Below are 68,292 nucleotides of genomic sequence, written 5' to 3' on the forward strand. Positions count from 1 at the left end.
TCACAAGAGTTTGGTGAGTTAATGAAATCTGAATTTGAGATGAGTATGATGGGTGAATTAACCTATTTTCTAGGATTTCAGGTGAAGCAATCCCAAGAAAGGGTATTCATTTCTCAAACCAAGTATGCAAGTAACTTGGTGAAGAAATTCAATGTAGCCTTGAGCAAACCGGCTCGAACTCCTATGAGCCCGAGCACTAAGCTAAGCAAGGATACAATGGGAAAGTCTGTGGATCAGGCTTTGTATAGAAGTATCATAGGAAGCTTACTTTACTTGACTGCAAGTAGGCCTAACATTGCATTTAGTGTTTGTGTGTGTGCTAGGTACCAAGCCGATCATAAGGAATCTCACTTTTCTCGACAGTGAAAAGGATCTTGAAGTACATCAGTGGTACACTAGACATTGGAAGTTTCTATTCAAAGGGCACTAATGCGTCATTGGCAGGTTACTCGGATGCTGACTGGGCAGGTTTCAGAGATGATAGAAAGAGCACTTCAAGTGGATATTTCTACTTAGGTACAAACTTGGTAGCTTGGCATAGTAAAAAGCACAATGCTATTTCCTTCTTCACAATTGAAGCAGAATACATAGCTGCTGGAAGTTGATGTACTCAATTGCTTTGGATGAAACAAATGCTCGTTGACTACAGATTGGAACAGGAAAGTACCATATTTTGTGATAATATGAGTGCTATTAACATTTCTAAAAATCATGTTCAACATTCTAGGACTAAGCATATTGACATTTGTCATCATTTCATTTGGGACCTTGTTGAAAGCAGTTGTGTGAAACTTGAGTATATTGCTACTGAAAATCAATTGGCCAACATTTTCACAAAACCTCTAGACACGCAAAGCTTTTTGTTCCTAAGAAAAGCACTAGGGGTGATTAGAATAGAATAGATATTTCAAGTAAGCTTGAGGTAACAAGTATGTGGGATGTGTGATTTAATTCTTAATTGATGATTATAGCATTGATTGTTTGATGTTACCTCTGCATATGTTTATTGTTAAATGGCTAATCCGTCCATGGAATTGAAAAGATCATGTTATTAGTCATATATTGTATTTCACAAATCTCTTCTGGTGAAGTCTGATTAACATAATGTGTGAGAATTGACTTGATAGGTCTATTGAACATTTCTTTGGGAAACTTGATGCAAGCAACACAAATGGAAAGGGCTACGTCAAAGGTACAACAAAAAAAAAGGTACGTATCTTTTGAAATAAAAAGAGCTACCTAAGTGTGACTGTGAAAGCCGCCATATAATCTAAGGTTTCACCTCGTGAAATAAAGGGGGTAATCTTGTAAGTTGCTTGTATGTACATAAAAGTACCAACGGATCTAGCTTTGACAACCTATGAAAAGTTTATCTCTAATATTATGTATATCTTGATCTAACCAGTATTATAGAGATTCACACATAGATGTACAAGATCGAATAACATGCATCAGATTTCAAGGAAATGCTGAGGGAATAGTAAGTCCATTTCATGAACATATTTTATGGTAAGTCTTTCTAATCATTGTTTATTTCATTTGATTGAGTACCATAATCTAGAAGTTCCATCCTTGAAACCAATTTCTCTTGATTATCTTGGATACTTTCTATGTGTTTTTAATTCTCTGGGATAGCCTAGTCGTGGTCTAGGTGAGAAAATTTTTTCAAGTAGATTGGCTAAGAACATTTCTGGAATTTTGTCCAAATTGAAAAGTCAGTTAAAGAGGCACACTTTTCAAAAAGGCAAGTTGCGTGGGAATGGGTGAATTTCATTGAATAGATACATCTTTCACGGTTTCCTACAAGGAGGACTTGCATTGGAATGGGTTTCACTGAAGAGATACATCTTTCAGTTTCCTACTCTCTCTCAAATAGCAAGTTACCATTTGGTTTCTCTCTCCCACTCCTATTTCACATCTATCTCTCTTCCGTTCAATTGTTAAATCTCTATTTTCTGTTGAGTTCCATGGCCAAAAGAAAACGAGAGATTCCGGAGTCTTCTTCATCAGCAAAATCGAAGAGACCTCTAAAGAAGCCAAAGAAGTCAAAGAAGCCAAGAGAACCACCCATGGAAAGGTTTTCCACCACTGATGCCGAAGCCTTCTTTGATGCCCACTTCGAGTCCCGTGCTCTCAGCACTAAAAGAAAATTTCTTTTCTCTGAGTTAGATGACCCTAATCTGTTTCATGTCTTTGAATCTCGTTCATGGTCCCCCATTGCTAACTTAGCAGGTATGGCAAGTCCTTTGTTAGTTAGAGAATTTTATGCCAATCTGTGAAATAGGGAACTTGATGATGAGGAACTAGGGGTAATTTCTGGTTTTGTTCGGGGTATTACATTCAATTTTTCAAAAGCCATAATTTCTGAAATTTGAACATTCCTATTGTCCCTGATGCTGAGTTTGATGTTTTTGACCCTCCTACTGACCCACCTTTGAATGACATTCATCAATATTTGTGCGAAGGAGGTTTTGAAATAGTTCATGATAAGTTACCTCATAGGTTTCTTAGACCCAATCATAGGCTTCTGAATATGTTTGTCTGTTCTATATTGTTGCCTACTGAACATCATGGTGAGTTAACCGAGAGATATTGTCGTTTGCTTCATACCATTCTCACTGGAAAAACCATTTGTTTGACTACCCTGATTTTCAATCAATTCATGTTTGCGAAGTCAAATAGGAACCAATCCTATAAACTACCTTATGTGGTCATTTTGACCAAGTTTTTTAAGTCTGAGGGTGTGTCTTTAACACCAAATTTTATGCCACTTCGGCCTCCAATCACTGCAAAGACTATTGTGAGAAGTCAATATCAAATGTCTAGAGTGTTTGACTCTTCTACTGCTTCAGTACCTACATCAGTTGCTCAAGAATCTGTAAAGGTTTCTGCAGAGATTTGGACTCTGACAATGCACGTTACTTCCCTAACAACACAGGTTACCTCACTCACAGAGTAGGTTACCAAGCTGAACTCTATATTTGAGAATCTCCATGCTTTGGTTTCCTCCAAGGCCGAATCTGCTATGAAAGTTGCGAATACCATTCTTTCCTCCAGGCTAACTGAATTTTCAGAGTCCAAACATGTTCTTGCTTCGAATTTGGACTATGTCATGGAGCGAGTGGATTTTGGAATTGAGCGTGAAGGGATTTACCATGTTGACAAGCGCCACAAGTTGGAAACTTTACAAAGGGAAGTTGCTGAATGTGCTGATATTTTTCATGCTTTTCAAAATAGGGGGAGACGTTGACCCTTGTGTAAACAAAACAGGGGGAGAGTTTGTTATGTGTTTTTTGATTGACACATTGATATTGGTTGATACATTGATGATGTTTGATTACTTAGTTTGTTTTTTAGTCTAGCATGTGGTTTATGTCTGCAGGTTTGAGGTTTGGTGTTTAGTTACTACAGGTTGCTTAGTTGATTGTTTACTGCAGGTTGTTCCATTAAGGGGGAGTTTCATTCAAGTGTTTTTGGTCTGGTAATTTGGTTGTTTTTATGCAGGTGTTTTGATCACAAGTGTTTTGATCACACAAGTGTCAAGGGGGAGATTGTTGGGATTAAAAATCCTACACTGATATGACACTTGTATGATAAGTTAAACTGTGCAGTTCATATAGTCTTGAGGTAAGCTCCAGAGGTTACCAGATCTGAATCTGCAGTTTGTGTTTGTTTGAACTCTATCTTTGTATTGATTTGAAACACGTTTTTATTCAGATAAAATTGATCTGAATATTATCTAATACAGAAGATGTGATAGGAACAAAGTATTGAAGTTGATATGGACTCCTTGTGGATTAGTTGAAGTTGATATGGACTCCTTGTTTGTTAGTTGTTGGATAAGAACTAATGTCTATTAATTGGATATATATGTGTTGGTTTTTATCTTAATCATGTGCATCAATTATCTTCAAGATAATCATTTGATGAACATTTGAGATTATCAAAAGTGGTTCATGGTGTCTATATAAAGCACATCAACAAGGAGTGAAGGATATCGAAGCTTTGAGAGAAAAACCTAAAGAGAAATATTTTGTGCTTCGAGTCTGTTTTGGTTGTTTTGTTTTTCCACTCTCTTAGATGTTCTGATGAGTGATCCATATATGTATTCAATATGAGAGAGTGTGAGTTTCGTGTTTGAGTGTTGCTCTGTTGATTTCTCTGACTAATCCATAAGAGGAAAAAGAAGAGCAAGACTGCACTGTTTCGAAGTAACCTACGTAAGCTACCTCAGAAGTTACCTGGATCGTACTTGAGTACAAAGTCTCTTGGAGGCGCTAAGAGCAATTGTCAATCATCATTGGTGTGTTGATTTGCGGTTAAAGTATAAGCTGAGTCAAGTTGTATGATCAAGTCGTAGGTAACGATAGATTGTAAGCTTTTCTTCACATAGTGGATCGCTTTGACAGGATGGTCGCTCATAAACCTGAGGTTTTCTCCCAGTTAGGGTTTCCTCGTTAAATTTGTGGTGTTCTTATTTGTTTATTTTCTGCATTGATTTCTTATTAAGTTGACTAACAATCTTGGGAAAGGAATATACTATTCTCAAGTGTTCCATTATGGAATATTACTGCCATTAGGGCTCACCATTTGGCCCGGGGGCCTAGGCTCGGCTCGGCCCAAAAGTAGACTGGGCCTGGGCTCCAATTTTGGGGCCAGGCCCGGAGAAGCCAGACACCTCAGGCCAATATTGGGGCAAGCCCTGCCCGAGCCCGAGCCCGAGCCAAACCCAACATTATTTATTTATATATATATAATATGTATATATTTACATATTATATATATATATATATAGACACACACACATACACAAACAATGCACACTGCCTGTGTATACATACACATATATATATATAATATATGTAGTACCCGGTTTTCGTCCGGCCCCCAAAAAAAAAATAATAATAATAATAATAATTCAAAAGCCCGTTCTCGAGCCCGTAAGCTCACAAAAAATTCAAAGCCTGTTTCTTGGACCCACAAGCATGCAAAAAATCCTAAAGCCTATTTCTTGGACCATAAGCCCATAAAAATTCAAGCCCAATACAACAAAACCCTAGAAAATATCTAGAGAATAAAAATAAATAAATTAAATGGAAAACTAAAAAGTGGAAAAGACCAAAAAGAATAGCCACCTTGGTTAAAAGAAAAGAAAAGTAAGGGTAAAAAAGACAAATTGAAAGAACTAGGGTTTTAGGAGATGAGGTCTCTCTTAGTATAAAAGGAATGCAATATTCTTTGACAAGAAAAAAAAGGGAAAAAAACAGCCGCCCAAGACAAATCAAAGAAAAAGAAAAGAAAAAAAGAAAAGAGAAAAGCAGCTGGCAGAGAAAGAAAGCAGAGAGAAAAAAGGGGCAGCCGGCAGAAGAAAGAAAAAGGGAGAAAGAAACAAAAGGAGAGGAAATCGGAGGAAAGAAAAAGGGAGATGGCCGACTAAGAGAAAGCAGGAAAAAGAGAAGAAAAACTGAGAGAAAAGGGGGTGATTCGCCGCACATCAAGAGAAGAGAAGAGAGAGCAGAACTAGAAGACGATTTTGTTCCTTTAAGCTCTATTTCTCTGCAAGGGTAATGATCTACACACATCTCTGTATCTTTTGTCTCTCTATTGAGTTCATACTCTGTATTTCTTTGGTTTGGTTTCTCTTGGTTCTTTTGATCTATCTGATTCCTTAGGCTTCTTTATTTTTTGGATTTCGAACATTTGTTCTATATGTCCATATTGCCATTTCGAGTCTTGTTTACAATGTTTTTGTTCATATTTGTGTCCTGCTTATTGTTTGTATGATTGTATCGATTCTTTAGATTTGTCTATATCAGTCCCTGTTCATACCAATCTGTTCATATCGACTTGTCAGTGAATATGTATATATGGTGTGCGTGTGTATATATATATATATACAGTATATGTGTGCGTATATATTATACACGGTTTGCAAGTTTGTGTGTGCTTGTAATGTATATACAGTATATATGTGCGCAAGGTTTAGGATTTGTATGTATGTTTATATGTATTGAGGGCCCGAATATATATGTCTATAGGTATGTGTGTATATACGGTGTGTGTATATATCGTGGGTTGTGTGAATTTGTTTGTGTGTATATGTATGTACAGGGTGTATGTGTATATATACAGTGGGTTTGCGTGTGTATGTGTATATGCGTTTGTATATGTATACCAGTTTATATATATGTTTATAATGTATATGGGTATGTGTACTTAATTTCATTTGAATTTGATATTATATTTGAATACCCATTTGACCCCATTCTTTGTGTTTGATGTTGGGGCTTGGACCGGGCTTGATCCCACTTGGGCCGAAGGGCAAACTTAGAGGATTTGGACCGGATTTGAGCAACGGGCCCCATGGGCAATATTCCAATTGTTGTATAATATTTGTCTTTTATCATTTTATATTTGTCTTTTGTGCATAATTGTAAAGTGTAAGCTTTGTAATAACGTAACAAAAATAGTGGATGTAAAATAGAAAATGCATACATGATATTCTAGGATGCTAGAAGCATATAGAAATTAGGAATTGATTTTGTGAATGATGATTGCATTAGAATGCATGCTTAGGACTTTGATTTCTCATACTATGCCACGATGCTTAGAGGTATGCTAGGATTGTTTGAATGCCATGAAGATAAATGCAACGCGTTAGTCACTAGAATTAATCCAAGCCGTCTCATCTTAATAAAAACACCAAGATTAACTTATGGAACCTTTATGTTTTGTTTAAATACCAAGGAGCCTTCAAGATATTGGGGTTCTATTGGCATTCATCCAAAACATTTGGATTTCGTGGACCCGGAAAGCAAATATGTTTTTAGGGATTAGGAGAATTTATTTAAGGACCCAAAGGGGGGTTTAAAGATATTTGGCCCGTCCGATGGGCCTTAAATGGATTCTTTCTTTTCTCATGAAGAACATAATTGTGAGTAAGGCTTGAATTGAATCTTCTCCACTGAGTGTGGGCCTTTTTGGTGCATCAACCAAGTTCCCAAAAATCTCTTCTCCAAAACCATCAAAACCCATTCCAATGTTCCTATCTAAATAGCCTTTTTTCCAAATCATCAAAACCATCGAAACCCATTCCAATGTTCTTATCTAAATAGCCTTTTTTCCAAATCATCAAAAACATCAAAACCCACTCCGATATGGATTTTTCATCCAAGACCAAGTAAAACATTTTCGGCCAAGCCGGGAATGGCCATAGTGATCCCGTGCACATTTTTTCCTTCTTTTTTATCAAAACCCATAAAAATAAGATTTTTAAAATCAAATCTTGGTCTAACATTAATGGAACATTTCCATCCACTTGATAATACATGATTTTCCGGGCATATGGAAAACTCATTAAAACATTTGGGACATACAATCATTCCTCAAAACAAAGTAGAGCCAAATAGGAAAACTTCTTTGAAGGTAACCGTTTTCGGGAGTTGTGGGGTGCCTAACACCTTCCCCATGCTCAATAGACCTCCTTACCCACTTTTCTCGTAGACCAAAATGGATGTCCAATTGCATCCTAAAAATCAATTGGTGGCGACTTCATCGTTTTTCTTGCCGGTTGCTTCAGCTGGCGACTTCACTGGGGACCATGGTTGTTGTACCAAAGGGGTCGGGCCTTGTTGTCTTGGTGTTTTCCTATTTGGTTGATTTGTTTATTTTGTTGTATAATAGTCTTTCAACATTTTGAGGAATCTAATGTGTTTGTTCATGATTGTAGATAAAATAACAGGTTTTTGGTTTCATAAAATTTGAGTGTTTGAGTGTTTTTAAGGATATGGTATGTTTCCCCGCACACACATCACTATTCACATGCACACAAATGGCCCATAAAAACCGGGTCCTACTAGTGATTAGTGAGGGTTGATCTTTGCTTTTGATGGATTTTGTCCTCACGTAAGCAAGGAAAAACATCCTCCTGGATTGACGTCCCTTCAAGATATTGGGGGATGGGTTCCACTTCCAGATATGGGGTGTGAACTAACCTGATCCAGTGGCCTCTCGCGTAGCCGCGTTATAGTTAGATATGCCAACCATATGCACATTAGATAACCCTTAGATCTAGTTCGAGACCTTCAGAAGTTTGTAGGAACCTCATTTTTTTAGGAACAATGGGGGAACTCTCCTATCCTTGACTTTATTTATTTCTTGTATTTTTTATTCTTCATTTCATCAAACCACACATGTACATCTTTTATACACTTGCCATGAATATGTTAGCCTAGGTTATGATCTTGTACATTTGTTAATCATCCATACATGTTCATATACACTTGTATACTTGTTAATTACCCATACATGTCCATATATACTTTCATAAATGTTAATTACCCATACATGTTCATACGCATCTTATACTCATTCTTTTCAAACCCACATACATTCACTAGGCACATTCTTTGCAATTGGACAAGAGGATGTTTGCGGAAGCAGTGATAGGAACCAGTGACATAAGACGAGACAGCCCGTGGGAAACTAGAGATGCGTTGGAGAAATTACAGGCAGAACTCGGAGATAGTTTAAAAGATGATTTACCATTGGGAATTGTTCGGAAGACGCAGTTTCAAGAACAGGCACCACCAGGGCTAGCGCAGTTTTGGGAGGCACAAAGTAATGAAGCACGCAAGAATTTTGGGAAAATTTATGGACATATTGGGCATTTATTAACTGTCAGAACACCTGTAACTCTTCTTCAGGCTGCTATGCATTATTGGGACCCAGCATGTCGCTGCTTTACTTTCAATACAACAGATTTGTCTCCATTATTAGAAGAATATGGTCAGTTGTTGGGATATGATCCACATGTGAACAAGGTTTATAATCCGGGGGAGGTAACTGATGGAAGGAAGATTGTTCACCGACTTTTACAGATAGAGCATACCAGGACTCCTGGAAAGGATAAAGGTAATATTTGGGTGTTTCTAATTGACAGACTTATGGGTTTCGCTCAGGGGAGGTTTGCGACTCCAGAAGGGCAGATGGCTTTTGCTCTGGCGGTGTATGGAGCAGTGTTATTTCCTTGTGCAGGAGGATATGTAGAAAAGAATGTGATCAAATTGGTTCACCTTGTCAAGTACGGCGCCAATCCAATACCAGCAATCTTATGTGAGACAATCCGATCCCTTAATCATTGTCGTATTCAAGGAGAAGGCAGTTTCCGGGGATGTTCGCAATTATTAGGACTCTGGTTGGTGAGTCACTTGAAGTACCCAAAAGGAATTGGAGCACCGATCATTATATTTGAAGATCACACTCGGATGCTTAGAGATCCTATTCAGAATTTCAAGATGGCAAGGATGCAATCTAATGTACCAGCTGTTGACGTGTGGAGACAATTCCTGGAAGAGTTAGAGCCGAAGGAGACATTTGATCGAGCAACATGGTACAAACCCAAAGGTTTACTTTACAGATGCGGTAATTACAACTGGGTGCCATTGGTGGGACCCTGGGGAGGTACCGGCCAAGCACCAACAATGTTTTTGCGTCAAGAGGCTGGCAATTTATGCACGCCAGTTACACATGGCTTGTGGGAGTTTGAATTCGCACATGGGGATGAGAAAGGGAAATGTCTATCTCACCAAGTGGTAGAAGCCTGGAAAAGGACCCACATAATGGAGCGCGGAAGGCTTACTGTAGATTCGGAAGGGAAAAATCGATATGTACAATGGCTCCGAGGAAGGAAGAAAACTATTACCCAGTATGGCAGCTTTACTAGTACGAAGAGGAAGGAGACTATATCTTGTGAAAATGAAAATTCAAGTCTGGAAATACCATCCAATGAGATTAATGAAGTGGTGGACACCCTAATTGAAGAAGAGATAGAAACAAGGCAAAATTCATGGAAAGAGAAGTATAATAGATATAAGAATAAATGCAAAAAGCTGAAGAGGAAGGTCCAGGGAGAGAGGGAAGCCCGAGAAGCGGAAAAAGGACAGTTTGATATGTTGAAAAAGAAATTCTTGAAGCTGCAGAAGAAAATGAAGAAAAGAAAAGAGAATGATTTAGCAAAGCATAGCAGGACACAAGTGGAACTCCAAGAAATGCAGGAGCAGATTCGGAAGCTAAATGAAGAGCTCACATCTTGGAAAGAAGACGCTTATCAACTACAATTGCAGATGCATGCAGATAGAGAAGAGCAAAGAAGAATAGAAGCTGAGAAGGATGGATTGATAGAACAGATGAATGAAATGTTTGAAGTGAACCAGCAACAGGTGGAGGGGATCACAACTTTAAAGGAACAGAATGATTATTTTCATTCAATGCTGGAGGAGGTCCAACAAGAGCAGGCAAGTACCAAATTCAAAGTAAGGTTGATGATGAGTCGCTTGATGACCCTATCAGATTGGGCTGAGGTTTATGAACGACGTCTGCAAAATTGGAGTTCCAACCCTGTTTTGGAAATGCCAGAGCTGACAAAGATATGGGCATTTTTGAAGAATTTGAAAAGTGACTTACAGGAGCTTCAGAAGAGATTAAATGCAGTACAAGCAGGAGGTGCTTTTGTGGTTGAAATTCCGGTTATTCAATTGGACTGAATCTGATGGTTCTCATGTATGCTTTGAATGAATGAAATGAATAAAAGGAGATTCTGCTTTTAATTGTCTTGTCCTATTGCAAAGAATACTTAGGATTTGCACAAATAATAGCCACATACATGCACATTTTGTAAAATAAATGAGAACTAATGTCATTGTTTGTATAATGCAGAGAAAATCATAAATAATCATAGCGCCCAAGAAGCACCATCGACACCCCTATCAGACTCGCCTACAATCAAGAATTATTGAGAATATGGAGCGGGAAACGGGTGAGCATAGTCAGAATCAGGATATAGCTGAACTGAAAGAGCAAATGGCCCTATTAATGAAGAATATGGCGTTGCTGATGAAAGGAAAGGGAGTAGTTGAAAATTCTGAAACACCAGAGGTTCCTGAGAATCATTTGCACCAAGAAGTACCAATTTACCCACCCGGGTTCACTCCTGTCTGTAACCAATCTTTGCCTGGTTTGCACCAGCATCAATATGTTTCTCAACAGGCAACGACTCAGAACCCAGCTTACATTCATCAAGTTGATCCTCATGGGCATGAGAATCCCTTCCCAGTCGGTGCTGATACCGCGGGAACCTTTATTGGCGGGGTAGTAACTGAGGGAGTTCAGAATGAAGAAAGTAGCTCAATGGATGCTATCAAGAAGTTGGAGAAGATATTAAGAGCCATGGAGGGTTTCAATACTGCAGGGATGCTGAACCCAGCCAATTTGTGCTTGGTGAAGAATTTGAATGTTCCACATGACTTTGTACTACCAAAATTCAGTTTGTTTGATGGCACTGGAGTCCCTTTTGATCATTTAACGATGTATTGTCGGCGCATGCAGCCATATGCAAGCGATGAGAAAGTGTTGATGCATTACTTCCAAGATAGTCTGACTGGGGCAGCTCAAAGGTGGTTCAATACCCTTAATCCTTCATCAGTAGCTTCGTGGGAGGATTTGGCTGAAATATTTATGAAGCAGTATAAACATAACGAAGAAAAGATCCCTACCATTTACGATCTACAGAACACAACAATGAAAAGTGGGGAAAGCTTTAGGGAATTTGCCCATCGATGGAGGGATTTGGCAGCCCAGATAATTCCACCCCTTTCAGAAAAGGATTTGTTGAACGCTTTCATTGATGCTCTCCAGGAGCCTTATACTTCCAATTTGGCGGGAGGTGGCCATAATAACTTGGCTGATATGATACAAGCAGGTGAACGAGTCGAACGGTGCATGAAGAGAGGTACTCTGTATTATCCCACCCTTGATAAATCAGACCCGGCTAAAGCAAGTAAAGGCAAGAAGGCGGAAGTGCATTCTGTGAATTTTGATTCAAATCCAGCTGTTTATGGTGTGCCTACTTCAGATTATCGCCCTAGAAGCAATGCTCCAAGGATGTCAAGCCCAGGAGCCTACTATAATCATACCCACACCCAAAATCCTTATCCACCCCGGTTCAATACACCATCACCCAATCAATACTCGCAGAACCCAAATACTTACCAAAATTTTCAAAACCCAAACACTTACCAAAATTTTCAAAATCCAAACACTTACCAAAGCCCTCGTCCAAATTTCCAAAACCAAAGACCCAGAAGGCCTGTTGAGCATTTCGATCCTTTACCCATAACTTATGCTGAATGCTTCAAGAAACTTCAAGCGCAAGGAGCAGTGGCTCCTGTTCCGGGACGGGTCCATCAACCTCCATATCCCCATTGGTATGATCCTAATGCTATATGCTTATATCATGGGGGTACACCCGGGCACTCAATTGAAGGATGTTTACAATTCAAAAGGATAGTCCAGGGGATGATTGAAGCGAAATGGCTGGATCTTAGTGCAATCAATAAACCAAATGTCAACAACAATCCATTGCCTAATCATGAGAAAGAGGGGGTGAATGCCATTGAAGAATTTCGTGCTACAAAAAGATGGGTATCAGAGATTGCAATGCCGTTGGGCCAGTTGTTTATGGTGTTGAGGAAAGAAGGATTGGTTGAGGAAGTGGCAATGGATACGCCCATTCAACGTGGACTTTTTGATGACAGGAAGACTTGTGAGTTCCATAGAGGACAAAGGGGACATGCTATTGAGAATTGTTGTGGCTTTCAGGAGAAGGTACAAGAGTTAATGGATTTGAAGATAATAAAGTTTGAGGTGAAAGGCCAATCAAATGAAGTCAGTGTTATAGGAGGATATTATCAAGGGCCTAGGCCGAACCGTGCTCCGCAATTTGTCTTGCAGTATTATGTGGAAGATGCGCCACCAGTTGGGCCACTCAAACCAAAGATAGATCCTTTGTACAAGAATGACAAGGCTGTGCCATGGAATTATGAGGCTGAAGTTAAAGGAAAGCAAGGAGAAATGGTAGATAATATTTCTGGTGTCAGTGGAGTTACCCGAAGTGGGAGATGTTACACGAGAAATGAGCCAGAAGGGAATCCGGTGGTGGATCTTGAAGCTGAACGTAAAAGAAAAGGGAAAACAATACCTGAAGTTGAAGGATCAGGTTCTATTCCAGAAGAAGGTCTTTTTGTACGCCCAGAGGAGAAAAAGAAAGTTGTAACTGATGTGGAAGTCCAGGAGTTCCTGAAAATTATTCGACAGAGTGAGTACATGATAGTGGATCAATTGAAGAAAACCCCTGCAAAGATTTCGATCTTGGAGTTGATAATGAGTTCTGAACCGCATCGACAAGTCTTGATGAGAATGTTAAATCAGGCGTATGTATCAGACAAGATTCCTACAGACTCTTTTAATGGCATTGTGGGAAATGTGTTGGCGTCCCATTTATTGTCCTTTACTGAGGATGATGTTCCGCTTGAAGGGATGGGGCACAACAAAGCTTTGCATATTTCAGCCATGTGTCGTGGAAAGGAATTAGCAAGTATTTTGGTGGATAATGGGTCATCGCTCAATATTTTACCAAAGGAGACTTTTGAAAAGTTGCCGATTGACAGATCTTATTTAAGACCAGTGCCGATGGTAGTAAGGGCATTCGACGGAACACGTAGAGAGATTATGGGAGAAATTGAAATACCTTTACAGGTTGCAAGCGTAACTTTCAATGTACCATTTGTGGTAATGGATATCTCACCAACTTACAGTTGCCTGTTGGGACGACCTTGGATTCACACTGCAGGAGCCGTTCCCTCATCGTTACATCAGATGCTCAAGTTTGTCCATGATGGAAGGGTTTATATAGTAAAGGGCCAGTCAGAATGGATGGTTGCTAGTTTGTCTAATAGTTCTCCTATTGATGCTCCGGCAGAGGGGGTTGAGAGTTCATTCCAATCTTTTGAAATTGCTAGTGCTAGCTATGTGAAGGAAGGACTCTCTCCCTTAAAGCCACAAGTATCCAAGGTTACGAAGAATGTGGCAAAATTTATGTTGAAAAAAGGGTTTCGCCCGGGAGAAGGACTTGGTAAGAATCGACAAGGAATTAAGAAGCCAGTAGAAATGGTGAAACATCCAGAACGTTGGGGCTTGGGTTATAAGCCAACTAGGGTTGACCGGAACCGTGTGCAGGCAGAAAAACAGGCAAAGAGGTTTGCTCGTCTGGAAGGAAAGGAGCTGGAAGTTGAAAAGAAACCGATTCCTTGGCTTTATGACAGTTTTGTGTATGGAGGGATGCAGAACAAGATAAGTTTGGCTGATACTGGGGCAGGGCAGTTTTTGGAAAACTGCCAGTTGAAAAATCGGCTGATAAAACTAGGGCAATTTTGGCAAATATGTGTGATCAGTTTGAAGACTTCCAAGTTGCTGTGGTGGAAGAGGAACAGAGTTCGGCTGCTAGACCTTGCTTTGTCATCTCGCGTCCTTCAAATTTCAAATTAGGCAACTGGACCAGTCTGGAGCTCCCAGTATCTCTCAAGAACTTGCAAGAGTAATCCCGAGTGCACTACCATCGTGGGCCCAGCTCACGGCCTTCGTTTGGGTCTTTTGTAATGAGCATGCTTTACTTTGCTTTCAATAAATCTTATAGTATGGCGATTGCATGTTCAATCTTTGTACATATTCCCTTTTCCATGAAATGAAAGTCTTTTGACAGTCTTCCATATTCATGTTTCTCCATTTCCATTTAAGTTCTGTTCTCCATTCTCAAATCCATTCATTTCTTTCAACAGGATTGAAAATGATGATAACGAAGATGACGAACTTAATGAACCAGATTTTGATGCGCCCATTAGCAATGTTGAATCTGACTATGAAATAGAGGAAGAAATTGAGATTTTACCTGAAATGTTAAGACAAGTCAATCAAGAGGAGAAAATAATACAGCCACATCAAGAGGTAACAGAAGTTGTTAATTTGGGAACTGAAACGGAGAAAAAGGAGGTTAAGGTAGGAGCTGCCTTCGAAGGAGAAAACAAGAAGAAATTGATAGATTTATTGCATAATTACCAGGATGTCTTTGCATGGTCTTATCAGGATATGCCCGGTCTTGATACAAGTATAGTTGTTCACAAGTTGCCATTAATTCCAGAATGTACTCCAGTGAAACAAAAGTTGAGGAGATTAAAGGCAGATATGCTTTTGAAAATAAGAGATGAAGTGAAGAAGCAGTTTGACGCTGGTTTTTTAGCAGTGGCTAGATACCCTGAATAGGTGGCAAACATTGTACCTGTTCCCAAGAAGGATGGTAAGGTTCGGATGTGTGTCGATTACAGAGATCTCAATCGTGCAAGCCCGAAGGATAATTTTCCTCTTCCCCATATCGATGTTTTGGTGGATAATACGGCTAGACATTCAACTTTCTCTTTCATGGATGGATTTTCGGGTTACAATCAGATCAAGATGGCGCCAGAGGATCGTGAGAAAACAACTTTTATTACCCTCTGGGGAACCTTTTGCTATAAAGTCATGCCGTTTGGTCTGAAGAATGCCGGTGCTACTTATCAACGAGCCATGGTCACTTTGTTTCATGACATGATGCATAGAGAAGTTGAAGTATATGTCGATGATATGATAGCAAAATCCAAAGAAGGTGAAAATCATATTGTGAATCTTCAGAAGTTGTTTGATCGATTAAGGAAGCATCAATTGAAGTTGAATCCAGCTAAATGCACATTTGGGGCAACCTCGGGGAAGTTGTTAGGTTTTATTGTAAGCAGGAAAGGAATTGAGGTAAATCCTGATAAAGTGAAGGCGATCTTGGAGATGCCACCCCCTCGGACAGAAAAGGAAGTTAGGGGTTTCTTGGGAAGATTGAATTACGTTGCCAGATTCATTTCACAGTTGACAGCTACTTGTGAACCTATCTTTAAATTGTTGCGTAAGAGTAACTCTACTGAGTGGAACGAAGATTGTCAGATTGCATTCGAAAAGATCAAGCAATACTTGAAAAGTCCTCCAGTGTTGATGCCTCCTGTGGCTGGCAGGCCGCTTATTCTTTATTTGACTGTCTCGGATAGTTCGATGGGATGTGTGCTTGGACAGCATGATTCATCAGGAAGGATAGAGCATGCCATTTATTACTTAAGCAAGAAGTTTACTAGTTGTGAAGCAAATTATTCGATGTTGGAGAAAACGTGTTGCTCTTTGGTTTGGGCTGCACATCGGCTTAGACAATACATGCTTTATCATACGACGTGGTTGATTTCCAGGATGGATCCTATCAAATACATTTTTGAGAAACCTTCTCTTTCAGGGAGGATAGCTAAATGGCAGATGTTGTTATCAGAATATGATATTTTGTATGTTACACAGAAGGCAATCAAAGGGAGTGCAATAGCAGATTATTTGGCAGATGGAGCAATTGATGATACTCAGTCTATGGATTTGAAGTTTCCAGATATTGATGTCATGACTGTGTCGATAGAAGAGGGGAATCAGAAGGATTTGGCAAAATGGACTATGTTGTTCGATGGGGCTTCCAATATCATGGGATGTGGAATTGGTGTAGTGTTAATATCACCTGATGAGAATATTATCCCGTTTACAGCTAAGTTGTATTTCGAATGTACTAACAATGTGGCTGAGTATGAAGCATGTACGATGGGAATTCAAGCTGCTATCGATATGGGGATTAGGAGGCTACAGGTCTATGGTGACTCACAGTTGGTGATTAGGCAATTGAATGATGAGTGGGAAACTAAAGATGACAAGCTCATTCCATATTACCAACATATCAAAAAGTTAGTTAAGTTTTTTGATTGGATTGAGTTTGATCATATCCCCAGGGAAGAAAATCAAATAGCAGATGCTTTGGCGACTTTGGCGGCAATGTTTGATGTAGACCCAAAAGGGGAAGTGCAGCTAATTAAAATTGAGAAATGAGAAGTTCGAGGTTACTGTTCAAATTTCGAGGAAGAGCCTGATGGTAAACCGTGGTATCATGATATCCAACAGTACATTGAAAAGAAAGAATATCCATCAGGGGCATCAGAGAATGATAAGCGCACCATCAGGAGATTGGCGGGATCTTTCTTCTTGAATGGAAATGTTCTTTATAAAAGGAATGATGGGGTAGTTTTCTTGTGTTGTGTCGATATGGCGGAGGCTAAACTAATTATGGAGGAAATTCATGAAGGAATATGTGGGACTCATTCCAGCGGATATGCAATGGCACGGAAGATTATACGTGCAGGGTATTATTGGTTAACCATAGAGAGGGATTGCATAAGTTATGCAAACCGATGCCATAAGTGCCAGATTTATGCAGACAGGACACATGTTTCGGTTAATCCATTACATGTGTTGACGTCACCATGGCCTTTCTCGATGTGGGGATTAGATGTCATCGGTCCAATTGAGCCAAAGGCTTCTAATGGGCATCGTTTCATTTTGGTTGCTATTGATTATTTTACCAAGTGGGTGGAGGCTGCTTCATATTCTAATGTGACGAGTAGCGTGGTTGTTCGGTTTTTGAGGAAAGAGATTGTTTGTCGATATGGAGTCCCAGAAAGAATTATCACTGATAATGGCACGAATTTCAATAGCAAAATGGTGAAGGATTTTTGTGACCAGTTCAAAATTTATCACCATAATTCGACTCCTTATCGTCCGAAGATGAATGGGGCTGTCGAAGCGGCGAATAAGAATATCAAGAAGATCATTGGGAAGATGACAGAGAATTACAAAGATTGGCATGAGAAGATCCCTTTTGCTCTATATGGTTATCGGACCTCAATACGGACATCTACCGGGGAGACGCCTTTCTCCTTGGTGTATGGCATGGAAGCGGTTTTGCCTATCGAAGTGGAGATTCCATCCCTTCGAGTAGTTCTGGAGGCAGGATTGGAAGAATCAGAATGGACTCGAATGCGATATGAACAGTTGAATTTGATTGAAGAACGAAGATTACGAGCAATTTGTAAAGGGCAATTGTATCAAAGAAGATTGATGAAAGCACATAATAAGAAAGTTCGACCTCGCAGTTTCAGGGAGGGAGAGTTAGTGTTGAAGACGATTTTGCCACCTCAAAAGGATCACCGAGGGAAGTGGACACCGAACTATGAGGGACCATATGTGGTGAAAAAAGCTTTTGAAGGGGGTGCATTAATTTTGACAAGAATGGATGGAGAAGAATTGTCTAATCCGGTGAATGCAGACGCCATCAAAAAGTATTACCCATAGCAAAAAAAAAAAAACTCGCTAGATTGAAAACCCGAAAGGGCGATCTAGGCAAAAATTAGAGTTAAAAAGCTCGCTAGATTGAAAACCCGAAAGGGCGGTCTAGGCAAAAATTAGAGCCATAAAAATCCCGCTGGAGTGAAAACCCCTCGTGGGCGCTTCAGGCAAAAGTTAGGGAAAATATTAAAGTCTCTACTAAAGTGAAAACCCTTCCTGGGAGCTTCAAATAATATTGAGATCAGAAAGGGGTGGTGAAAACAACTAAGGGGAAGGTGGCAGAGGCCTTTCGAGGATTTGAGATGAATATAAGGAAATACAATGAATGACAGATAGCGAGGCTGTACAAAGGTAAATTGGTTATGTTTAGGGGTATGCATGATGAGTCTATGACGGAGAAGCTTCATATGGAGGTAGTCAGATTCAATAATTGCAAAATGGGGGCACACAAAACTGGGGCAGTTTTGTGCGGTATCAAAGTTATCTCATATCCTGTAAAAATTTCTGCTATTTCCTTTATTTCTAACCCTCTTGAATCATATATACTTGATCAGTCTTTCCTGTTATCTATCTATTCTAAATAAAACTCTCTGAGGTTATTCAGTTCATTTCCAAATTCCTTATTCATTGCTTGTGTTCTTCACGATTTTATTGCTTATATATTTTGCCTTCAGAAATCTCGTGTAGTACAAGCGTTGCCATACTATTGAATTTATTTGGAAGTTAAGTTTAGTAATAAAAGAATCAAGACAAGTGTATTAGGACATTGTTCTTAGCAGGAATTTGAGAGATTTGGTGTTCTTGACTGTAAAGGAGCTAAAAGAAATTAAATGACGCTAAAAGGGAATGGTGGAGCTGAAGAGATTTGGTGTTCTTGACTGTAAAGGAGTTAAAAGAAATTAAATGGTGCTAAAAGGCATGGTGGAGCCTGAGAGATTGTGGTGTTCTTAATTCTAAGAAAGCTAAAAGAAATTAAATGACGTTAAAAGACATAGTGGGGCCCAAGAGATTCTGGAGCTGAAAAGCTTTGGTTTGGCGTTAAAGGTATGTCGGATTTGATGGAAATAAGATGGAAGCAGCAAATCGATGGAAAGACAAGACAAAACAACAATGAAAGATACAAGAATAAGTGTAACATGGTAGATTCAAGATGGGATGGAGGCAAAAGATGCAGTCTTCTCATGATGGATAATTGCAGGATGATAGGGGTGATGGTGCTTACGACAATTAACCAAAATCAAATTTTCAAAATAAGGAAAATAAAAGAAAATACAATTTTCTTCATGCATTCATACACTCATGGATATTTTCTTGCATAAATTCAAACAAACATTTGGCCAAGCCGGGAATGGCCTTGTGATCCCGTGCCCTTTATTTTTCTGCACCAACATTTGGCCAAGCCGGGAATGGCCTTGTGATCCCGTGCCCTTTATTTTTCTGCACCAACATTTGGCCAAGCCGGGAATGGCCTTGTGATCCCGCGCCGTTTATTTTTCTGCACCAACATTTGGCCAAGCCGGGAATGGCCTTGTGATCCCGTGCCCTTTATTTTCTTGCACAAACAGTTGGCCAAGCCGGGAATGGCCACAGTGATCCCGCGCATTTCAGTTCCCGTACGAAACTCGGTTGACTACACCTTTGTTTATCTTTTATTTCATAAAAGACATACAAAGGGGGGCAGCTGTAGTACCCGGTTTTCGTCCGGCCCCCAAAAAAAAAAATAATAATAATAATTCAAAAGCCCGTTCTCGAGCCCGTAAGCTCACAAAAAATTCAAAGCCTGTTTCTTGGACCCACAAGCATGCAAAAAATCCTAAAGCCTATTTCTTGGACCATAAGCCCATAAAAATTCAAGCCCAATACAACAAAACCCTAGAAAATATCTAGAGAATAAAAATAAATAAATTAAATGGAAAACTAAAAAGTGGAAAAGACCAAAAAGAATAGCCACCTTGGTTAAAAGAAAAGAAAAGTAAGGGTAAAAAAGACAAATTGAAAGAACTAGGGTTTTAGGAGATGAGGTCTCTCTTAGTATAAAAGGAATGCAATATTCTTTGACAAGAAAAAAAAGGGAAAAAAAACAGCCGCCCAAGACAAAACAAAGAAAAAGAAAAGAAAAAAAGAAAAGAGAAAAGCAACTGGCAGAGAAAGAAAGCAGAGAGAAAAAAGGGGCAGCCGGCAGAAGAAAGAAAAAGGGAGAAAGAAACAAAAGGAGAGGAAATCGGAGGAAAGAAAAAGGGAGATGGCCGACTAAGAGAAAGCAGGAAAAAGAGAAGAAAAACTGAGAGAAAAGGGGGTGATTCGCCGCACATCAAGAGAAGAGAAGAGAGAGCAGAACTAGAAGACGATTTTGTTCCTTTAAGCTCTATTTCTCTGCAAGGGTAATGATCTACACACATCTCTGTATCTTTTGTCTCTCTATTGAGTTCATACTCTGTATTTCTTTGGTTTGGTTTCTCTTGGTTCTTTTGATCTATCTGATTCCTTAGGCTTCTTTATTTTTTGGATTTCGAACATTTGTTCTATATGTCCATATTGCCATTTCGAGTCTTGTTTACAATGTTTTTGTTCATATTTGTGTCCTGCTTATTGTTTGTATGATTGTATCGATTCTTTAGATTTGTCTATATCAGTCCCTGTTCATACCAATCTGTTCATATCGACTTGTCAGTGAATATGTATATATGGTGTGCGTGTGTATATATATATATATATACAGTATATGTGTGCGTATATATTATACACGGTTTGCAAGTTTGTGCGTGCTTGTAATGTATATACAGTATATATGTGCGCAAGGTTTAGGATTTGTATGTATGTTTATATGTATTGAGGGCCCGAATATATATGTCTATAGGCATGTGTGTATATACGGTGTGTGTATATATCGTGGGTTGTGTGAATTTGTTTGTGTGTATATGTATGTACAGGGTGTATGTGTATATATACAGTGGGTTTGCGTGTGTATGTGTATATGCGTTTGTATATGTATACCAGTTTATATATGTGTTTGTATATATGTTTATAATGTATATGGGTATGTGTACTTAATTTGATTTGAATTTGATATTATATTTGAATACCCATTTGACCCCATTCTTTGTGTTTGATGTTGGGGCTTGGACCGGGCTTGATCCCACTTGGGCCGAAGGGCAAACTTAGAGGATTTGGACCGGATTTGAGCAACGGGCCCCATGGGCAATATTCCAATTGTTGTATAATATTTGTCTTTTATCATTTTATATTTGTCTTTTGTGCACAATTGTAAAGTGTAAGCTTTGTAATAACGTAACAAAAATAGTGGATGTAAAATAGAAAATGCATACATGATATTCTAGGATGCTAGAAGCATATAGAAATTAGGAATTGATTTTGTGAATGATGATTGCATTAGAATGCATGCTTAGGACTTTGATTTCTCATACTATGCCACGATGCTTAGAGGTATGCTAGGATTGTTTGAATGCCATGAAGATAAATGCAACGCGTTAGTCACTAGAATTAATCCAAGCCGTCTCATCTTAATAAAAACACCAAGATTAACTTATGGAACCTTTATGTTTTGTTTAAATACCAAGGAGCCTTCAAGATATTGGGGTTCTATTGGCATTCATCCAAAACATTTGGATTTCGTGGACCAGGAAAGCAAATATGTTTTTAGGGATTAGGAGAATTTATTTAAGGACCCAAAGGGGGGTTTAAAGATATTTGGCCCGTCCGATGGGCCTTAAATGGATTCTTTCTTTTCTCATGAAGAACATAATTGTGAGTAAGGCTTGAATTGAATCTTCTCCACTGAGTGTGGGCCTTTTTGGTGCATCAACCAAGTTCCCAAAAATCTCTTCTCCAAAACCATCAAAACCCATTCCAATGTTCCTATCTAAATAGCCTTTTTTCCAAATCATCAAAACCATCGAAACCCATTCCAATGTTCCTATCTAAATAGCCTTTTTTCCAAATCATCAAAAACATCAAAACCCACTCCGATATGGATTTTTCATCCAAGACCAAGTAAAACATTTTCGGCCAAGCCGGGAATGGCCATAGTGATCCCGTGCACATTTTTTCCTTCTTTTTTATCAAAACCCATAAAAATAAGATTTTTAAAATCAAATCTTGGTCTAACATTAATGGAACATTTCCATCCATTTGGTAATACATGATTTTCCGGGCATATGGAAAACTCATTAAAACATTTGGGACATACAATCATTCCTCAAAACAAAGTAGAGCCAAATAGGAAAACTTCTTTGAAGGTAACCGTTTTCGGGAGTTGTGGGGTGCCTAACACCTTCCCCATGCTCAATAGACCTCCTTACCCACTTTTCTCGTAAACCAAAATGGATATCCAATTGCATCCTAAAAATCAATTGGTGGCGACTTCATCGTTTTTCTTGCCGGTTGCTTCAATATATAATATATATGTATCTATATATAATATATAATATATATATATATATATTATTGCAATGTATGTGTATATATATATAATACGTATATATTTCACTATCTATAAAATATTGTTCAATTGTATAAAATTTAAAGTACAATTATGACATTAATAAATTGTAAGTAATATGTATTTTTTTTTTTTAAAGTCAAGCCAGACCCGAGGCCCAAGCCCGAAACCCGAGCTTTATGGGCCCGGCCCGGGCCTGGGCCTCATATTCCCACCTTGCCCGAGGCCCGAAGATCTAAACAGGGCCCGAGCAGGGCCTGGGCCTAAAAAAGTCGGGCCGACCCGGCCCGATGCCGAGCCCTAATTGCCATGATTCATGTTTGAACTCAAACTATTTAGTTTATGGCCAAATTACAATTGCAATTTATCAACTATTTGTAACTTTGAGCCATGTGGGTCAAGTGGGAGAATGTTAGCCACGTCTCTTATTATAGGCTTAAAGTGGCCCACTTGTCACATCAAATTGAAGTAATTACTAGTCAAAGCTATTGTGATTAAGTGGTTAGAATTTCAATTGTGTTTGAGTAATGGATAAACCCGCTATAAGTAAACTTCCTTGATGGTAGGAAGAAAAATTGTTGTTTTTGAATGTCAAGAGTCCCTGATCTAACATATATAGATGAAGGTTTAAGACCACCATTAAATCATACGTTCTGTCAAAGGTATACATCAAAAAAGATACCTGATATATTAAAGGGAGCACAAAGGGAGTTTATTGTTCCTACGCTTTGCATTAGATAATTCTTACAAAAGACTTGAACAACAATGGCTTGAGATACATATTTATTCTACAACATATGACTTCTAGCTTTATGTTTTCTTATAACTCATAATATTCTCTTGCGAGAATGCCTATTGTTTCATTAGAAGTGGCAAAACTATGTTCGGTCCGAATTACTGAATTTGTCGAATTCAAATTAAACCATGTTTGGATATCAGTTGTGAAATTTTTAACTAGTTCCTCAACTTACAATCCTTATTATCAAATAACATAAAATAAATCTTAACATGAGTTTGCTAGGTCATTGGAATACTCGTACCTGTAAGAAAGAGGTGTTCATGATCCAAAAAGCTTATCCTGTTTTATAATTAAGACAAACGAAGTTGCATATTCCAACACTCACTACATCACAAGTTGTTAATAACCAAAAACACTACAAAAAACGTTTAGTTATTGAAGCCTAGCTCTCGCAGTCGGGAACTGACAGAAACTGATTGTGATGGGTCTTATGCATCTGAAGTAACAGAAGAACTGACAGAAAAACTAATAGTGATCCAACAATAATTTTTGAATTGCAAATGATAAGGTTAGTTTTTGCCAGTGCAAGAACAACGAATGCTTGACATAATTGCTGATTGGAGTACTTTCATCCACCACCTTATCTTCTTTGATGTTCGAGACAAACGAAGTGACGCATTAAGGCATATAGAAGAAGCCAAAACACTCTTAACTTCCATTACGCACAACTTCAAAGGTTGTTAGCTAGTAACCAAAAACACTATATAAACATAGAAAGTCTCTCCGATCCAACAATCACATCACAAGCAGAAGCTAAGGAAGCTAGATATATTCCCACAACTAGCTTAAAAGCCTTAATAGGAAAACAAAAATGAAGGGAGCTGCAGTTATTTTATTTGTGGTAGCCATGGTTCATTTCATGGCCAAACCAGGAGAAGCAGTGCCGAGTTGCGGGCAAGTAGAGTCATCTTTGGGTGCTTGCATGCAATACCTCATTTCAGGCAGCAATCTCACACCAGCTTGTTGCGAAGGTGTCAAGAATTTGAAGGCAATCACTCCAACAACTGCGGATAGGCAAACGGCCTGCAACTGCCTCAAACAAGCTGCCGCTAAATTCCCAAACATAAACCAAGATGCAGCCTCTTCTCTTCCTCAAAAATGCGGCGTTGACACAAGCGTTCCCATCTCCAAAAACATAGATTGTACCAAGTAATTCTTTTATTCTTCTTTCCTTCTTCATTATTTGGAACTTTTGGAATTTTGGTTATGAACAATGTTAATTAACTTGTGTTTTTTATTGCTTGCCACGGTGCAGGGTTAACTGAGAAGGAATTTAAGGACATGCAATGAATAAAGCTCAAGGGAGTTTTGGGTTCTTATGATAATATTTATCATCACTTTCATAAAATAAAGGCTTTGTTTGATGTTATCAGGGATATTGTTATATGGTAATTTTGTGATATATAAACCAAGTTGTACCATGATTTCAATAATATGTTATGCAAGGGTCACAATTGTTTTGTTCTCTCTCTATCCCTCGGTCTCTCTCATTTTTTCCTAAATTCAACCTACATAAGTCGCAAAACACCCAAATAAAACCTGCAGTGGCAGTTTTTCCTCATAGTTCTGAAGTCAAAACTACACATGATCATATATTCAAATACTTGCTATGATCCGTTATTTATTTTCACTAATAAAATATCACTTGACTTACCGAAATTTAGAGAAAGGATGTCAAAAGAAGAAGAATGTAATATGAATGTAATATGTAATCAGTCATGTGTTTTTTAAAATTTCTAAGTTAGCTTACCCTTTTCTCTGACATTCCAAAACCACTTCAACCTATCAGGAAATTTCATCGAGCAGTATTTAGATACTTTTCTCATTATTCATAATCAATTTCATCCTTATCACTCATCTCAACCAGCGCAGTGACCGACTGAAGCAAGGAAATATCCATTGCCATCCAAATCGTTTTAGTCGTCAGTATGATTGACATGCCCAAATTTTTTTTTTTTAATCCCAGCAACAAGACATGCAAGCTGCACCTGCTGAAAAAGATCATATAATCTTGCAAGCATTATGGTTTTTTATACTGCAGCTAAAAGATTATTTTCTCTAAAGTACTTCCCGCATAAAATTTTTAAAAAATTCGAGGAATCAACTAAAATGTGATAACAAGAATGGGGACTCATAAGGGAGTAAGTAGTTTCTTACTTCATTCAACATGTCCACATTTCTCCACGCCTTTCCCTGTATGATTTTCAGATATTTCCAATCCTTGGGGCGCTGCACACGCGCATAAACCTGGGCAGAGAGACTTCTGCATCTGCTTATGGTGTGCCAAATGAAAATAGCAATCAAAAGTTCCATATTACAATAATGCATGCTTGGTAGTTTGATTAGATGCATTCTCCTTAAATTAAAAATCCACCCTAATAGTGCTCAGAATTTTAGCAGCAAAAGGTGCTCTGTATAGAATTTTCACAAATCTGAAGAACATTAATAATAATAAAAAATAAAAAATAAAAACGGAATTTGCATGCATTCATATGAAGGTAACATGCTGATAACAAACATTAAAAAGTAAAAACTCTTCGTCTAGTGGTAGCCACTCCTTAGGATTTTGAACAGGTTAAAGATTTGAATCCTCGCACACACTAAGTTAACAAACATTGAAATCCATGTGTTCATCAAAAAAATGAAGGTAACATGCTGATGATAAACTGAAGGCCAAAGTACTCACTCAGGCAGCCTCTTCCGCATGGACTTCTTTCTTTTTGTGTCTTCTCGTATCATCAGGCAACCCATTGTTGTTGCTCAGCCTTCTTCTAAGCTCGGATCATGGCAAGTCTTGCACGGGGCCGCACTTCTCTAACTTTTTGGGCAGGCATTACATAAAGTTCAAGGGGCCTGTCATCAAAAGGGTGTTCACTCCCAGTAAAAATCCTGAGTTTACGATCTCTATCCTGCATATACAGGAAACAACGGTGTGTTATGAATTGGGCAATTCTCCAACAAGTGCAGCATTATTGCATTTTTACAATGATGACTGTTTCTCAGTTCTGAACTCTATAAACCCTCTTCTTATCGAAAAAGTATAACTCTACAAAAGAAGAGCTAAAATTTAGTTTCCCACCCCTGGTTTGCTGAAATAAAAACGTTAATGATAACAATAGCTTAATTAGCAGTGATAGTGGGATTATGCAAAAAAAAAAAGTCATTCGTGTTCATCTTGAAAATAAATCAATCCAAATCAGCTCAAATTTAGTTATCCACTCCTGATTATCTGAAATAAGAACGTTAATGATGACAATTGCTTCATTAGCACTGATGGTGGGATTATGCAACAAAAGTCATTCGTGTTCATCTTGAAAAATAAATCAATCCAAATCAGTTGCCTCAATAATGATTTAAAGTACGTATAGCTGCAATTCAGCACATTCTGGCACACAGTGATAGAATTTAGGAAGTTACACTCTTGAAGAAAATTTTCAGATATTGATTCTACAACTCTATAGGTGCCAACCATAAGAAAAAACGCAAACTAAGCCCATATTATACTGTACGAGAAGTTAAAATGCAGGAGAATCACTCACATCACACAATTTGTTTCTGGGAAGCATGCGTAGGACAGCTTTGCGAATGACTTCTGTAGGATCCCAGTTCTTTTAAAGTCCATTCCTTGAAATGCCCAACATACCTGAAGGAAATATGCATTAACATCAGGACATCAACAGCAACACAAGTTAAACTGTTAAACTATAAGGATATATTATATCATTCTTTAAGCTGAGCAAATGGATCAGATTTATTTTTCAAAAACGTCAATATTTGTGAACTTGGTTTTCCGAAATTCAGCTGATTCACTTATTATAATGATAATTTAGCCACAATCTCAAAGGCCTTGTTAGGATTAAAAATCCTACACTGTTATGACACTTGTGTCATGAGTTGAATTGTTTAGCTGAAGTAGCCTCGAGGTAAGCTTCAGAGGTTACCGTGACCAGATCTAAATCTGCAGTTTTTGTTTTTTCGTGAACTCAATCTCTGTATTAATTTGGATCACGTTTTTGTTCAGATAAAATTGATCTGAATATTATCTAATACAGGAGATGTGATAGGAACAAAGTATTGAATTTGATATGGACACAACTAATGTCTATTAATTGGATTTATGTTTATATAAAGCATATCAACATGGAGTCTGATGCATCGAAGCTTTGAGAGAGAAAAACCTAGAGAGAAATATTTTATACTTCGAGTCTGTTTTTGTTTGTTTTGTTTTTCCACTCACTTAGATGTTTTGATGAGTGATTCATATCTGTATTCATTATGAGAGAGTGTGAGTCTCGTGTTTGAGTGCTGCTATGTTGATTTCTCTGACTGATCCATAAGAGGAAGAAGAAGAGCGAGACTGCACTGTTTCAAAGTAACCTAACTTTAGCAGGCTACCTCAGAAGTTACCTGGATCCTACTTCATTACAAAGTCTCTTGAAGGCACCAAGAGCAATTGCAAATCATCATTAGTGTGTTGATTTGGGATTAAAGCATACGCTGAGTCAAGTTGTATAATCGAGTCGTAGGTAACGATAGATTGTAATTTTTCTTCACATAGTGGATTGCTTCAACAGGTTGGTCGCTCGTAGACCCGAGGTTTTCTCCCAGTCAGAGTTTCCTCGTTAAATTTGTGATGTTCTTATTTGTTTATTTTCCGCATTAATTTTTCTATTACGTTGACTAACAATCTTGGCAAAGAAATATTGTATTCTCAGGTCTAAATGTCTACCATAATTAGAACTGAATATACTGATATCAATATGCTTTTCCTTACCCAGTATGCCAGTAATAAACTTTATCTGTAAGTTTCCTCCCCGTAATGCATATATCCTTTGCATTTGGCACAACACACTTATCTCCATCATCACAATTAGAGGTATAGGTTGGCTTATCCGTGCCTTGACTGTAGCTATTTGAGATGCTAATCTCTCAAGGACCTATTCAAAGTAAGTTAGTGTTATTATTCACAAATACATGATAAGAACAAATTATAATTTTACACCAAATAACTTCTATTAGTTGCTAAGAACACATTGATATCGAGAAACCAGTTGTGTCAGAAATCTGTATCAGTCCTCAACCAGCCTAATTTGACAATCAAACCACTCAAAATGGGTATGTTTTCCAGTTGTGAACTACTAATCTTATCGTTTATAACATAAGCTAAATAAGCTTGACACCCCCTTTTTATCATTCTATTAGTTACACTAGCGGTAATGATACTTCTTGGTAAGATCCTCCTCTCTCCAGGAAATATGATCCACACTCCCCCTTCAACAGGTATGTAAACCTCCTTGGTTAAATAGTCCATCCTTACCCGATTACTAAACGACCAATCCATACCTAAGATTATTTCAAATTCAGGAATTTGGGCGGGTATAAGATCAACCTTAAACTTACAATTCTTATATACTCTAGTGAGGGTTATTGACTTTCCAAAAGCCGACATTACATTTAATCCCTTGTCTAGCCACCCTAATTCAAGATAAGTTCCTAAAGATAAGTCTTCTTTAATAAAAGAATGTGTGGCTTCAAAGTCTATTAAAACGATGACAGGGGTATCAAATAACTTAAGTGTACCTGTGATGAGGTTGTCAGAGTCTTGTGCTTCATCCCTGGTAATGACATTAATCGTAGATCCACCAGTCTGGTCATTTTGTCGTGCGTATTGATTTCCTCTACCTCTTTCATTTCCTCTTCCCCGACCTTGTTGTCCCTGATTCACACTTCTGTTCCTTCCTTTTCTGTGTTCTAGCCTTTGCAATGTATGCCTTTCTCAACAATGTTTCAAAATCGGTACACTCAAACGTTTTAGTATAATCTTGAATGTTCTACCAAAGTCCATGCTCAAACTTCTTGCATTTCATCTCCTCAGTCGCACATATACCAGGGCAAAATTGGTAAAACTCCTCAAACTTTTGGAAATATTCATACACGGTCATTCCGCCTTGCATGAGTTCAAAGAACTCACTAATTTTCTTGTCAACATAACTCGAAGGATAATATTGTCTTGTGAATTGTATTATGAAGTCTTTCTAGCTCATTGAAGCTGGATTCTTTTGTCTTTCAAGATATAAATTCAGCCATCGAAATGCATCGCCTTCTAGTAAAAATGTTGCATAGCTTCCTACCTTCATCACACTTCAGCGCTCTTTCTACAGTTCTCGGCTAGGATTCGGCCTCACTAGGTGTTTTGGTACCATGAAATTGGGTTACTACCAATTTGAAGAACCTTTCAAACGACTGTGCTTTCGTCTTGTCTTCTTTATCTATCTTCCCTACCGCCTGCACAATTGCTGTTACTAAACTCACCAACTTACTCTTTTGTTCTTTCTTGGTCTTACTGCAGCATCTTTATTTCCACTTACCTCAACACCCACATCACTCTTAACTGGAATACTCGAGTCTTCTTTTTCCAATAGCCTGTTAACTTCCTCTATATAATCTTCATCATCAGTAGAACTTTGATATGACTGCTCATCACTTGGAAGGTTTACAAACTCCTCTTCATCTTCTATTGGGGGTGATAACTCATTCACATAGTCTAATATTTCATTGAGATCATCTTGTTCTAGTTGTATTGGTCCAAGTTGATTTTGCGTATTTCCTGAAGTTTCTTCATCTGAGGAGTGGGGATGACTCCTAGTTCGCGGTCTTCTTGGTGCCATTCTTCAAAAGTGAAAATTTTACTTTAACTCAAAGTTCTATTTAATTTCCTTTTAAAGAGGGAACTACTCGATCATTTTTTTACAACATTAGTGGATATCACACTTATTTTATAAGTGGCGCCAAACAAAAGATGGATATAGTATACAACTAGCAATTGCGTAATAGTAAAGATCATTATTGTTCAAAATACATACTTAAAACACTTATCACTCATCATATAACAATATCTCAAATTTGCACATAATATCATTTCATTTCTTTGTTGTAACCAGACTTATATTTACACAAAATATTGAACCGACCATTACTAACATTTTGGTTACATGGCACATCAAAACATGGTTACAACTTAAAACATCACACCCAAAACTATCATACTATTAGTTCATAATACCAGTCGTTAAGATAAAACAAGGGTCACTAATCCCTATACCCCGAGGCTTGCTTCTCGTCCTCGCTAGGATCAGTCTCAATTTTACTGCCCTCAATAGTGTGACTATTGCACTTTTATTTCCAATTGGGCAACCCTTTCTTGCAACTCATTGACCTCATCTTTAGTGGCTAATAATTTCCGTTCAACCACACTTCGCTGTCGAATTTCCTCAATCAACTTTCTGGCTATTCTAAATCCCTTGTTTTCCAACTTTTCTACCTTATTCTCAAGATTCTTACATTTTCTTCCCCAAATCTCCTCTACTCCGCTAAGCTCCATTGCCTTGTTAAAATTATAATCCCCTTTCTGGCATTTAGCATGTTCACATATTACACCTATCATCTTTCCAGCCAACATCTCCATTGTCATATCAACACTCTCCATTGCTTTGTCATGCACCTCTAGTTGGGTTTGAGGATTCGTAGAAGTTCCTACAGGAGACTAAACTCGAAGAATCATCGTCACATAATCATCATCTATTGTAAGCCAATATCCAGGGAATCCATACCCTACGCCTCTAGTCAACTCTTCCAGCATCTTCACCTTAGACATATATAAAGTCTTTCCATCCGGGTCCATCTACAAAATAAAAATAAATACATAAATAAATAATATTTTTTTCCTACATCATAAAAATAAAAAATACTGAGGTTTTACAAAAGTTCTTCTCACATATTTATATAACAAAAATCTATTCATTTATATCTTAACTTATTTTCATACCTAGGCTCTAATTCATACTTAATCTAAGATTCGAACCTAGGCTCCGATACCATTAAATGTAACACCCCAAAACTTCACTAGGGGTAATTACATGGCACGGTAACTATTCGCACATTCCCAGTTACCTGGGTCTATGTAGATAGCGTATCGTAAGCCTTTATTATCGGAATATCATTATCTAACTTCAATACATCAAAGTGTCTTATATTACAAACATACTCCATAATTTCAACATAGTTAAATACACACTTAAGTACTTGATACACGATTACTTGCATATATTTACATAGCTCTAGATCTATGATACTACCTTGATCTTTATTTAGCCTGGTTCTTCCCCAACTTAGCTCTCGTTAATCTACATGCATGGAAAACATGTAGGAGGGTTAGCCAAGCTAAACGTAACCAATCAGAGTCAAGTTCAAACATTTATCAAAATCATTTGAGCAATCATAAAATTAAAATTCATATAGAATGTAGATGAGATCACAATAGAGAGTTCAAAGTTCTTTTGAAGGTAATAATTATAAATTCATAGAACTCATATTTCAACACGAATCATCCATGTCTGACATTCCAAAATATAAATCTATTCAATGGATTCCAGCATCCCCACTTTACAGTTTTCCCCAGATTCGTCAATCTGGTTAGTATGTGGGGTACCCACCAGTATGCTTTTTCGTCAAAATGATCGTGGAAATAATTCAATTACATAGTGTGGGAGTAAAATCGCTCTGACCACACACTCTAGTCGCAGTTTGAGACTAGTTAGCAGAACCACAACCGGGCCAAGATTGGGGCGGCTATGTGCATAGGCAAACAAAATAATCATATTCTTCCATTTCCACATACTCAAGGAATTCAGCACTGAGAGTTGGAAATCACATGAACATTTATATCAGATTGCGTCATCTCAAAATAAAATTCCTTTTCCCGAAGATTCATGGCAATCTACATTCAACCATTTATTTGGCAAACTATGCCACACAATTCATCAATTTCAATCTATATAAACTATATATAAATATCTTTCCAAAATTCATTGCAAACCACAAATTGGTATTTAAGCCCAAATAAAACGTATTTTCTGGAAATAATCAAATTCTTTATTTATATATATAATTCACCACATCAAATAGGCACAGCAATTAAATTATATATCGCGTCAAAATCATTTTTAAATTTAGTAGCAGTGGCAATCCTCACCTTTGCCGATACTTTCAATTTTCAATGAGTGACTTCCCTTTCTTTTTATTGTATACGAGACTCGGTTCGACGTCCTCGGTTCCTAGTCAAATATTTATTTTTATTTTCACTCAAATATCGTAGTATATAGATTGTTTTCTACTTATGCATGACAATTTAGTAATCACCTAGAGAATAAATCCTTAATCTTCCCAACACTTCATATATTTAAGATAATATAGATAATTGGTCTCTTTAATTTCTTTTTTGATGATACTACTTCACATCCCGTAGATCATTAATTTCCATTTCACATCAACATACATAACTATAAGTCATTTCTCACCACTAAAATTACATGCATATTTCGATTTAAGCCCAATATATAATATTATCACAAAACTTCTTTAACGATGCTCCAAGAGAAAATATCATTTATTTTATAAATCAAATTCAGATTCCAAAGCCAATTTATATAACCGACTCTTTATATGGACTCTACTCTTCTTGGTAATATATATATATATATATATATATTATTTACAAACCCATGCATGCATGTTTTAAATTTTATTCATTACTTTGGATCTACATGTTTGCATGTTACTTTCTAAACTCATCAACTTAGTATACAACTCCAAACTTTCCATAAATCATCACATAATATCATACCCTAGCTCAAAAGTTTGGGTAAAATTACCTTTCCTTTCCCTTTTAAACCACTGAAAATTTCTTCGTTACTCCTTGGAATACCCTAGCAAGAATCGTTCCCTATTCATTAGAGGGATTTCTACAAAAATTTATATTTCACTCAAAATAATTTTACACAAGTGTTACCTTGATATTAACTCTTATTTGATCTTGAACCCTCCTTCTTCCTACGACTTCCACTCTCTCTCTCTCTTGGTTTACTTTCTCTTGCCGAGTAGGTATTTTTTTTTACTTAACCCACTCTTCCCTCTTTATATTTATAAGAACTTATTAACTCTTATAACATTTCAAACGTCGACACCTCATTTCACCCTTGTTTGACAGGTGTTCCTCATGCATGAATATGATTACATTCCACCCTTCTTTCTATATACATGGCAAGGCTTCCCTATTCATTTAATTTTTTTTTAACTTCAATTTACACCATGGACCAATATGCATTTCTTAATTTAACCTATACAAATGCTTGATTATTTTTGCTAATCATAATTCCAACCTGTATTTTCTTACTCATTTGTACAGCACTAGTTAGAGTTATTTCTTCTAAAAAAAATTAAACGTGAACCACTATAATAACCCATATACGTACAAAGTTCGTTAACATACTCGGTAAAAAAAAATTTCGGGTGTTATAGTTACACTGTTATAGGAAGTGTAAATTTTTAGTAAGCAATTTTCATATCTTTTAAATAATATGTAGGATGGATATTCTTGAGCATCGTAACTAGATGTATATAGACTTCTTCTAAGCCGAAAAGGAATTACAGAGAAATTTTTACTTGGGGTGGAGGAGTTTATTTCTTTTGCATGTCAACATCCGATATTTTGAAGTGAGGGAAAATTAAGGTGTCCATGTTCAAAACACAAAAATCAAAAGTACTTAACTCCTGATGAGAAGAAGGTTGATCTTTATAGAAAAGGGTTCACACCTAATTATTGGTATTGGATTTCACATGGGGAGGAAGAGCCTCAAACAAATGTTTAGGTTGACAAATCTTTATCGGGTTCAAGGAATGTGAACTTTGGTGATGATCAAGAAATGAATAGATATCAAAAAATGATTTTCGATGTTGTAGGCCCTGATTTTACTACTCAATATGAACAGAATGTTGAGGAAGTTACAAATATGGATGCTCAAAAATTTTATGATATGTTGCATGCATGCCAAAAACAATTGTGGCCTCGATCTAACCACTCTGAGTTATCAGTCGTTGTTAGGATGTTGAGTATTAAATCTGATTATAATATGCCACAATGATGTTTTGATGAAGTTGTACAACTCATGAAAGAGACAAATCCTCCTGAGAATTTCATACCTTATACTTTTTACCAATCAAAGAAATTAGTCTCCAAACTTGGTCTCATCTCCCAAAAAATAAATTGTTATATTAATGGTTGTTTATTATATTATAAGGAGAATATAAATTTGAGGGAATGCAAGTTTTGTGGCTTTACTCGGTATAAGCAAAGAGGGAGTAGTAAGAGAAAGTTGAAAGATGTCCCTTTTAAAAGGATGCATTATTTGCTGCTCATTCCTATACTTAAGAGGCTATATGCCTCAATGAGTTCTGCAGGTCACATGAGATGGCACTATGAGAAAAGACGGGAGGAAGGTGTTTTGTGTCACCCATCAAATGGAGAACATTAGAAACATTTTGATCAAACTTCCCCTGATTTTGCAATTGAGCCAAGAAATGTTAGACTTGGTTTACGTTCCGATGGTTTTACTTTGTATAGTCAATCAGCTTCACCTTACTCGTGCTGGCCAGTAATTGTTACTTCATACAATCTTCCTCCTAAGATGTGTATGACCACTCGGTACATGTTTTTGACTTGTATTATTCCTAGTCCGCATAACCCCAAGAGTAAGATAGATATATATTTACAAACTTTGATAGATGAGCTAAAATTGCTATGGGACGAGGGTGTCTTAACGTATGATATTTCAAGAAAGTAAATCTTCCAAATGAGTGTAGCTTTAATATGGACAATCAATGATTTTCCTGCATATGGAATGTTGTCAGGGTGGAGCACAGCTTGCAAATTAGCATGCCCTTATTGTATGAATCAATCAAAGGCTTTTACGTTGAAAAACGGGGTAAAAATTCTTGGTTTGATTGTCATCGCCAATTCTCGACAATGGATCATGTATTTAGAAGGAATAAGGATTCTTTCTTCTGAAATCGAGTTGAGAATTCACAATCATCGAATAGGTTGAGTGGAGATGAAATGTTTGAAATAGTACAATATCTTCCCAAAGTAATTGAAAATGACCTTCATAGATTGGGTGGTTATGGTGTACAACATAATAGGTTGAAACAAAGTATATTTTGGGAATTACCATATTGGAAATCTCACTTGCTTCGTCACAATCTAGATGTCATGCACATAGAGAAGAATGTGTTTGATAATATGTTTAACACCGTCATGGATGTCAAAGGTAAAACTAAAGACAATATAAAAGCAAGAATGGATTTGAAAGAATATTATAGGCGACGGAATTTGGATCTTAAAGAGTTACCCAATGGTAGAGTGATTAAGCCAAAAGCAAAATTTTCATTCACCATTGAGCAAAAATGAGCCGTATGTGAATGGGTGAAAGGGTTGAGAATGCCTAATGGATATGCCTCAAACTTGGCTAGGTGTGTAGACATGAAGGAGGGCAAATTGTTTGGTATGAAAAGTCATGATTGCCATGTGTTTATGCAGTGGTTACTTCCAATTGCCTTTAATGTTTTATCAGAACCAATATGGAATCCTATAATTGAATTGAGTCAGTTCTTTCGAGATTTATGCTCAACAACTTTACGAGTGGATGAGTTACAGCAAATGTAACAAAACATTCATATTATCTTATGCAAGATATAAAGAATCTTTCAACCAGGCTTCTTTTTGCTCAATGGAACATTTACCTATTCATTTGCCATATGAAGCAATTGTGGGTGGACCAATTCAATATAGATGGATGTACCTCTTTGAGAGGTAAAAATTATTTAATTATAATCATGGAAGTGTTAGTTATTTTTTTGATATGGAATAACTTTCTTAAATTTACACTAATTGCACCATATAATTACAAACAGGTTTCTCGATAAATTAAAAAAGATGATGAAGCAAAAGGCTCGTGTGGAAGGTTCCATCTATGAGGTATACTTATGCCAAGAGACTTCTCATTTCTACTCGTATTATTTTGAGCCTCATATACATATTATGAGAACCAGAGTTGGACAAAATGATGATAGGGGTCAAGATGACTCAATCCAACCAACTCCATCTATTTTCAATCAACTTGGACGTCCATTTGGACAATGCATATCTCATTTTTTAAACAAGAAAGAATTGGTTGTAGCCACATTACATGTCCTGTTAAATTGTGAAGAGGTCAATCCATATCTTGAGTAAGTAGCACATACTATTAACAACCCTTTATATTTAATCACTCAAACACATACATAATGTAATCATTGATAATGATCAACTTGGAAACTTATGGGACATTGAAGGCAACTACGAGGAGGTTGGTGGTTATCGTGAAACGAATGATGAGGATATTGAAAGTGATGACGAATCATAATTTACTACTGATAGTGATTCTGAATAAGTGATCGCAGTTTCCCCACATGTTTTGTGCTTTTGTTATATTTGTTAGTTGAATTTGAATTGGAAACTTTACTACAGATTGATACTTGTCATTGTGCTTTTGTTAGATTCATTAGCTGAATTTTGAATTATGAAACTTTACCACAAATTGATAAATGTAATTGTGCTTTTGATGGATTGGTTAGCTGAATTTTTTTTATTTTCTTCCAAGGCCTGGATAAAATTACTGTAGATTCTGGGAATTAGGCATGATTGACTCCTATGCTTTTGTTCGACTGTGACAATGCAACATGTTGTTTAATATTTATATTGGCTTTATCAATCAATACTGCTAGTTTATTTTGAAGTCGGAGAACTTGATTTGGAGTTGGCTAGTGGCACTTTAGGAGGAGTTGTTACAACAATGAAAGTAAGTATGATTCTCCTTCTTTATTTAGTATGATTTTTCTTCCTGGTATTAATAATAGTTTAGTATTCTTCTTCCTCTAGCTTATGCTGTTGGATAGATGTGTTACTAGGTTAAGCAGTTGATATTTTTTTTGTACGTATAAGAATCTCATATAGCATAATTATACATGTGTAGATTGGTGTACAATTTGAGTAGTGTGTTTTAGTGTATTTGTTTATCACTTTTGAATTGAATACCTTCTGTTGTTAAGTTGTTACAACAGTGAAAGTAAGTATGATTTTCCTTCTTTATTTAGTATGATTAGTGTTCTTTATTTAAATGAGAAGGTATGGTTCAGGGTGTACTTTCAACATTGCTTAGCATATTTGTAATCAAATTGCAGTTATATATCCAGATGTCAGATTTGGGTCATAGGCAGGATTCTGGGAGAGGGACCTCAACTAATAAGGGGCTTAAGGAAATATAGGCCTAGAGTTTCTAATGACAGCCCTACACCTTCCTTTGCAGCTTCACCACCTCCGTCCACTATGCCACCACCTCTACCAAGTTCTAGCCCAACTACTTCACAGAATATATATCTTCCTATAGAGTCACCACCCATCAATCAAACACATGCTACCAGTTCTAGTCATGCGGAGGTCAATGAGACATCGACTCCAAAGAAGAAGTTAATAGAGCCAGATGGGGAAGGATAAGTAAGAATCAAATATGAATTTTTATTTTTTACTTTTTTTAGAATATATATTTTTGTTATTACTTTTAAACATATTTCATCCACATAAGCCTGCAATTAGTGGAATATCTAAAATTGTTCGGAGCAAATTTGATATGCCCTATCCCTCATGGAAGAAAATACCTTTAGAAGTTCGAAAGATGTGGTTTAGAGAGTTTGAGGCAAGTTATTGTTTAAAATATTCATTGCTGTTAATTTACATTACCATACATAATGTTATTGTGTAATTCTTATTACAAATGTAATGTAGAAGAGATTTACTTGGCTGCCCCATCATGATCTACTTATTCGCGCTAATTTTGAGAAACGTAGGGAAACTCGAATGAAAGATATGTTATCATATGTGCGTGTTAGAGGGATCAAGCCAAAATGGAATGTAGATTCAGTGTGGGAGGCACTCTGCAACCACTGGAGTTCTGAACACTTCAAGAAGATAAGTGTGCAAAACAAGAGCAATCGTACTTCCTCGAACAATGGTGTTTCATTGCATACATGTGGCTCCGCCCCTGCCACCAAACATGCAAGAAAGATGGTATTCTTGACAATTATATATTTCACTTTCTTTTTTTATTAACACAAATGTTATAATAGATGTTAATATTATAGTTCTTTTAAATTACAAGAAGAAGAGTTGGGCAGGAAGCCAACTATAACTGAATTATTTATGCGCATGTATATGAAAAAGAACAAGACGTGGGTTGATACTAAATTCGGGATGACATATGTAAGTCATGGGCACTTGTCACAAATACATTAAGTAAATGTCTATAATCTTAAAAAATTAATTGTATTTCTTTTGTAGAACAAGTTTACTGATAAGATGAGTCAGCTAGAGGCAAGTCAGAGCATACGAGAAGGGTCTTCAAGTGGTGATCAATATGTTGATCAGCCTCTACCAACTGAATTAGACGTATGGAATGAAACGGTTGGTGGGAAAAGAAAAGGAAGGTTGTATGGACTTGGTTTACAGTCCATAGTGGTGTCAGATGCTCCTTCCCGGCATTCAAGTTTCTCAAATCATTGGGATGAAGATGAATGCATTCAAGAAAAAGTTAGGACTCATGTCTCTTCACTTAGTTCTGAGTTTAATACTCAGTTAGAGATGGAATGAAATGGCAGAGCTGAGTTGGCTGCTCGTCTGGAGTCATTGCAGTAGGAAAATATCCAATACAAATGTTTGCACTCCACGACGATGAAGAAGCTTAATAAAACAAACAAGATGGTTAGTCTTCTTGTCAAGCATATGAAAGTCAAAGTTGTTCAGGGGGCTTCTAGTTCATCTCAATTGCCACTTGATGAAGATGATGAAGGTGAGGATGATGAATAGAATTGAATTGCTTTGTGTTAAGTTATTTAATTGAATCTTATGATGATTCATAATACTATTTGATGTACTGAATTATTTGATGAAATTCTATGTGAAGTAGTTTTAGATTTATCATTTATCTGTTTTTGAAGAGTTTTTTATAGGTGGCATAAAGAATAATTAAATTTTATTTTTTATTTTATTATAACATTACCAACCGCTATTTCGGTTGATACGTATCTCTACCTACCGATTGTGCGGTATCTCATATTTTCTATTTTCTTGTTTTGCAATCATTTTTTCAGTTGCTAAATAATTTTTTAATATGAATACTTACCAATCGAAATATCGGTTGGTAGTATTACTGTGGGGAAATAAATCCCACCGAATATAAAATATTTGAAACCGATTTTCGGTATCATAACCAACTGATTGTGAAACGGTTGAAAAAAAATATTTCCAACGAAATAATTATCATACCTACCAAAAAATTATCCCAACGAAATGCAAAATTTTTGCAATGAAAATATCCATTGGAAATTACTGACAAATTAAAAAATCTTTGGAAAAATTTTCCGACAATGATTTTGCCAACGGATATATATCGGTTGGAAAATTAGACTTTCAACCAATTTTTCCCAGATTTCCAACCGATATAGCGGGTGGAAAATCGTTAATTTCTTGTAGTGAAGTAAACTCCGATGCCAAAAAGTGAAGCTCCAGTGATGAGGAACACGATTGAGAAAGTGAAGATTTTTGGGAGCAAGTGTGAAAGGATAGAGGTGAGGTTATTTGTGTCATAGTAAAATAAAGCTGAGAGACGGGGTTTTTTTTAAAAAAACTAATGCCAACATGGCATGCTTAGTAACCATGTCACATATGATAATGAGAGGTTATGTACATATTTCTTACGGACCCTTAGCATTTTCCTAACCAAGTGCTACTGTTGGTCCATGGGATTGTGAAAAGTGACAATCTATGACTTATGCTTCAGAATCCCATATCGCGAAATCACTCAATGATATAGAGACCTACGTTATAAATTTGGCTCCTTTCCCCTGTTAAAGCTCACCTGTCTAGGTGGGCTCAACAATCATCAGTTGTCATGAGAACTCATAGAGTAGGTTAGTGTTACTAAGCCGTGTGGGCCTTACATTTGGGGATTAAACTCAAGGGTCTCATGGTTTGATGTTGGTTGTTTGCTTAAAAGGGTTGAATACATACCCTCATTTCACTCAAAAAAAGTGGTTGAATTCGATTCGACCAACAAGCAGGGCTGGGTTTAATAACACTTAAATTATGCATCTCTTTTGTTTTTTGATTTTCCCTCCGCATCTCTTTCTCCCTCTTATGTTAAAATAATTAAATATTAGATATGAAGTTGAAATAAAATAATTAAATATTATGTATGGTGTTGAAATGAGGTATATGGCTAGAATGGTATTAAAATGGAAATCAACTAAAATAGGGAAAATCATTTACCCCATTTTAAGACAAGGGTTGGACTTGCTCTAAGATATAAATCCTGTTTTTGTAACAACTCAGTAAATCTCAGCGAATAACTTACATATCATATTTACCGGGCATAAATGTTGCAAGTCGGCAAAAAAATAATAGTCAAAGTTGAAAATCAGGTAAAAAAAAAGACACAAAAACAACAGAGGCGAACAAAGCTTACACATTTTTTCCCTTGCAAAGGAATCAAACACACAAAAAGCCAAACTCACAAAATACTCAATCCAAGGACTTTTAAATTAAGATAATACTATAATAGTCCAACTCATTCACCATTAACGACCACCAGAAAACACAATCCCAAAACTAAATCAAACAGAACAAAAAAATACAGTAAATCCAAACAAAAGTATAGTAAAACAAGTAAACATCAAATTATTTCCGCATTTCATTTCAATTAAACGCCAAACTTCATCCATAACATGCGATAATAAAAACTACTTCAAAATTATCCGAAACACACCAGACAAATAAAAACCAAAAAGTATAACATCCGCTGCTGCAAGGCGCGGGCTTGATACTTAGTCTACTTTAAAACATGAATAGAATGAGTTCTTTGTCCAATACTTACTGCTCATTTTTCAAACACAATTTCCAAAGTTATCCTCCCTGTTCTAAATTTATTCTATACTAATGCCTTCCCCTTTCAGTCACTCTGCTTGAATGAGTTGTGATTCCAGCTCTGCAGATTGAATAAGTTGTAAACTTGGCCTCCTTGCCGAAAATCGCCTCTGCTGCTTGCATCTTGCTGGCTTGTCATTGTTTGCATCTGTGTAGTTCCAAGCACAGTTGGCTTAAACTGATTCCGAACCAGGCCTCCCATTTCTAGATTGCCTCCATTCATTATAGAGACCTCCTCATCAGTCAGACCACGACTGAGCGTTGGCTCCACAATTGGCAGGTCATAACCACTTGAAAGTCGGCCTCCTTGATTTAAATTGCCTCCATAGCTCTTACCTCCAATAGTCAAAGCTTGAAAATACTGCGACTTTTGCACTGGTGCCTTAAGACCATTTAAAACTTGACCTTCTTGCTCCAGATGGCTTCTAAAGCCTCCACATCCCCCAACAGTTGCAGCTTGAACTTGATGCATTTCGCTACCAAGATACTGTGAACCTTCACCTTGCATAGAGCTAAAAGCTTGTCTCCCAATCAACTCTGGTGCAGCTTTTGAAGAACACCACCATGAATAAGATGGAGCACCAATATTTCTTGTACGAAAGAACTCTTGCATGGTTGGCTTCGGAAATGCAATTTCCACTGTTTGAACTGGTTTATCCTCATTCATCGAATCTTGCATCATATTTGAGGACAAGAGTTTGTTAGGAATAACGTTTGACTTCCATCCAGTAAACATGCTACTAGTGCCATTTTGAGATGAGGAAACAGGAAAATAGCGGAGCTGAAGCCCATCATTTTTGTTGATCACATCGTTTGCGAATGCATTTTCGAAATTTGAATAACTATTCCTTGTTTGAACAATTTTCTGTTGGAAGTTGGCCGGGGTTTCTCTCTTCTCACTAGCATGAGCAATTCCTCCAAAATTTGCATAGTATCTATTCATGTTGCCAGCTGCGGATATCTTTTCTCCATTCAAAGAGTCACTTTGTACGCAACCCAAAGACCTAACAAAGTTCTCTAATGAATTTGAAGGAGGGGCAATTTCTGTACCCATTTCAGAAGAAAACGCAGCAGGGATTCGATTCATTGGAGCTTGAAACTGAAAGCTCGAAGCCACATTCTCGATTTTAAAATCTTCAGAGCTGCATCCTTTCGCCATCTGCATGGCAAATTTCTGAGCTGTTGGCCCCAAATCCTTAGCAAAACGCAATATACTCTCAACGTATCCTACGCCATTCTGATTAACCTATAAACAGTCAATAAGTAATCAGAAAACAGGCAGACACTGAAAAGTGAAAACATAACACATAAATCAAGCACGTTTGAATTTGCATATGAGATCTGTCATTTCAATCTAGTACGTTTGGATTTGTTCTAATTACTCTCATCATTACATCCTACCTGAAGAACAAAGGCCAATTACATGACTAGTCACCAACATCACAAGGTATAAGCTTCAAAGATATGCCCATATTCATTTAGGAGCCTCTGTTTTTTCCCATAAGAGGGTTTGATATATGTAGGACAATAGTTTTGTCATCGGCAATATCTTTCATTCTTTCTATAACTTGTTCTCGCCTTCTTGACATACTATTAAAGACACAAATAAAAAAAAAGCTCAGTGTGACTTACCTGATTGAGTGCTTTTGATTCACCATCAAGTATAAGCACAGAAGACTCCTCGCTAAGAGAACTCAAAGGCTTATAGGTTCTGCGTCGCTCTGGTCCAGTATATTCAAATCTTCTCTCATTTCTAGGTTCTGTTTATGGGAGAACAAAAGTTTAACACATCCATTAGGAAAGAAAAAGCATCAGAATGAGATTTTAAAAGTCTAACTATAGATAGCCTAAAATCATTAAATAATAGAGATGACTAAAATTATTTGCACTAGGATATGCTAATAGTTTATTATGCATATATAGTAAAAATTAACTTAATTAATGAGATTTTGAAAGTCTTACAGATAGCCTACAATCGTAAAATAATAGAGATGACTAAAATTATTTGCACTAGGATGTGCTAATAATTTGTTTTGAATATACAGTGAAAATGAACTTAATTGATGATCTATGATTTGATATCCAATGGTGATGGTAGTTTACATCTTACAAATGAAACAGCAAGGTAAATTTATTAGTAAGACCAACTTGAGCACCTAAAGCGTATATCTAAGTGAATACCATATGGCTAGTTAAGAAGATGGGTTACCTTTTGATTTTGTCTGAGTGTTAGTTCTCTTGTTCCAAGACTTAGAATTTGGGAATTTCATTTCAGCCTTGGAAAATACATCTTCAAAGTTCTCAGGTTCGGTTTTGAGAACACGAAAAAGCTGCTCAGACAGCTCTTTTATCCCTTCAGCCTGGAAAAAAGACTTCCGAATTAAGGGTAACCACAGAAGCTATTCATGGAGTAAAATTTCAAATCAAAATATTGCAGGCGGATAATGCTATTCAGTTTACCCACTCCAAAAATATGATGGATGTACCTCTTTGTAATAAACCGTTCTTGGACCATTGAAATGCATTGCATTCCTGGATACCAAGACTACATCATACTGCAATGTCAATTAAGCAAAAGGATCAGTTGATAACCCAAGCTTAGTGAAGCACTTCTGTATGTAGTTACAAATTATTGTGTCGTCTTAATATTTTCAAGGTTATGCAAAAGATTATGGGAATTCAGCCAAATATCACCTTAAAACAGACAATCAGAAGTGGAAGCAAACAATTTAAAGCAAAATGAAACTAAATCCGGAGCCACCACACAGGAAGTGAGTTCTTTTTGTCTTCAAATGAAATTAAATCCATTCCATTTAAATACTTTAGGTAACAGGTGCATGGTCTGAATGACAAAGAAAGTTTATTATGCCTTACTGTGAATTCACACCCAGAGATGCAAGGTCGTCAATTGCAAGTCATGCAGGATTCCATAGTGCATTTAAGAGAGCAAGAAAGAGAGAGATAGAGAGAGAGTTGAGGGAGTGAGGGAGAGAGAGAGAAGGAGCAACGAAAGAGAAGTTAAATGAATAACAAGGCAGCACCTGACACCACAGTTAAAAATAGCTAGTAGTCAGAATTAAAGATCCCATAACACAACCATCGGCCAACATGCAGACACAGATGCTTGTGCATCTTCACCAATCAGAAAAAATTAGAACTCTGGTTCATAATTCCTACAAAAATTTCTGGCAAAGAAATGGGAGAAATAAAATGAGGCAGCAAAAAGAATTTTTGATCTCAAAGTTTGCTGCATATACTTTTGCCTGCAAAGCATCCTCTCCCAAGGCCATTTCTCCACTAACAACTTAGTGTCAAATCCATATATTTTGTATTAACTCAAATATACATAGCCAGACACAACGTTAGGAATCTAGATTGTTTCGAATAATTATAAGAGGGATGCCAAGACTAAACCAGGTATCCACAAATGATCTAAAATAAATACAGAAGCAACTGTTAAGAAAAACAAACCTCAAATTCTTCAAGCACCTCATATCGTCCTTCATTAAGTTTTTTCGCAATTGTCCCAAAATCCATTGGTTCTTTAATCACCTCATCATAATATTTGACCTTTTCAGATAGAATTGAAAGAAGGGGAATTGTGATCAACCACATAGACATAGAAAATTGGAATACTGATAAAGAAATCACCAGACGCAAACCTTCTTTGGGTCTACTGGTTGAGCAAAGTATTTATTTGAGTCTTTCCTACAGTTTAAATACACAAAGGGAATCAGAAAAATCGTAATATTTAACGTGCAGACATCTACTGCAGCAGTTGGAAGAAATTAAAACACTTTGCATACACATTCTTTACTACGTTAATATATAGTGAGACACTAACCCATCTTAGACAGTCATAGTAATAATTATTTTACATGACGCAAATACCTTTTCAATACACCTAGCAGTATTTCAAGCTTGCCCTTTTCTGGTAATGCAGTTCTAGACGACATGGTAACTGCTTGGTTAAGAAGAAACAATGATCGTTTGTTTAACATAATAATTAGTGTTACAATAATGAACACAGCCATAAGATGATTAAAAATAAAATTGAATCTCATCATAAAGACAAGCTCACCAGAATTAATATGATGATCTTCATTATAACACTGAATATCAGCCTGCATTACCGCAGATTGTATAAGTGAGTATGAATGATTTGAAGAACTAGAAATAAGTAAATCGGCACGAGTTATGCATGGTCGGCGCATAGAAACCAACTAGTACCACATTCTCTATCTATTAAGTTTGATCTTGCTTCTGTGACTGACGGGGTGCAAAAACATTCTTCAATATGCTTGTATGCCTCATAGAAGCTTTCTAAATAAATGGTTTTTCATTTTATGACAACACGAAAAGTAAAGACAAATGACTGTGTGTGAGTACCATAACACTTCCTCATAGCAGAGAAAGTTTCTTGCTTTTGTTAATTGTTCAAAGAAGAAGCAAATGAGAAACAAAAAAATTATGAAAGGAAAAAAATAATAGTATGCAGGAGCTTCCATGGCTGTGAAAACTATATTGTTTTAAAGAATGACCAAATCAAGGTAGAGACAGAGTATAACATAAGCAATGATTTTCAGTTTATATATACCTTCTGCACTTGGCTGTCAACTGTGTTCAAAACCAGATCTTCAACATGCTTGTTCTTGGCCTTTTTCCTACTCTTTGATTTGGAACTGACTTGTACAGAATCTACATCCTTTCCTCTGGGTAGTTGGCATGTATCTCTGCCCTTCCTTCGGTTCTTTGTTTCTTTGGCCTTTTGTGCTTCCCGCTCAATAATTCGTGAACTTTTGCGCTCACCACTCGACATGGCTGCTACTATGGCTGTTGAATTTTACAGAGAGATGGAAATCAATTTTCTCACTCGACAATATGCACTAAAATAAGTAGTGCATGTCACTTCTTTATTCTCTTCCAGCCACATGTCAAAGGAAGATGATCTAATAATCAAAAGATAATTTATGACACTTATCACTTTCAAGATAGCAAAAGTATGATGAGAAATCCTTAGCCACAACACATTAATGCAGATTGCAATAGTAAATAAACAGTAATAAATATGTAATGAATCAACAATGTTGTTACTTTAAATTTAACTCAAATTAAACAAAAAGAACCAAAATAGTTGAAGCACAAAAAATATTATAGAATCATATTTTCGAAGGCATGTCGCTAATCAATGAATGGCATAATGAGTTCATAGGTTAAAAGTTATCTCATGTCTTTATAGAAAAAGAAATTCATTTTAAAACACTGTCAGTGGTGATTAGGCAGAAAACTCTATTTTTTTTCATCAATTACACCAAACAGCAGCAAATTCCCAAGAAGATAAAAAAGAAAAGGAACTTTCATGAAAGAGTAGCAGAAACTTGTACCTAAAGTGGATTAAATGGACACTACACAAAATTACATTTTTTGCTTCCTCTTGGCAATCCAAAAATCTACCACAAGAAACACTCCTAACACAAACTTTATATAACATTCATTATCATTACAGTTCAAACTTCATATTTACAACTGTCATGCTCTTTCTAATGGAGTGAGAATTGGGTCAGGTTTACTTAAGGATTATACAGTAATTACAAAGATATCTCCTTTTCCTTCTCGTGTTTCACATTTCCAAAGCTATTATCAATATTTTTGATATAGCTTAGATTGGAAATACCAAACAGGATTGACATGATGCTATTTTGCCAGTGATATCAATAGCAGACCAACGTTAAACCCCAATTGGTTTTTGATTGTTCAACAGGGATAGGGATTCCAACCCTGCTTTTAGGCAACGAGGTGAGAAGCTTGACCACATGAACTAGGGATGCTCCTTGGCTCCTCCATGTCAAGGAGCCTTTAGATTAAGTTAGACGATCATAATGGACTTGGCAAAAGACAAGAATTCTCGTTGAAGCACTAAAAGTAAATAAGTTATTGACCACAAGATCCGACCTTGACGAGCAAGGGAGAGGTTTCTGATTTTTCCTCAATATTATCATCAATAATTTTCCCTCTTTAACAGGATTTTTTCAAACATCCCTGGGAAACAACATACCATCAATGAATTTTAAATTGAAGAAAGCGATTTATTTACTCGTAGAACACGCCGATAATCGATATTTTATCAACGCCAAAGCCAAAATCAAAAGCAAGATGCAATTGGTAATATCATACAAATCAAAATAGCTATATAACAAATTTCCTATTTTTCAATAACACTTGCTTCTATTCACATCAGAAATCACAGTATAGCAGCGAATACTTCAACGAAGTTAGATCAAGTAGGAATTGGAGTGCAAACCTTCATGAATAGATCAACATAACCATAGCATGTATAATGCACAAGACATGTTCAACAAATAAAAGAATAGCACATTACCGAAACACCTCCTTCAAGCGGCCTAGGAATGAAAGAATTTACTGGATCTCTATGAAGATTGAAAATATTATTTATTTGCTCCACAATGCCTAGGAAGGCCATATATAAAGAAGTTTCATTAATTTTGCCCATTTGAAGTAATCTTGGGGGGATTCATTAAGATATGAATGGATGTGACCAGAAAAGGTATTACAGCGTGGAGTGGAGTGGAGAGTATTAATAGACAATTGCATGCTGGCTATGTGGCAGGCTGTGCCACAGTGCAAGGCAAGATTATAACGCTTAATTTTGTCTTCAACGGTACAACAAAAGTTTTATATAAACTCTCTTGTACCATTTAAGTAAAAAACACAATCCTAAAATGTTAAAGTATTAATGAAAATGACGTTTTCAACTGAAGGAGGCGTTATATATTTAATATCCACGAAATTTTACAAATAATTTCTAGCAGAAACTTCCAACTCAAAACGTAAAACAAAGAGAAAGAACAAACTTATCTTCTTTGAACAAAATAAAGCAATTAGAATCCAAAAAAGCATTGTCAACAACAAAAATCATATATTACACCGCATTTATCATATAAGCAAGATAAAAGATAAAAAAAGGCTTCTAGATTTATGATGAATGCATGACGCATGTGACATTCCATGTGCTGGATCATGACAGTTAATTAATCACCATAGGAAAGTACACTTAAGTTCTTGAAGCAACTTTCAAATTATTTTCCGATTTTCGAAAAATGCTATAACAAATTCAGGGAGCATTGGGAGCATTGGGAGCATGTGTGCATGCATGAAGTCCTCAACGAAGCCTTTGGCTACATCTAGACCCAAAAGCTTAAGTGAGTAGACACGAGCAAACCCGAATACATCATTCTATACTCCCATCATCTCTAGCCATAAAAAATATATGATAAAAATGTAGTTGAACAGTATCAAATTTTCATACATGTGAGAATACAGTCCCTAGCACACGAGTAATTGTTTTTGGTCATTACCGCTATCAAAAACTTAGGACTTAAAATCAGTAACTTCAGATCAATATGCATATATATAGCATGGTTCTGACATGTATATGGACGTCCACAATCGTGTGGCTACAAAAAAGAAGTGCATCAGTGGGGGCCATGCTGTCAAGTCATGAATACCACATCTGTCCGTTGAAATAGAAGTCCGTAAAGAAAATGTCTACGGACGTCCGTAGCAGAGACTCGTCCTATATGTGTGTGTGTGTCTATATGAATCATTCTACAGTTAATGCTTCAGCTTACTTCTATAAAATGCTATAAACAAATGAAATTCACAGTAAACATGAAGCTTAGAACAGGGTTTCAAGAAGAAACATGAATTTTAAGCAAAACAATTTACCTCTCTAGGATCTTACTCATCCTTCTCATCCAACACCAATTTTCTTCTTCAACGGTAGTTTCTCTTCTGGGCCTCTATGTCGCCAATTCGGGATGGACAATGTTGGAGCCTAGAAAGAAAAAAAAAATTACGCAAAGCAAATTGGAGGAACAAGCTGTTAAGTTATTGAGGCAAGAAAACTAACCAGACATTGAAACCTCCAGAAGTACATGGACTTGAAAGAAGATCTTAACATTATGGAGCAGAGTAAAATTAGAAAAACAGGCCTTGAATAAGTTCTCTCAGCAAGGAGTCCATAGTCTCAATGATTTATACCGAATCCAAAAGACTCAATTGAAAATTCAAACACTGCTTGAATGACATTTGATATGTTGATAGTATAATGTGTTTTGCAGCTTTTGCTAAGAATTTGGGGCCATATGGCTCAAAATGTTGCACAATACAGATGGAAAGAAAAGCAACCCAAAGATTATGAGATCCAGAATGTGGCTTCAAGCTGTCTGGTTCAAGCTTCGACGAATCACATCTCCGCTTCATTTTTTGATGAAAGGGGCACAAAAATTGCCCCTCGTTCAAATTCCTTTTAGAACTATGCTTGCTCTTTGGGTCACATACAAAGTGACTCTGAGAATGTAGAAAAGACATTTGCAGCCAGCACCATGAATAGATATCATACAAACGTTTACTGGATGGAAGTCAGTGGCATTCCTAATGAACTCTTGTCCTCAAATGTGATGCAAGCCGTGGACTGTGGTGTGAGAGGATAAACAACCGGTTCTGTAAAACCCTAGATTTTAGAGGGGTCCTAGATGAATTAAATTTTAAATTTTGGGGAGATTGAAAATTTAGAAATAAGGACTTGGGTCTAGTGGAATAAAATTGGAATGGGTTAAAGGATGATTGATTAAAATGTTGGGGTTAAACATATAAATATTAGAAATCTTAAAATATATATATAAAGAAAACCTAGTCACCTAGAGATCTCTCGCATACTCTCTGTTTTGTTAAACCCGAATTGCCGCAGCCACCCATTGACGTAGCTACCATGTCCGGTGTCTTCGAGAAATAAGGGTGATGAATCGTCGTTACCAAAAATTAAGGAACGACAACAACCTACACTGACTGCAGAGAAAACCACACGTTTCTTGTCCGTTGACGAATATTGAGCGCTTTTTTTTTTCTCGTAGTGATGCTAGTGGATTATGGGGGAGCAGTGTTTCCAATTAGTGATCGTTGGCCGTGGAATGGGCTTTGTTTGGCGGAATTTGTGATGTCTTTTCTATTCATTGTTGCGATTCCTAGTGCAATTGCTTTCAAGGAGGTACCAAACATGTAGCTATTTGCATGGAATTATCCTTGACATGTGGCGTTGCTATTGAAAAATATACTTTGGCTTACACATGTTTTATTTGAAATCTAGCTCTCACATGGAACACGGAGGCAAGTTGAAATTTTAGGAGTTAGTGTTGGCATTTTGAATACCTACTAAATTGGTGGGATTAGTGTACGAGTTATAAGTTCCATATTGAAAATTCAATATATACAATCATTTTTTTCCTTTCAATTGCATCAAAAGATGTAAAATTATACACGGTGGAATATTCTGTGAGGGATGACATTGGACTTGCTTGTAATTCATTTGGAATGATTGGCCGTTACATTCTTGGTGGTGCCATATATGCTCCTGTTGATTTCGGTGGTGATTGAGAAAATGTGGTAGACGTTGTTGTAGATCCGATAATCTACAATCAATTTGTTATCGTCGATCGAGACCAATGACAATCTTGCAAGAACAAACAAAGGGTCGACTATGAAGCTTGGGCACCGGTGTGGTATCGGTCGAGGAAGCTCCGATGGTCAAGTTAGTCAACGATAAGGGAATATTTAGTGAGAGAAGTAAATGGCTTTTAGAGAGAGAGTGAGAGATAGATACCAAGTAGTTGAGAGAGTAAATCAGGAAGGGTCCTCCTTTATTTATAGTGTTCCAAGTCATGTGGTCAGCACATGTTGATCATACGGACGAGCCTTGGGCTTTGATTGGGCCCAAAGTCTAGGTTGGAGCTTCCTCAGTGTGATGGGCTCTTAGGCTTCAACTTAGACTCTCATGGGCCTAGTTTCAGTCGAATGCTGGACCATGGCCTCTTAGGCTTCAATGTAGACTCTCGTGGGTCTAATTTTGGTCGAACGTTGGACTGTGACCTCTTAGGCTTTAGCTTAGACTCTCAGGGGTCTTGTTTCGATTGAATGATGGAGCATGGCCTCTTAGGCTTCAACTTGACTCTCATGGGTACCACGTGTCGACGTATCTTTGAAAGAATATCTTGCATTAAATTATTGCCAACTATTACAGTGTCATTTCGCTTTTCAAGGTACATCCTTTAGGTTTTTACAATGTACATCTTTTAGGGTTTGGTTACTCACGTCTTCTTCTGGGTTTTAATTGCACATTGGTGGATTGGCTTCACGTACTTGGAACAATTAATGCAAGGTAATAATGGGATATTGGATTTCGTGTCCCCTATATGTTAAGAAGAGTTTTTCCTCTTCACTTTCTTCACTTCTTCTTTTCGCTTAAGAGCTTTCTTTGCCTTTTCTCCATTTTCCTTTGCTTTGGGGCCTTTCTTCCTCTGTTTTAATTGCACATTTGTGCTTGTTTTCTTGGATTTTTTGCCCGTTTTCCTCTAGTGTGCTTCGATTTCTGGCTATCTTGGGTTTTTCAACTGGTTTTGGTGCACTTTTCTAGTGATTGGACAGTTATGTCTTCACCTTCTTGTTTAGAAGAGATTGTGTCCCTAAGAGAGTCCGACTTGGATGAACTTAGATAGGATAAGAGGCATGATTTTTGGTCCTGACGGTTACGTTACGTTGAGCATTTTGAATAACCTGGTCCTAATGGAGGCCAAACAATTCCCGTCGTGTGGGAGACCGAGGCGATAATTGCTAAAGGACGTCCTTTGAACTTTCTTGTTAAGACTGAAGCTTCCGTGCTAAAAGGAAATGATGTGCTGAGGTTGAAGTATCCTTACAAGTTTCTAGTTGGGGTGGAAGTGAGAGCTCCGACCGACTATCAACAAGTTGATTAAGTTAGGTTTGCGTTTAACCATTCCAAGGCTGGCACGGGATGTGTTAAGGTATTTTGGCATTGCACCTAGCCAATTGATGTCGAAGGGTGGAGGCTTCTGCTTGCGGTTGAGTGCCTTAGTGAAAGGCGAGGACGTCCGTTCGGGTATCAGGAGCTTCTAAATTGTTATTATTCAAGGAGCATCCGGGGGATCCTGGTCCATATATTTTTTACCTTTTTAGAAACAAAAAGGAGTACCATGTCCTGAATCTCAATACGACCGACCAAGGTTGGAAACCAAGATACCTTTTGGTTCGAGGAGACAAGGTTTTTAGTCCTGAAGGTTCGGACGGGATTCCATTTTCATGGAGCCCTGCTAGTAAGTGTTCTTTTTACTTATTTTCATTCGGCTTTTATTGACCGAGACTTATATTTCTTTTTTGATTGGTAATTTAAGCAGAGTGCATGTCTGTGAGGACTTCAACAAGAAGTTTGATCGGTTTATCTTCGGTTTGATGGAAGAGGAGCGCGATTGGAAGGACATTCTAAGCGAAAGGAATTTGCGCAAGAGTGCATTGCGGTCGAACGTTGGAGAGCTCCAGGAAGGTATTCACATGCCCAAGGTAAAAGATCTAAGTGTTGTTTTATGTTCTACAAGGTCATGTGAACTTTTGGGTTATCAATTTTCATTTTTATGACATTTAACTTTAGAGGAAATAGGATTGGCGGACGTAAAGAACGCTAATGATGCTTTTGGTAGAAGACGAAAAGCTACCTAGGAAGCTAAAAGGGGCAAGGCTTCCCAGAATTGTAGAAAGAATAAGACCGTCCCAAAGAAGGTCCCCGAAGTCGTTCGGTCGACCAGGGATGAGGTTATAAAGGTCGAGCATCCTCCATCTCCAAAATGCACAAAACCGAAAAGGAAGGGGAATGAGCTGGAGGAGTCGGCCGACCAAGTCACATTTACTTTCCTGCTAGGACTTCCGCCTTCTTCGAGCATAGTGAGTTTATGAATGTTGCCAGTGGCTTGATTGCTTTTGATAGACTATAAGGAGTTTTCGGACTGCACCACCGAGAGCATTGGAGATTTCAATGCCATCCATGCATTTCGAGTAAGCTTCTTTCGCTCGTGACTGGATGGTTTGTGGAAGTTTTCTTTTGTTAGAGATTTGTCAGCCGAAGCTATGGTTATGCAAAAGAAGGAGGAGGCTGCTCTGCTGGATGGCAACAATTTTAAGGAGAAGAATAGCTTGCTAGAGAAAGAGTTCTAAGAACTTCGCTCTCGTGTTCAGAGCTAGGAAGTTAGCAGGAAGTCATCCGAGGATGAGATTACTGATCTTCGAAACCAACTAGAGTTGTCACTAGACGATACGCTTATCTGTACAACCAGAAAGCTGATGAAAGAATTTAAGGAAGGGGAAAGCGATCAGTGGGAGGTCGATAAACTCATCCAACAACATGAAGAAAACTTAAAGATGTTTGCTGATGATGGTGATGAAGACGATGACGAGGTTGGTGAGGACGAAGTTGAGGGTCAAGCTAATGACGGTGATGGTGGTGTGCACCGTCAATGAGTATTATTGTGAAGTCCTAAAGCAACTGACGGTTATAATGACTGACTGTCGTCCATTAACAACCTTATCAATGTTAGCCTTGGGATGGAGTTTCGGTCGAGGATTTTTAAATGTATAGGTGGGATACTCAATCGTTGGGGGCTATTTTTTGTGATATTCAACCGTTTTGGTCGTGCCTTTTTGCTATGTTATAATATTTGGTCGTTTTGCTCTGTTTCGCTTAATTTGCATTCAATCATTGTCACTAATTTAATCGTTCAAAAGATTGTTTTGTCAAAATAGGGAGTTTTATTCAAACTAAAAGTGATATAGTTTAATATGGATGGCATTCCAGCTGGGTTTAGTTCAAATAGGTCGCTGAAAGATATCCCAATTTACAATTAGGTCACCCAAAAAAGAAAGTTTCAAATTGGGTTACTCAATGTTTCAATTTTAAGTAATTAGGTCATGATGGTCCAATTTCGATCAATTTCTTACTGGAATTTATTGACATGGCACAAATATTTTCTAAATTTAAGATAAATTTAAGATAAAAATGACATGTGGAATATAAAAGATATATGAATTTTGAAAAATGACATGTGGCATATTCAGCAAAAAAAATAAAATATTGAAAAAAAAAGTGTCTGCAACCTTCCTCTTACCCCCTCTCTCCCCTTGCGACACCTTCTTCTTACGGACAAGGATGGCAACTACGCCATCCGACGACAAAATGGACCACCATTGGTCGCAAAAGAACCGGTGTACCATCAGGAACTCGCCCCTATCATCCTCTACCCCTGTCGTCTACCACAGTCACAGAAATCACGCCTTAAATCCGCGATAGGCCGCCACTTTCGACGCTCGATCCAGTTGATTCTGAGGTCCCCTCTGGCCATTGAAGGTACCATTGGACTTAGTGTATCGAGTAGAAGCACTTCCGACCATCCTTCGACCAAAACTACCATCGGAGGTGCCAGACCCAGTTGTGACCCGTTTATCCAATTGAGAAGTTTGGTAATTTATGGGCATTTACCTTCGTGGGTCCTGTCCAAAATGGTCATGGGCAATCTGAGGATGGGGTCGGAAGAATCTTGACATGCTTGCTTCAGAGACCATAACCGATTGCTTTAGAGAAGGATTTGCAAATATGATGAGTTTGTAGTGTAGCTGGTGCAATCTTGGGAGATGGAGATGGACGATTGAAAATGATCAATAAATTTTATTTTTTATTAAAAATGACATCATCAAACAAGCCACGTCATTTGGTCTATGTAGATGGTTATCGGACATGTTAGCAATATCCGGCGACCAACTGACTAGAATTTGACCATCATGACCTAATTACTTAAAATTGAAACATTGAGTGACCCAATTTGAAACTTTTTTTTGGGTGACCTAATTATAAACTGAAGTATCTTTCAGTGACCTATTTGAACTAAACCCCATTCCAGCTATTGTTTAACTCCTGACCGTCATTTGCAGTAAGTTTGTAAGCACCCCAACTGACAACTTCCTTAATTTGATATGGTCCTTTGCATGTTTACCCTAATTTTTCTACTCCATGCTCCTTCGTGTTTTGAAATACTTTCCTAAACAAAAAATCTCTCAACTAGAAAGACCTTGACTCGAACGTTTTTGTTGTAGTGGCACGTCACTTTTTGTTAGTAGATAGTCGTGCTAACTTGAGATCCTCTCTAAGCTCGTTGATCGTATCGAGGTTGTTTCTCAGACTTTCATCATTGGTACCTGTATCGGTCCACTGATATCTTGTTTATGGTACTTAAATGGGAATGACCGCTTCCGACCCATACACTAGTGAAAATGGTGTTTCCCCGTAAGGGTTTTGGCCGTCGTCTGATAGGACCATAACATACCTAGCAATTCTTCCACCCATTTGCCTTTAGCATCTTCAAGTCTTTTCTTCAGAGTATTCATGATGGTTTTGTTGGAGGACTCAGCTTCTCCGTTCGACTGGGGGTTTCGTGGAGTGGAATAATGGAGTTTGATCCCATACTTGTTGCAAAATACTTGAAATTGTTGGCTCCGGAACTTGAAATTTGGAATGTCAAACCTACAAATGATGTTTTTCCATATAAAAGTCTTCACTTCGTGATCCTTGACTTGTTTGAAGGCCTCAGCTTCGACCCACCTTGTGAAATAATCTATTAAGACCAGGATGTATACCCTTTGATCCGTGGTGACCAGTAGCTTCCCCATGATGTCCATACCCCAACGCATGAAGGGGAAAATCTTCATCCTCAAAGACCTCAGTAACCCCTGTAGTCAAAGACATGCTAGAAACCATGTTAAAAATTTCCATGTATGTGACTATATGGATCTTCCGAACTTAGACCATGAAAAGAAGGCATCATATTAAAGTGAATGATTTTAAGCTCATAGTTCCTAGCTGTTGTTGGAAGTACGATGCAAGATGGGGATTCCGGAATGGTGGGGATGTCAAGATCACCCATTGTTTCAGCTGGAACTATTGTCGCTATCTTCTTGTCTTCAGTTGAGGATTCTTCGTTACTACCTTGATTCTTGTTCCTCAAAAATCCTTCAATGTCGTCTACATAAGGTTGTAACTCTCCTTTCAAAGAGCGTCTACCTTGCATAAACCTAAAAAATTAAAAGAAGAAGTTAAGTATGCAATTGAATTAAAACTAATCCCCGAAAACGGTGCCAAAAACTTGATGTAATAAATTCTCGCAAGTGCACAAGAGTACTAATAACACAGTGTATGCAAGTAACGATGTTGATCCCATAGAGACTAGTTAATATAATTAATGTACCTAATGTGATGAATGAATTGAATGAGAATAAGAGAATGGAAGAATGATTGATATGACTAACCTAAACTAACAAAGAACGAAATTCAGATGTTTGGTATATCAATATGAGAAGAACACTAGGGCAATGATTTCACCAGGCAATCCTATCACAAGCATTCAACTAACAAACACACAATTATGGTTCCAATTCAATGGTTGATTCTTTCTTAAATATGATGGTTCGTTCGTTCACGATGCCAACAAATATCATTAACAATGGATTAATCCTGTTCGGTTCGCAGTCTTTAACCCAAGGCTAATAACTCATTATGATCTAAAGAACTATAATAACCAATCAATCTCCTAAACCTTGTTCATGGCAATCGACAATTGATTTTTTAAATTCCAGTTCCACTAAGACACGTGAATTTGTTTCGTTCCTTAGTCGTAGCTAGATGAATCTAATTGAGCATTCAATTCGTGATCAATCAATCAAATAAACAATAGATTATAAGTATAGGAATTAAAGACAAGAATTATGAATCAAAGTGATAGTTCATGCTAGGCTACATCAAGTCCTAGCAAAGGAGTTTAGTTACAATTCAAATCTAGAAATAAAAAACAAGAAAGAGAGAGTTGAGTGGAAACCCATTGAATTGATGAAATTGTAGTTGGGTCGGAGGCCCTCAGATCTTTGAATCGTGCAAAAACCTGGAGGACTTTTGTTCTTCTACTTGAGAACCCCATAAAAAGTGTGTATGTCTTTCTCCCTAAACTCAGCCCTCCTTTTATAGCCCTAGAAGTCCCGAAAAAACCTAATTTTAGCATATTTCAAAAAACTGCTCCATTAACTCCCACTCGAGCGGTAATGGCCGCTCGATCGATAGCTTCCTTCTGCTTCGCTCAATCTCTGCTGGACACTCGAGCGGAGTCTCTTGAAGCTTTTGTGTCAAAAATCATGTAATGGGTCGCTTGAGCGGTCCATATGAACTTTGCTTGCAATTTTCCTCCCAAATGCGATTTCGTCCAACTCTTTCATTCGTAATCGCTCCCGGCTCTCCTACAATAAGAACATCAAGAATATATGTACTACCAACTCAATTTTTACTAAAATTACCAAGAACGAACATAGAACTATGCACAAAAGTGGATTAAATATGCACATATCAAATAAAATTACCAAGAACGAACAGAGAACTATGCATAAAAATGGATTAAATATAGGACTGAGACTGGGTCGGGTGATTATCGGTCGATAATGCAATCGACCCGACCAATCAAATTTTCCCAAATATAGAAGCCATTATCAGCCCGACCATTGTGGGTCAGGTGTCGATTGACAGATATAGCCAGAACAAGTAAACAAAAAACACTTAGAACAAAGCCAAAGGGAACCTAAATACGGCGTCGGAGGCAACTGGATTAGGCGGGTGTTCCAGCATGCTAAGGGGTGAAGAAATTACGCCTCTGTCCGAGGAATCGGACAACATCGTTCGTTTGTAGATACGGCTTCGGAGGTGGCTGGATTAGACTCATTTTATTGCGAAACTCACGCAGCTTTCGATTGAATTTACGGTTGTTTATGTGGCTATCTACGGTGGGTGAGGGTTGGGCTTAGATAGTGATGAACGTCTGATTTGTTTGGGACCATCTTCGGCGCCATCTTTGGTCGGAAGTCGGAGCCTTTTAGTTATAGGTTGTGGCTACGCACGACGGAAGTGGGGGGAAAAGAGAGAGAAGGAAAAAATTGGCTTTTTGTTGTTTTGCTTTTCCACGAATCCCTAGACATAAAGGGGTGTTCTATAATCTATATTAGGTTTAATTTGAGATTTTCTTTTTCTTTATTTCAATTTGTGACCCTCAAGTTTTCCTCCTTTTCAAATCTAACCCCCTTAGTTAATAGAAGTATAGAACACAACGTAACTCTGTATTAGAACTTACTGTATAAGTATTGTAATTACTAATTACTAACAATAAATAACAAAGCTAACAATTTTATTCAGTAATAATAATTAAGTACTAATTTTTTATATTAATTTTTTTTTTGAAATAGTCAGTTGCCCGACTATGTGGGTTAGTTATTGGTTGATTATAGATGCATAGTTGATTGTGCAATGCTTTCGAGGTAGGGGTTCTTCACTTATTGGCTTCTAGTGCCCGATACTTTGTGTTCTGAAAAATTCTGTGTTATATTCCTTGCGCGTTAGATACTCGCTTCGTGGGATTGTTACTTGATTCCTATTCATTAAATCGTTATATTCCAAATCTTGATTTTATTCTTTTCGACATGTAGTTAGGCATGCACAGTTTGAATTGTGTTGATGTGATTAGGCCTCTTCATAGAGCCTGCATAATATTTTTAGAAAATTTATTTTTTTAAATGAGTTTTTGCATTGTGTTCGAGTGCATGGAAATTATTGAAATGTACATGCATCATGATATTGGATTGATTATGTGGACGGAAAGTTTGTGATTGGAAGTTGTTTGCACGGATGAGTATGATATGTGATTACTGTTGGGAATTTATTCTCTCACCTATTACCCATTTGATTGTTCGGGGTATTTGCTAATTATTTGGGATTTATCCCTTTATATATTACTCATTTGATTGCTCGGGGTATATGATCATTTATTGAGATTTATCCCCTTATCAGTTGCCCATTTGATTGTTCAGGGTATTATTGTCTAGGATTTATCCTCTTACCTATTACCCATTGATTGTTCAGGGTATTTGAGTGTCACGGCCTCCGAGAAGGAATCCGGATTGCCGGGTGTTGTTGATTGGACTTGGATGTTTTGTGACGCTATACGCGTTGGAATGAGACATGTGATTAGTTATTTATTTGCATGCTCATATATACATGTACATGGATTGTGATTGTGACATGAGCATGTTCCTATTGTTCCTGCCTATTCTTGCATTACTCTTGAGTTGATTGTCGTTGTGATTAGCTCTCTCTCTCTCTCTCACGGTATTCACATCATGGATATCCGGGTCCTTATTAGGTATTATACCCCTATTGGGCTATTTAGCTCAACCTTTATTTTTTTCCCTTTCAAGTGAGTACGTAGATGACGGTCAACATGCCAAGGCGTGAGCGATAAGTCATGGATACCAATTTTTGGTTTATGGGTAGTGTAGGATTTGATCATTAAAGACTTCAGCTTTGTTTAAATTTTCAAGACTTAATAATTATGTTTTAATGGATTTCTAAATACATTTAATTCATTTTGGGTTGTATTAAATGATTTTTGAAGGGTTTTACATAGACAATTTATGTTTTAGGTAATTTGATAATTTCACAGACCTCCCTCCGGGATGGGTCGTTGCAAAAACACCCTCTCCGAGGGCAACAATAAGCATAAAAATAAGGAAATCCAGCTTTATCAAAGCATCTAACCGCAATGCAAAGCAAATCTGTTCTTTGTCAACGATATATGAAAAAGATATATGCACAAGGTTACTACCGGCGAAAATATGACAGTATGTACATATTAGTTTTCATCTATCGCTGAGAGAAATTGATTTACTGGATCTTTTTTTTTTGCTAAAAATAAGTTGTTAATCAATGAGGAGAGAAAAAAGTTAAGTGGGGATTGGAACAACCCAAGAGATTGCTCTTATTTATTCTTGAAACTATATGTTAAATGTAGTATTTTGTGAAAACACTTTCCTAAATGAGATACATGTCAGAGAGACTCATAAATGTACCATTTTGTGTTGAGCTTAGCACTATCAAGATATGATTCTTCATTATATGTTGTATCATCAGCAATTAATAAACCCACAAATAGCATTAATAAGTAGTTTGAAGTGCATATAATAAAGCAAAATTCTAATCATGGCATTCCTAAGACAATAAATCACCACTTACATGATGATGATGGAAGATTGGAAGGCGACTACTTACATTTGCTGTGCTTTGAGGGACAAGTGTCCATACGTTGGAAAATGATGGTCAACTATAGTTTGACCATTATTAATTGAAAACTCAATAATAATTATTGAATGAAATTTATGGGTAATTAATCCTTATTATAAGGACAATAAATTGGAGCAATTAGTGTGACCAAATCATTTTTTGGTTGAATGTAAAAAGACTCCAACGTGACCATGATGAGCATGGTGAACATAGTGCAATAAGTGTCTGTATAAAAATCCCACATTGGAAAAATACCATGTGGATGTGTAGTTTATAAGCTCAAGTGTTGTAGTAAGACTTTGGACCCAAGGGCACCCAAGCTTTTGTAGGAGTGAGAGGCTCCACATTATGGGCTTTAATTAAATACACGAGCGCGCGCCGCCATCCGTCCGGCTCAGTTCAGTTCGGTCGCGCGTGGTGTGCTTGTGATTAGGCCCAGTCCAATTCACATCTTAAATTTTTTGTACTTTGTTACAAGCCCAAGTACATTGAACTGGACAGAAGACTTATTCTTGTCAGTCATGGCCCTGGCCCGTTTGAACTGGTCAATACAGTTGCAACAACACCTGTTCATGGGTCAATACAGTTGCAACAACACCTGTTCATGGGTCGGTGGTTGCACCATTACCTGGTCAAGAGTCAGTTGCAACAGCCCAAGATATGGGTTGGTTGTAGGCCAGAAAAATCAGTGATGGTTGCTGATTTTATGTGGCTATTGGTTGCACATCCTCCAATATAAGGAGTGACTTGCAGCAAGCTCAAACACACAAAATTCTCCTTTCTCTGTTGTTGCGACAAAGTTCTTCTGTTTCTCCCTGTTGAAACTCTACCAAAATCCTTGTCTGAGAGTGCTATTCTTACTTGGTTCGTTTGTACTACCTGTTTTGGAGTGTCACTAACAAGGTGGTGAAAGGAGCGTTGTATCTTGAGAGGTGATTGCTCGGAGTTGCTAGAACCGCTAGGTAGGAGCAAATTCACTATAAGGAGATTCGGTGCACACCGTACCTCGCTCTCCCTTGCTGTTCTCCTATCAATTGCCTCGATGTTTTGGTTTGGTATTCTTTAATATAAGCGATTGTATTTATGTTACTGTTTTGTTAATGTTACTGTTTGTGTAACTTGAGCATTGTTCATGCAATTATTACTATATTGATTTATGCATGCTATATATATATCCAACAACCTATGCTTGGAAGATCACACAATCCAGCCGCAATACCAGAATACAGACAGAAATTTCATAAAAAGGCTATACATGCGCGCATTTCTTTGAGTAAAGAATTTATTCCCCAATTTTCAAACCCTATAAATTGATGTTCCCTAAATAGCACCTCGAACATAAAAAATTCAAAAGTGCTTCCATGAATCACAGTGTAAGCAACACTTTCATGAATATAATCGTCATGGACTATCTCTATTAACCATGACCATGAGTAGGAAAAATAATTGTGATCATAAGCAAATGCATAAGCTAATGGTGTCCACGATCAATTTCGATCGATTTTTTTTTCTATTTTTAGACATAAAAATAATTGATCAATCGGTTCGGTTGGTCGGTCGATTCAGTCCGAGCAGTTAATTTTGACAGCCCTACTTCGTGCTATTGGTAGAACAAAATTTTGACGATTTAAAATTTATTAGTCGTAATAGAATTTTGACTATTCAATTATGATTTTTTTTTCATTCTAAGTTGTTTTAAAATTTATTGCATCCTTGTATCCTAACTAGATGTATACCCGCACTATGCGTATCACGGGTATATATGTCTTGAAAGAATATGTTCATATAGATGTGTAGATGATATGTTTAAATAATAAAGAGAGAAGGTTTATTGATACCATTACTTAATATTTTTTTGAAAATTTTAATGTTTAATGAATCCTAAGTTCAAGTAAATAGAGCAAATATTTGTCGGTCCATTCATAAGGGAATACCGTTCCTTAATGTTGAATATTGTTTCATGATGTTGAGTTAAAATAAAGTGTTGTTATAATTTTACTTGTGTCCTAGTGTGTTTGGAATATCTGTGGTGTATAATATTATCGGGAAAATGTTGTTGGTTTTTAAACAAAAAATTAAAAAGACTTTTTAAATATTTATATGAGAAAGTATTTTTTTTTTTTTGAGAAGAAATGGAGATTTCATTAATGTAAATCAACTTCTACATAAGGCAGAATCAACTGAAGACATTCCTCAAACAAAAAGACATCTTGAACAGATGAAAAGGCTAATTTTGCGCAATGATGACCAACATAATTAGTTGATCTCTTAATATGTGTAAAACAACAACTATGAAAAAGCCGAGCGCGATCTTGAATATCATGAAGAACCACTCCACAATAATGAAAGGAAGTTTCCGTATCATTACGTGCAGATATTACCTCTAGAGAGTCACTTTCTACTTGAATATGCCGAATACCAAGAGATGAGGCAAACTCCACACCAAACAAAATCGCTCCAGCTTTGGCATGGAAAACACCTAACCCCACCGGTCTCCTACCATATCCTGTCTCAAACTCCCAATCACACTACCATCAGCACCGCGAAGAATCACCCCATAACCATATGATTCCATTGAGATTGCCGCATCACTATTCAGCTTGACATAGCCATTAGGAGGGGAGCACCATACCCCACGACTCTGGATCACTCACCCAAGATTGCAACTAGTTTGTGTCGTGCCTCCTAATAACTTAAACTCATCTCTTTTGGCCTGTACCAACTGCATAAGTTTACAAGGTAAATGGCAAACCTCATCCCATACCACCCTATTCCTATTCAACCACAAAGCCCAAAGTACAGATGCCATAAGTGATATTTCCTCCACACCATAGGTTGAGCAAAAAGCCTTGAAAACCTCCACAAAAGTCACCCCTGCACAGTTTGTAATTAGCCCCAAAATTCCCAACATAGACCACCACACCCGAGCCATATTACATTCCAGTAAAAGATGGACAATTGTTTCCTCTTCCAACCCGCACACAGGACACAAAGATGGAACATCAACACCCCTTCTCTCAAGACCAACCCGAGTTGGCGAACCATTTTTACATGCACGCTATACCAACATTTTCATCTTATTGGGGATCAATAAACACCAAACTATTTTCCAAAAATTTTGATCAACTGAAGGTAGCAAGACCATATCTTCCTCCATACTCATCGTAACATGATAAGCACTCCGCCCCGAGAATCACCCAGACGAAGAAAAGCCCCAAGTAGCTAAGTCAATCGGCCAATTATTAGAGAAAGGAATCTTAAGGATTACTTCCGCTTCGTTAGGATGGAATATATACCTAACCAAGTTTATATTCCGACTTCCTACTCAGCATTAGACAATTCCCTCACCTTGGCAGTTGGTGAAAGAACTCTTCATGGAGAAATCACCTTTCCCTCATTGTTCCCTGGAAGCCAATTATCACCCCAAACATGAATGCTCAAGCCATTACCCACTCTCCATTTCAACCCCTTAGCCAAATTTGTCTGACCCAATAAAATACTCCTCCATAAAAAACTACACGAGTGCCTAGGTTGGGCATTGAGAAAGTATCCAACTTTGATTAAGGAAACATGTATAGTTGTAAATTTCCCACAAACATGGGAAATTAAAAGCATATAACAAAATATCAATTTTAGAAAGATAAAGAACAATACTCTTCTTGTAAAGAGTAGAGTTGAGAAGTGCATGAACAGTTGAATCATTCTCTTGACTAATATCATCACTGGCTCTCCCACAAAATTTGCATTCACAATATGGACAGTTCGAATCACCCTGGGGAAAAGGATCTGCAATGTGAGTAAACAAACTAAACTGTGTAAACACATTCTACATATATATGGAGCTGCTAATAACCATTCAAAAGTTTAAAAAAGTCACCAATAAATCACATCATGATGTTTTTTCTATTAACTAAATGAACTATTTTTTTTAAAAAAAAAAACTGAGGCACATTCATCAATCATCATGGCATAAATAAATAGCAATAGATAGACAAACCATTTTAGTATGCAAGTCCCTAACTCAAATACAATGTGTAGCCTAATTCCACAAACATCATAGGTACAAAGGCCAATTCAGGAAAAAGTTCTTGCAAGGAGAGTTGTAACCATCAGTTGAGCTATTAAAGTTAGTGTAACTATGTAAGCATCTCTAACTTCTAAACAACATCCTTCTATGAATTAGTTGGATTTTAGCAAAATCCAATGAACAATTGTCAATGTCTATCCATCGGTGTTTGGGGTACAAAGTTAAAAAAAACACTCACATGTTAAATTGATTTGGAGGATATGTTTTCATCACAACCACCCAAGTATCTTCAGTTCAATCCACAAGTATCAGAAAATTCCAGCCCATCGCTTCATCAAAATTAAGCTTTATAAAGGACTTTGGAGCAGCTAAATTCATGTTGGTTGATGCAATTTGGGTCAAGACTTTTATCAGACACGTAATGTGCTTGTCATTCCTATCACTAGAATTACCCGAATACTCATGAACGATTTGAAACTATCTTCATCCGACTAAGAGAGTAAACTCCAAATCCATACAAATTGAAGGAATATGATTACATATAACACTCCAAGACAAGATGCTAAACTAAAAGATAAAGAGAGTTGACTTCACGGAATCTCACCACCCAACACAACTCTATCCAATGGCCATCCTTTTGAGTTGAACCTCCAGATCGATTCCTAAGCCTAACCTCGAGATCGATTCCCTCCAACAAACCCAAGACGAGAATCTAAAAAAGAATCGTAATGCAAATCATGATTAAGAGAATCTGGATTGGGTGTTAAAGTTGTTGGAGACGGGAAAGCACCAGAAGTTTTGGTAGAGATCTTTGTCGATGTCCCAAAGTGTGGTGGTGATAGTGACCGAAATCTCTTTACAAAAAGGACAACGAGAATTTAAGAGGATTTTTTTTTGTCTATGTAAGAGTATGAGTGGTTTTGGTTTTGTAATCCAAATACCAGCTGAAAATAAGTATTCTGATTACACACTTTTGCAAAGAATTTTCATTATTGGTAATCTGATTACCATTCCATTTTGATTAGAAAGGGTACCAAACAGGCTCTTAATTTATAGCCTTATGATCATGTCACTCTGACAGGGAAATGTCCTCAAATGGAACTTTTGATTTGTATGCAAAAGGGTCAACGCTGAGACACTACCATAAGTAAGTGGGCTTAAATTAATTTAGGGACATGTACCATTCTCCAATGGTACCTTACGGACTTAAACATCTAGATAATGTTTATGCGGTATATAACTTATAATTTTCATATATTTCTAGTGCTACTTTTTGTTTTGAGATATTTGAACTATTGGATATGATCCGGAACAAATGAAGGCACACCTTTTAGATTGCATCTTGTTCATAGAGTTGGGCTTGAGTAAATTGCCCTTTCTCTCACACCATCCTTGTAAAAAATGGATTCCTTACCAACTTCTTTCAAGTGTCCAAGAAATGTCCAATGCTTTGTTATAGACAGTCGTAGTCTATCAAGCATGTGGAAAGTAAAAAATCAATCCATTCTTAAAAAAAAAAATGTTGGATTAGTCATGGGGAAAAGCCATGATGCTTTCTATCTATTAAAATTGATTGTTACCTTTGGATCGAAACCCATGCTGTCATTCTGCTTCGTTTATCCCTCAAGGGCTTTGATCTGTAACTTGATCGATTTTGCAATTATCTGAATTGATGAGAAGACCCAAGTACACTGAACAAAAAAATAGGTGCGTGAAAATTAGATCATAGATAAAAGAGTAACTTAGTACCTGTGGGTTGAACCCCATGTCGACGTATTCCGATGTCGTTAAACCTAGTTGAGAGTGAATGGGAAACAGATGGAACTCACCATTAAAATGACTAAGATCGTGCAAATATTTAGGTCATGGGAGATTTGACCATGATCGCAGAAGAAGAGAATGGGAGAGAAGAAAGCATTCATTCTATTGACGAAACGAATGGAAATAAATATAAATTTTAAGAGCAGGGGGAATACATGCACATATCGAGCAATAATGTAAATACATTAACCTAATTCTTGGTTTTTCTTGTTTTCCAAAATCAACAATCAATAAATACATGCTCTCGAAATACGCATCTAGAATCAAAAGAGACACGTAGAAACAAAGGTTTTTTTTTTTAAAAAAAAAAATATACTCTGCAATTTTTTTAATAAAAAAAATGAGATGGCATGCTGACGTGGCAGCACGAAATATCTCCATTTTCGTTCGAGGCTGCCGCTATGATTGATTGATTATTTTTTTAATTTGTTGGATCCTTATATCCTAATTTTTAAAATTTTTTTTTCATGAAACAAATTATAATAAATTAAATTAGACTCATAAAATAATTTATTAGTATTAAGATTTACAATTAAATTTGAAAAAAATTTCACTTACACCTCATCTTATTGCAGTTTTGTTTATACAAACGCTAACCTGCACATTAAAATACAAAGTACTCCCAAATGGATCCATTTAGTTTTAACTAATTGTATACACCTCATGTGATTGTAATTATTATTTTTTTTATGAAAGTTTCATTTCATTAAAAGAACAATGACATTACAAAGGAAGCGGACGATCATTCTCAACAACATTTAGCATAAAAGGAGGACACTCCTCCAGCCCAATGCATGGGTTAAATTAGTCATTGACTTCCGAACAAGCATATGAGTTTCATCCCTACAAGGCTACAACTACTCCCATTCTTTGCATTGTTGATTTTGTCTCAACAATAAAATTACCCATTCTTGAATCATCAAATTCATCAGACATAAAAGGCACTAGCCACATTTGTAGCATCAATGATCTAAAGGGTAACCTAAAATGAGGGTGGGTGACTTGTATACTCAAAAGTTGGGGTATGCACCACCATCCCCAAATCAACAAAAATTAGTATTTTATTTTTTTCTCTCTCCTCCCTTTTTTCTCCATCAATATTGTATTATTTATATTTGTAATCATAAATGTGATTGTGAAATAGGATATGTGGTTGGATTGATGTTAGAATATAGATCTTTAAAATATATTTTTTGCTAAAATAGGGAAAACCATGGGGTACATTGTTGGACATGTCCTTCATTGAAAATCTCTTTGAATCCAATATTTTTAGTAATGTCTTCAAATTTGAGTCTTTATCATCTTGTAAAATCTTAAGGCCCTTCAATGATACTAGTGGTATTGGATGCTAGACTTCTCAAGCTTTGCATGGATACTAAGTTTGCCTAATTCAGATCACAATTGAGGAAGTTATAGGCACATGAAGTGAGCTACGAAATGAGAGAATGTGTTGAATTCCATAACTTTATTAGGTTGGACCAATTTAAGGCCTATGCGAAGTTATCTTGTAGAGACCCATTTTCTAGGCACTTTTTTCATCTAGAAGCTTCAAACACGAGAGATACTAGTATTACCTCGATATAATGGGTGTTGGCCGAGAGGAAGCAGGTTCCTATGGAGTCCTTACTTATGCTGAGCAGCTTGCATTCAATCCAATCTCTTTGACTCCTACATCATCTTCTTGAGCTATAATTCTACCTCTATACTGGCAATCTCAAAATATAATAATAAGATTGGAAAATTTTGGATGTCATAAGATTATTCTTATCTTCAGTGTGCATATGGAAGTAGAATACCAGGACAAAATCAATAGCACAATATGGATTAGTTTGCTTTTGTCGCATAGATTTCTCCCATATATTGTTTCTTAAACTTCATAAACTTGTGTGATATGTTGCGGTGGTTTGTGTAGTATATAGACCAATTTGTTATTATGTGGTTCAATTGCAGACATGTAAAGTAATATGATCTTATTTCACATCTCTTCTTGTGGGCATATATATTTCCTTCCACTTGTAGGTTATTGCTTAACAATAACAGTATGCTTAAGAGTGATGTTGTCATATGTATTTTAGAATTATAATATTTGATTTACTACTTTTACAAT

The 68,292-nt window shown here is 37.1% G+C and overlaps 2 protein-coding genes and 1 pseudogene across 2 annotated transcripts; 1 reads left to right on the forward strand and 2 right to left on the reverse strand.

Annotated features, from left to right (window-relative positions):
• Positions 1-24,186: 24,186 nt before the first annotated feature.
• Positions 24,187-24,665, forward strand: LOC120005971 (non-specific lipid-transfer protein A-like). Its single transcript, XM_038855849.1, has 2 exons — positions 24,187-24,517; positions 24,631-24,665. Exons 1-2 carry the CDS (start codon positions 24,187-24,189, stop codon positions 24,663-24,665), a joined length of 366 nt encoding a protein of 121 aa, XP_038711777.1.
• A 1,396-nt stretch (positions 24,666-26,061) lies between these two features.
• On the reverse strand, positions 26,062-29,317 carry LOC120005972 (annotated as a pseudogene).
• Positions 29,318-41,044: 11,727 nt separating this feature from the next.
• On the reverse strand, positions 41,045-49,742 carry LOC120005382. The gene is made up of 11 exons (XM_038854990.1): positions 49,211-49,742; positions 49,027-49,135; positions 45,878-46,113; positions 45,362-45,404; positions 45,172-45,241; positions 44,943-44,988; positions 44,752-44,850; positions 43,767-43,835; positions 43,490-43,640; positions 42,913-43,040; positions 41,045-42,526 (listed from the first exon to the last, which is right to left on the reverse strand). Exons 3-11 carry the CDS (start codon positions 46,097-46,099, stop codon positions 41,306-41,308), a joined length of 2,049 nt encoding a protein of 682 aa, XP_038710918.1. The 5' UTR covers positions 46,100-46,113; positions 49,027-49,135; positions 49,211-49,742; the 3' UTR covers positions 41,045-41,305.
• Between the last annotated feature and the right edge of the window lie 18,550 nt (positions 49,743-68,292).

The sequence above is a fragment of the Tripterygium wilfordii genome, chromosome 9 (assembly GCF_013401445.1).
Source record: "Tripterygium wilfordii isolate XIE 37 chromosome 9, ASM1340144v1, whole genome shotgun sequence".
NCBI classification, from domain to species: domain Eukaryota; kingdom Viridiplantae; phylum Streptophyta; class Magnoliopsida; order Celastrales; family Celastraceae; genus Tripterygium; species Tripterygium wilfordii.

Excerpts from the sequence above, each read along its gene's own strand:
- LOC120005971 (XM_038855849.1), top strand. The coding sequence starts at position 24,187 with ATGAAGGGAGCTGCAGTTATTTTATTTGTGGTAGCCATGGTTCATTTC. Across the intron at positions 24,518-24,630 it reads CATCTCCAAAAACATAGATT|GGTTAACTGAGAAGGAATTT; the intron begins GTACCAAGTAAT and ends GCCACGGTGCAG.
- LOC120005382 (XM_038854990.1), bottom strand. The coding sequence starts at position 46,099 with ATGTCGAGTGGTGAGCGCAAAAGTTCACGAATTATTGAGCGGGAAGCA. Across the intron at positions 43,641-43,766 it reads GAACGGTTTATTACAAAGAG|GCTGAAGGGATAAAAGAGCT; the intron begins GTACATCCATCA and ends TCTTTTTTCCAG. Across the intron at positions 43,041-43,489 it reads CACTCAGACAAAATCAAAAG|AACCTAGAAATGAGAGAAGA; the intron begins GTAACCCATCTT and ends TCCCATAAACAG.